General features: G+C 40.4%; 1 long non-coding RNA gene across 1 annotated transcript; it reads left to right on the forward strand.

Moving 5' to 3' along the window:
* Positions 1-36,408: 36,408 nt before the first annotated feature.
* On the forward strand, positions 36,409-60,163 carry LOC103278468 (uncharacterized). Its single transcript, XR_506072.3, has 3 exons — positions 36,409-36,599; positions 54,760-54,900; positions 59,474-60,163. It is a non-coding gene; the product is annotated as an uncharacterized LOC103278468 (long non-coding RNA).
* Positions 60,164-60,948: the final 785 nt, after the last annotated feature.

Consider the following 60,948-nt stretch of genomic DNA (forward strand, 5'->3'; position numbering starts at 1 on the left):
ATAATAAAAATTAACCAATAACGAGTTTAAATGGAATCAACACAAGTAATTGAACAATCTGTTAAAGTGAAAAGTAAACAAAACATATTAAATTAAAAAGCAGTATTGCATTTCATTTAAACCATAAATCAAAAGAATCAATTTGCATAAGTCTCATAATGCTGGAGAGATTGGGATTGTGCCAGGAGTTTGTATGCACTATTTTTTCTCCCTTGTCCCTTTTGAATTTAAGTTCACTGTAATCATAATGTCTAGTGACATCCAAATCAGACAAACTTGCAGTTAATTCTAAACTCCAGTTTCAGTTTGATGGCATGTTTTACAAACTGTGTTTTGGTGTTCTGCTGTAGTTGCGTAATGCAGAGTCACAGCAAATGATGGTTAAAGAACTTTAAATGAGACAATATACATAAAGAGACAATCAACATTCAGCCCTACAACATTCTTGAAAATCTCCAGATTCAAAATGGATATGTGCATGCAGCCAGTAACCCTAGATCTCTCTCTTCTAAGGAAAAAGTGGTATCAAATTACTGTCGACCCATATTTTTCTGTCGTTTCTTCTCACCATAGAGAATCTGGGAAATAAGAAGAATGACAAATAGCTTTAGAGTATCTTGCATCTGTCTGTTTAGCAGTACACTTGAATGACATGTCCACATTAGTTATTATGACTGCTCTCAGCTAAAACAGGGTACCGTCTGGATGGACATGAAGTGGGTAGGAAGATGATGATTTAAATTCCAGTGCAAGTGACTCTACTATAAGAATATTATCCTGTTTTGATAGGCTCAAAGTCAAAATAACAGAAGAAAGCCAGATCTATCCCAAATTCATTTCTGGATGTTCCCACAATGTTATATTACTTCCAATGCTTATTATCACATCTTTTTTGGATTGAATCCTTCTTTTGGGGGATCCTCTAGAGTTTGCTGGGAAACTTCCATAGCTTCACAGCAGTCTGGTCAATAGGACTGATTCTGATTCAGACTGATCCAGATGGGTGATCAATTCCATCATCCTTTCCCAGCATGATCATACCAGCAGTTATGTCAGAATGGGGTATCCACAACAGCCAGGACCTCTATATCCAACCGAGAGTGGAACAGTGGCACAAAAAATGAGGCCAATATGGTCTCATCCCAGTTGAACCATATGGATGTCAACAGAGTGTCACACAGGTTTGGCAGGTTGTATCTGGCCATCTCTGGAGCCATTCTGATTAATTTATAGCTACAGCTTTAGTAGCCATAGCCGATATAGATTTATTCTTAGACTTGGAAAAGGAAGCCAAGCAAAAATCAGACAAGGTCTTCAGATGCAAAGAAGTATCCTTAAATACTGAGGGCAGGATCACAATGTTCTGCAACTGAATGCACATTCACACATGTGTGTAGATCTGCATCTACATGTACATTGGGCTCATGTGTAATCTCACTTTTGCAGTGCTGAATTGAAATGTGTCAGTTCTGCATCAGATAAAAATATCTGATTTTATAACATGTGGAGTCAAGAAATGAGAAGAAGGCTTGGACTTGGAAGGGTAGCTATGAAGAAACTGGATAAAATTCCTGAGGCATCAGAGATATATCCAAATCAGTATTGGTAAAGATGATATCGCTGAAAAAGTGAAAAGCAATAAGAAAAGAGAACACGCTACAGATGGATTAGTTCAATCAAGGAAGCCACAGCTCTGTGTTTACAAGACCTGAAGAGTGCTATTAATAGCAGGGGCTCTTCAAGGTCTTTCATTCATTCATAAGTCAAAGCCGGCTTGGCAGCAAATAACAACAACAAAGACCAGCAAGACTTGTGCTGAATTTCCCTTTTGAAGAACTTTGGCAGCATCCTTAAAGGACTATCTAGGAAGTTTGTCACATATGACATTTGGTAGTGTTAGGTTGGAATGTGAATCCACAAACAGTTCAACGCCCTCAGGATTACATGGCAATGTCATTATAGACTATCACTCGTGGCCGAGTATGATTGCCTTCCAATTGTAGAGTCTTGGCGGGGGTCCGTAAGTAATTGTAGAGACTCACTCTGGATTTGCATGTTCTTTTGCAATGAGGATATTGATTTCCAGATAGAAGACAGTCCTGACAAGAGTTGGCTTGACATGCTCAGTACTACTCCAATTTAGCCATCCATGAACTGATGCCAATCTGCAAGGTATCAGTACTGATCACATAGTTTTCAGGAAGGAAAGAAACCAATGTAAGCTAATGGGCACAGAATTGGGACCTCATTAAATAGGATGGGGGAAAGAGGGGGGAACCATGCTCCTTTGTTCCCTACTATCTTTCCCTGCCATTCCACGTGCTTTCTATTCTTTCTCCAACCTTTCCCCACTTCCTCTTTTGTTCTCCATTTAGGTATATATTTATATTTATTTATTACAGCCGATGACCAGCAACAGAAAATGTACAAGCATCAGAATAGCATAGAAACGTATACAATTATATAGTAAGAAACACAGTGAAGAACAAGGTTAAAACATAGTATTGAATATGGTAGTTAAATGGAGTCCCATGGAGTCCATCACATGACACAAGGCAACTTCCAGTGGGAGTCCATGGGGTTCTGTTGTGGTAGGGTGGAGAAACAGAGCCCACCGTAGCTTTATAGGAGTTGGGTATTACTCCATTTAGGTATCAAGTAATACCCAACTCCTATAAAGCTACGGTGGGCTCTGTTTCTCCACCCTACCACAACAGAGCCCCACGGAGTTCCACTGGAAGTTGCCCTGTGTCATGTGATGGACTCCATGGGACTCCATTTCGGCACCAGGGAGAAGACACAGAGAAGACTGTGTTTGATAAGGTCCTTGGTGTTTCTTCCTAATAGGGTTTTCAAAAATGGTCTTTGGCTGGTTCAGCTGGTTCAGCTGGTTTGGAAGCCCATAACAGCATGGGCTCCGCTGCCTTTTTTTCTGGCCGCAACAGAACAGTGGCTGCTGAAAACCAGCTGATTTCATTTTCTTTTGGCTACACATGGAGTGTGCGGAGGAAGACAGCCGCGAGAAGGGAAAGGATCCCAGAAAGGGTGTTTTCTTAAGCCCTTGCCTTAAATCCAGGTCTCCTTGAAAGACAGAAGGGAAAGGATCTCACAAAGGGTTTTTCTTAAGCCCTTATGTTAAACCCATGTCTCCTTGAAAGACAGAAGGGAAAGGATCCAAGGAAGGGGGGGTCCAAATTGCACAACCCTACTGATTTAGCCAATACCAAAGGGATTATTAGCATCCAAACCTGTTATTACTTCAGTCATGTTTATTAAAACAATTTGGTACCTGCTGTTTTTAGAGGGGATGGTAATCTTTGTTGGATAACAAATATAAATGTGATTATTGCTTTAATCTGTCTTTTTGAAATGCTAGAAAAGGTTTATTTTGTTTTTTACACAAAGCTTGCCATCTCCTTCTTAAAGGAGGTATGTTCAAGAAATGGCCCAACTACCCCATTTACATGGACAAATGGGAGGTCTTGATGGTCCTTTGGAACCAATGGTTAGCTCTAAGATTCAACAAGATAGAAAATCTGACCTCTGCCACATATGCATATTTCCACACACAAACACACACACAATCTATCGATCTCTCTTTCATTCTCTCTCTCTCTCTCTCTCTCTCTCTCTCTCTCTCTCTCTCTCACTCACACACACACACACACACACACACACACACACATTCACATTAATGAACCTGCTTTGTTGGTTCTCTAACTCCTGCTTAACTCAGATATTGAAAGTAACATGTCAAGAGTAGCTACCATGTCCAGAATTGTCTATCATTGTCTACATTACGAAACTTTACATATACCTAGCTATATAGAAGAGAAGGAAGAAACCCTGGGTGCATCTGCACTCTAGAATTAATGCAGATTGGCCCCACTTTAACTGCCACGGCTCAATGCTATGGAATCATGGGACTTGTAGCTTTATTAGATCTTTGGCTTTCTCTGTCAAAGACTGCTGGTGACTCATCAATCTATAAATCCCAGGATTCCATAGCATTGAGCCATGGCAGTTAAAGTGGGGTCAAACGACATTAATTCTATGGTATTTACCCTCTGTTAGCAAACTGTGAAGATGCTTAATGGAACATCTGTATCCAGATGGGCATCATGCTCCACCAATGTGCATTGGCATTGCCTTACCAGGGTTCCAATGTACAACATGACCAATACCCAATGAGACCGATATGTATCAGTCCCAGCGTGTATTGATCCCATTATGCATGAGTTCTAATGTGTATCAGTCACTTCATTGCCTCCCCTATGTAGTAGCATAACAAGAGTCCTTTACTGTATATAGATTTAATGAAACTGGCCTGTTAAGCAACTTAATGAAATAGTGTTCAGCTAATGATCTAATCTTTACTTGGCTGCTCAAAGATAAGCTTAAGAAAATAATTCATAGGGGATTTTTGCTTTTTCCCACTTTTAGTCATATTCCCCCTCCAAAAAAATAGTACAGTAAAAATAACTTATTGATTAATAATAAGTAGACATTAGTGGCAAGTTGCTTTGTATAACAGCAACACTCTCAGTTCTGCTCTAGATCTGAAGATGTAACCTTCACAAACCATAATGAGTAATACGGCACCGTGAAAGAGGCCAGCTTGATCCTTTCTTCTGCCTGAGAGCAAGATGGAATCCCCCTCTTGTTCTATGTACAAAAGCTGAGAAAACTACCAATGTCTTTATTAATTGTCACCTTTTAATTCATTTGGCAGTGAACATAGCTTTTTATAGAATCATAGAATCATAGAGGGTTGTTTTTTTTCGTGTCAGGAGCAACCGGAGTTGCTTCTGGAGTGAGAGAATTGGCCGTCTGCAAGGACGTTGCCCAGGGGACGCCCGGATGTTTTTGATGTTTTACCATCCTTGTGGGAGGCTTCTCTCATGTCCCTGCATGGAGCTGGAGCTGATAGAGGGAGCTCATCCATGCGCTGCCGGGTGGGATTCGAACCTGGCAGCCTTCAGGTCAGCAACCCAACCTTCAAGTCACAAGGCTTTTATCCCCTAGGCCACCGGAGGCTCCTATCATAGCGTTGGAAGAGACCTTGTGGGCCATCCAGTCCAACCCCCTGCCAAGAAGTAGGAAAGTTGCATTCAAAGCACCCCAACAGATGGTCATCCAGCCTCTGCTTAAAAGTCTCCAAAGAAGGAACCTCTACCATACTCCATGGCAGAGAGTTCCACTGCTGAACAGCTCTCACAGTTTAGAAGCTCTTCCCAACCTTCAGGAGGAATCTCCTTTCCTGTAGTTTGAAGACGTTGTTCCACATCCTCGTGCCCAGGGCAGGAGAAAACAAGCTTTCTCCTTTCTATGACTTCCCCTCACATCTTGATACATGGCCCTCATCATGTCTCCTCTCAGCCTTCTCTTCTGCAGGCTAAACATGTCCAGCTCTTTAAACCACTCCTCATAGGGCGTATTCTCCAGATTCTTGATCATTTTAGTCATCCTCTTCTGGACACATTCCAGCTTGTCAACATCTCCCTTAAATTGCGGTGCCCAGAATGAGACACAGTATTCCAGGTGTGATCTGAACAAGACAAAATAAAGGGGTAGCATGACTTGGTTGTTGTATGTTTTCCGGGCTGTATGGCCATGTTCTAGAAGTATTATCTCCTGACATTTCGCCCACATCTATGGCAGGCATCCTCAGAGGTTGTGATGTATGGAGAAACAAGCATGACTATTTTATCCTATTCACAACTGTTTGAGGTAGGTCAGATTAAGGGTGAATCTTCACCATAGAATTAATGCAGTTTGACACCACACTGATTGGCATAGCTCAATAGAATCATGAGAGCTGTATTTCTACAAGGTCTGCTTTGACCTGTTTTGCCAAAGAGAAGGCTAAGTAAAAAATCTCAGGAGTCCATGGAATCGAGCCATGGTAGTTAAAGTGGTGTTAAACTGCATTAATTCTACAGTGAAGATGCACCCCAAGACAGAGAATAACTGTTTCGAGGTCATTTGGTGAATTTCATTGTCTGATCTGTTGATCGTAATGAATTATTCAATGCCATTCTTTTCAGCAGTGATGCCCTTAATTCTACAATTGTGGGGGAAAAGGATTCCCAACTATTGAGGGACATTATTAATAACATCTTAACAATTTGAAATTCATGTCATGCGAAATAGCTGAATTGGTTACATTTATCAACTATGTCAAATAAATTAACTGCAGATGTAGCCGTGCACATTGTATATTCAGATGTAAGACCGACACCTCAAGTGGTGTGCCTACCAAGGACTTTTCCCCAAAGAAACGTTTGCAAATGATATTAAATAATGAATATATCACATCACTTGACATGCTGCTCACATAAATTGATATCTGTAGATGTTGGCCAAGCTCAAAATGGCAGCAATGGAGTGGCTCCAATTAAATACTTGGAAGTTTCCATATAGGCAAAGGCCCCATGCAGAAAGGCACAACCTCCAACAAATCCAAAGATAGTTCCAGTTTGTGTTGTCGAAGGATTTCATGGCCAGAATCACTGGGTTGCTGTGAGTTTTCTGGGCTGTATGGCTATGTTCCAGAAGCATTCTCTCCTGACGTTTCATCCACATCTATGGCAAGCATCCTCAGAGGTTGTGAAGTCTGTTGGAAACTAGGCAAGTGGGGTTTAGGTTTATATATCTGTATAAAGTCCAGGTTGGGAGAAAGAACTCTTGTCTGTTTGAGACAAGTGTAAATGTTGCTTGATTAGCATTGAATGGTCTTACAGATTCAAAGCCTGGCTGCTTCTTGCCTGGGGGAATCCTTTGTTGGGAGGTGTTAGCTGGCCCTGATTGTTTCCTGTCCGGAATTCCCCTGTTTTCTGAATGTTGTTCTTTATTTGCTGTCCTGATTTTACAGTTTTTAAATACTAGTGGCCAGATTTTGTTCAGTTTCATTGTTTCCTCATTCCTATTGAAATTGTCCACATGCTTGTGGATTTTAATGGCTTCTCTGTGTAATCTGACATTTCTGTGTTCTCAAATAATATACTGTGTCCAGGTTGGTTCATCAAGTGCTCTGCCATGGCTGACTTCGCTGGTTGAGTTAGGCTTCAGTGCCTTTCATGTTCCTTGATCCGTGTTTGGGCAATGCTGCGTTTGGTGGTCCCTATGTAGACTCCACAACTGCATGGTATACGTATATCATGTGAGATTAGAGCTGTTGGACTTGAAAGGAACAAAGATATTCAGTATCATCTTTTCTACAAGCAAACTCTGCCTGAGTCAGGACTTATCTGTGTTTAGAACTGAAATGGGGCCAGTTAAAAATAGCTTGCATTGAAAGAGAGGAATTCTGGGGTCAGATAAAATAGATATGGTTTCTAGATTAACGTCAGTTCAGGTCCTAAACTTTTGGGTTCAAAAGTTGAAGGGATGACCTGTAGTGATATCCAAGGGGTGGCTATGGTCATGTTATCAGAATCAGAAAAAGTACCTTAAACAGACATTCAGAGCATTTCATTCATTTTTTCCCCAAAAAATCCAAGTCAATGAAAGTAGATGCACATATTTTCCAAGTCAATGGTCTTGCCCAGCAACTCTTCCCCATTGACTTGAGAACAAATAGAGCCTATTCTAGGAACTATAAATCCACAATTTGATCTCATCCCCAAACATTTTGTGACCTACTTGGATGGTTTGTCAAATGCTCTAGGCAGATTAAGGCAGGATAGTGGTTTGAATGTTGAACTAGAACTCTGGGAAACCATGATTCTGATCTCCAGGCTCAATCCTAGAAATCTACTGGGTGACCTTTGGCAAGCAATATCTTCTGAACATTATCATGAAGTTCATGAAGGGTCCTACTCCCATAAGTGGCAGATCTGTAAAAAGGCCAAAAGGTGTAACCTTTTTACAGGTCTGGAGACAAATTCAAGGGGTAATCCAAGAAATTATTAATACAAGAATCAACTTCAAGACAGAACTTCTACTACTAGGACTGTTGGATGATCAAATAGGAAAGGAGCATAAGAGAATATTGTTGCATGTGTTAATAGCAGGAAGAATTCTTATATGCTCAACAGTGGAAAACGGTAGATAGATATACAAACTTTAGAAGATTGGAGAGTGAAGATGAAGGAACTAATACAAATGGACAAGTTAAACAATGTTGTTGCGGAATAAATAATACTGTAAGAAAATTTGAAAAATGTTCTGTTCCTGGTTTGAAAGTGCTATTTCCTGTTGTGCAGTACTTACTTTGAAAGTAGTTGTTGTTATACTCCAGAAACTTCGTTTTTGTGGTTGCCACAAACTGTGTTGAATTGGTTGAGACTCTATGAGATGGTCATTAAAAAATATAGCAAAATGTGTTACAGGATGGCCCACGAAAACAATTTTTTTGTACTTTAATAAACTTTTTACATGTTTTATGATAAAACCAATTAGTACATGACATTTATGACCCAGGAACAAAAATTGTGTTGCATACCGTAATTGGACAATTTTTTAAACCAACGGGAACCTTTTTTTATGAATGTATATCTGAGGGAGAGGAAAATACTTTATGTACAGATTTGGAGGTACACACTGTTGGGATACTGATTTGTTAAGGTAAAATGAATTTAAAATTGGGGGGAGCTGTAGCGACCTCACTATAAATAAATCTGGCAAAGAAAACCTTATGATAGGCTTGTTCTAAGTCGATGTCAACCTGAAGACACATAACAGCAACAAATGTTTGTTAATAGTGATTAATCATGCTTATGGCGCTCCATGCAGTCATGCCGGCCACATGAACTTGGAGGTGTCTACGGACAACGCTGGCTCTTCGGCTTAAAAATGGAGATGAGCACCAGCCTCCAGAGTCAAAAAACCTTTACCTTTTACTATGGCAATCCTAAGGCAAACTTATCACGGATTTTGTTTTTGTTTGGGAAGATTAGTGTATGGGGGTTGCTTCTGGCTTTCTCTGAGGCTGAGAGAGAGAAGCTTTCACCAAGGTCACCTGGTGGGTTTCCATAGCTGAGAAGGGATTCAAATCCTGATCTCCAGAGATGTGTGGTGTAGTTTTTTTTTTTAATCATGTCAGAAGTGACTTGAGAACGTACTGCAAGTCGCTTCTGGTGTGAGAAAATTGGCCATCTACAGAGACATTGGCCAGGGGATGCCTGGGAGGCTTCTCTCATGTCCTGGCAAGCTAGAGCTGACAGACAGGAGCTCACCACATCTTCCAAATTCATACTACCAACCTTCAGATCAGCAACCCAGCCTTCAAGTCAGCAATTCAGCCAGCACAAGGGTTTGACCCATTGTGCCACCACGGCTCCTATGTGTGGTGTAGTGATTTGTATGCTGAGCAATAACTCTGGAGACCAGAGTTCAAATCCCCACTCAGCCAACCAATGAATTGGACAGCAATTTGGAGGCATATTGAGTCAGATCTAGGTTTCCTTAGATGCCAGGGAAGAGGGAGAAATGGGCCTGGCTCTCATTTAAATATCAAATGACCTAATTCAGGCTTCCTGAATGAATAAGAAAAACTATATTTTGGCTTTTGCATTTCACATAATTGTGTGACACTATTCCCTGGTGTAAAAAAAAAAAAGTATGTCAATGCACATATTTGGGGCAATGGTACCCAGCAAGGTATGTATTGGAAGAAATTGCTTGCAAAAAAAAAGTATATTGAGAAAAATGGTTAGAAAAGTGTGTGCAAATGTTTGTGCTTGTGGAAGGCACACATGTATGTGTTCATTTGGAAATAAGACAGAAAGAAAAGGTATTTCAGAAATATTCATTTTCCATATTTTGAAAAGGAAAGAGTTTCATCCAGACATATGCACTCAACTACAAATGTTTATAAATGTAAAGGGGAGAATGCAACAAAACCGTTTGTCATAAAGGAAGGTGCTCAACCAGTTACGAAGGTCACAAGTCGCAGAAAGTTTTATAGCAAAAAGAAAAATCCTGGATTCTTCAAATATTTGTTTCACTTTACTTTACGGGCTTGGCCCTGGCGAAACAGGAAAGGTACTCTAACTCTAAAGCTCTCAGCAAAATTAAGGTTGCCTTGCTTTTTTCTGCCTCCCTACCCTTTCTGCTTGAGAAACTGATGGAGGGGAAAATCCCTTCACTACAGCCTCACAGTGTAAGATCTGCCTTGTCTCTTTCACCTTTCCGTAAAAGCCCAATAAAGATTTTACTTTTGTAAACAGTTCCCTTTTGGGGCATCCACTTAGAGGAGATAAGTAACTCCTTCCTCGAAAGGTCACAGCCCCTTAAGACTCTTCATCCTACTTCCGCAAAAGATATAAAATGGAGACATTCCCATTGTAGAGCAAAGCCAGGTTATTCAAGGCCAGGATGGTACAAATTATGATCCCCAAAATGCAGGAGTGTATTCAAGATGGAAGTTATTCCGATATTACATGAGAAATGTTACTGAAAAGGCAACCTGTCCTGGAAAAAGAAGAACTCTTTAATGGAAGACCTGGAACTGCAGAGCAAAAAGGAAACACTCTTTGGACTATGGGCACGGGAGAGACATTTTGGGATGCTCCTGAACCTATGTCCACCATACTGTGTTGCAACTATTTCTGGTCATTATGCATTTTATTACACCAGGATGGCAAAGCAGGATTTCAGCAGGAGAATAGCATCTTTGACCAGCAGTTGTCTTGTCACATAACATTGTGTGCATCCTCTCCTGCTTTTAATTCCATCCATTAGTGTCATGTTCCTTTTCACTGGTGACTAAAATCTGTCAATGGTTCTCAATACCACTGTCTCTTCATTACCGAAAACCGTGCAACCAGTCTCTTCAACTTGTGAACCAATATACCAGCAGTCACTTGGCATCAGTGGGCATCATTCTCCTACTCTCCCCATAATTCACCAAGAGGATGCTAGCAATGTGTCAGGAAGGATTTCCTCATGGAAACCAGAATTCATAGAATCATTCATAGAATCATAAAAACATACAATGGATATTTTTGGACATTATTCCTAATTTTTTTGGTGTTATATGCCATCAGTGAAACGTTTTAAGCCAATTTTCTTGTAGATCTGAAGCATATGTGTACTTTAATTTTTTTATTCCAAATTAATTCCCAGTCCGACATCTTGATTTAGCGTCCCAATTTTTTCACCCATTTTATGGCACAATTTTTAACAAATTCTATCTCTGTTGACAATTTTAATAGTTTTTTGTAAATCCTGTAAAATAAATGCTGGAAATACAAAAAACAAGAAGGGACTTACTTCCATATCTGGTGGACTTGCCCAGAAACAACAAGCTTTTGGAAAAGAACACATGAAGAAACACAGAAAATATTATAAAAGTCATTCCCAATGAAGCCAGAATTTTACTTACTTGGATTAATGGAGAATGCAATAAACCTTAATCAGAACGAGGATATCATTTTTACATATGCAGCGACAGCTGCAAGAATAACTTTTGCTAGATACTGGAAACAAAAAGAAATCCCAACAAGAAAACAATGGTTAGAGAAACTGAATGAAATTTATGATATGGACAAGTTAACATATCTAATGAAATCAAGCAGAGGAAGAGGAAGCCTTAGGGCTCTTCGACACAGCCATATAACCCAGGTTATCAAGGCAGATAATCCACAATATCCTCTTTGAACTGGATTATCTGAGTCCACACTGTCATATAATTCAGTTCAATGTGGATTTTATACAGCTGTTTGGGAGGGGCCTTAGGCTAGTCCTTCCAGATGGCCTTCTAAGTTTAGCTCTGAAAGGGGAACAGAAAAGTTTACACGGGGGCTCCTTTATTATATCATGAACATCTGTAGCATTAATGAGATCACTTTTTGATTGTTTGATCTCATACACAATTCCCAGAATATGTATGCTGTCAAGCTGCCTGCCAACTTATGATGTCCTCATGAGTATCATAGGGTTTTCTTAGGCAAGGAATACTAAGATGTGGTTGAGCCAGATCCTTCCTCTGAAATACAGCCTAAAGTCTCTGAATACTGTGCATTAAATATAGAACTGTGAAGTTATGAGGAGCAAACACTAAAAATAAAAATAAAAAACCCTTTGTGCATCAAGTGCCAACCAGCAAACACTGAACATCTGATGCTTGCTGTCTATGTCTTTCCAGGTTCCACAGTAATGGGTCATTTTGGAACGAGTCGGTGAACGGGGATAGATTTATTCCAGCTCAAAATATATTTAGTGCTGAATTCAGGCATGGTTTTTCAAAAGCTGGGGCATTGTGTTCTTCACTTCTATGCCTTGTAGAGTGTTTGAATGCAAGAGAGCTTGGCATCTCTCACTTTACAAGTCAAGAGGGCTAATAAAACGGCACTTCATGTTCCACCAAAAAAGAGAGACTCAGCTGAAATATTTATTTCCCTCAATTCCATGCAGCACATACAGGTCACATCGTTGGATGACGGGGCGTAGTATGAAGGCAGACTCTGTTCCAGTCTGAACCTCCTCTTCCCAGATGAAGCTAGCCATGAATAAAGCAACCCTGTCAAATGCTCTGAACGTCTGTCTCAGCTGACTCATGATCCACTTTGGTTTTAATGGAGGAGGTGGCACTTTCCCTTCCAGCCAGCTTTCAGCTGGGAATACAGCCGATGGGCTTGTGTTACACTGTGTTCTCACAGTGGGCTCATATTCTCATTTAGGATTGCAGAGAGATTGTTCAAAGGCAACTCCCCCAGCCGCCACCAGAAAAGAAATCACACTCTATTCCCTTGAATGTCTACAGCTTAAATGGTGCAAAGCATTAAACTTTCAATTTATGCCTTTGAGAAGGTGAGACACCAGAAAACCTTTCCCATAAAGCTCGAATTGGTCTGTTACTAATATCCTCTGTAAGGACAAGTTCTTGACGGATATAAACTCAAGTAGAATTAGCTCATGTTTTCAGCTGTCACTGAGAGAAGACAACTGCTGCAAGAATTGGATATTTTGCTTCCCTTCCCCATAATTGCAAAAAAAAAAATCATGGTTTTGATCTCAGTGTGAAATAATACATACCTTGTTACTGCAGTTTTTGTGTGTGTCAGGAGAAACTTGAGAAACTGCAAGTCACTTCTGGTGTGAGAGAATTGGCCGTCTGCAAGGACGCTGCTTAGCGTACGCCCAGATGTTTTGATGTTTTTACCATCCTTGTGGGCGGCTTCTCTCATGTCCCCACAGGGAGCTCATCCACGCTCTCCCCGGGTTGGATTCGGACCAGCAACCTTCAGGTCTGCAACTCAACCTTCAAGTCGTCAGTCCTGCTGGCACAAGAGTTTAACCCACTGCACCACCGAGGGCTCCTTGTAACTGCAGTAATACTGCTAGAAAGAAAGGATGGCCCAAGAATTCATAAAATATGGTCTTTTAGTACTTTATGGACACCTAAGTAAGGCTGTGGGATGATGCAAATTGCAACCCATCACATCATGGATGGCACCAGATCTAAAGACAATGGGTGCACCTACACTGTAGAATTATTGCAGTTTGACTCCAGTTTAGCTGTCATGGCTCAGTGCTCTGGAGCCTCACCAAACTACAGATCCCATGGGTCCATAGCACTGAGACATGACAGTTAAACTGGAGTCAAACCGCAATAATTCCACAGTGTAAGTGCACCCATTGTCTTTTGAACTGGTGCTATCCATGATGTGATGGGCTGCAATTTGCATTGTTTGGCAGAGAAGGCTTTGTACAACTACAGCTACCATGAATCCATAGCATTGAACATGGCAGTTAAAGAGGGGCCAAACTACATTAATTCTTCATTGTAAATGCACCTCAATGATTCATCTGTACCAGAATGACTTCTCCATCAATAGGCATTTTTGGATGTCTTTTGAAAGCACAGCTGTCTCTGGATGCTGAGTCAAGCTGGACAGCTTAAATTTATTTTATCCCATAACTAATCAAACCTCCTCCTACTTGAATAACTTCATAATGGATTCTGTCTTCTTGGTCACACCAAAGTATGATGGAATTTGGGGCAAGTGGTAAGGAATGTTGGGAAATATCTTTAATGGGTATGGATCGCTTTGCTGCCATGATGTCATTCTTTTCCAGAAACATTGCATTTCTAGATACTTCTGGTATTAATCTCTTCTCTCTTCAAACTGCCATCAGGGAGTTTGCCTGAGTCATTCTTTCCCATGGGTGGGCCCCTTCAAATAGTTTGAGATATCTTGCATTACTCAGCCATGGTCAAGAAACGGCACCTTCCCTTGCTTATTAAAACCACCAGTTTGCTCTGGTGGAAACAGAAAGCATTTGAAAAATGCATCTCTCTATTTGCCTCAAACCTGGGTGCACATTCTCATATCATACAGCTTGCATCTGCATTATATGGTCACTATAGACCAGGCCTGGGCAAACCTAGGCCCTCCAGGTGTTTTGGATTTCAACTCCAACAATTCCTAACAGCTGCTATAGACCCATATAATGTAAATCCAGTCCAAGCTATTCGGGTGTTGTTAGGGATAAGGATACAGTTTAAAAAGTCTTCCTCCTGAATGAAATTTTCCAGCATTGCAGAAAGTGAGACACTAAAAAGCATTCACATCTACAACTCCAATTTGCTGTGCTCATATTCCCTTGGTTCTTTTGCTACCTTCTTTTCTTTGGTAGCCTCAAACATATTTCTAAAAGTAAGTTAGCACAATGCTAGAAATTTGGGGATGGAATGAAAATTTCATTGGTCTGGGACAGACATTTTATTTCTGGGGACAATGGCATCATTTTACTTTGCCCATGTTGGCCCAGACTCTGATTTCAAGACTTTACAACAGGTGCGCTCGCATCAGTAGGCAAAGCACATGCCTAGGATGGAAATCCCCTTCCTTCTCCACAAAGTGCTTTATGAACACTACTGCAATCCAGGTAGCATTAATCATTGGTTAATGTGTAAAATAAAATGCTTTGTTTTGTGTTTTTGCTCAAGCTTCTGTTTAAATTCCTGGTTTTGTTTCATGAATAATGAAGAAAGTAGACTTGGCACATCCTGCTCATTGAGTACCTCCTGCATTTTCCATTTCTGACATCATTACATAGGTATGTCTGAAGGGGGAAGAGAGTTTTTGCAATAAGGAAACAGACCTTTGATGCCTTAGATACACTTCTGAAGGGTCCAAAGACCATGACAGAAGACTTGACCTTTCATCCATTTATTACATAAATATCCTGACTTTCCTCCCCCACATCACTTTAGAGAAGATTGTGGCACAGGGATGCACATCCTCTGTGTACAGTTCGGCACATAAAGACCATGGGTAGACACCTGTTGTTTCTTCCATGTGTGCAAATTCCCTATATTACTGGTTGGACATTTTTATCAGATGTAGAGCATCTATAGGTTTAGAGAATCTTAGAGTTGGAAGAAGATGAAAGTGCCAAATGGTCAAATCAATTGCCATGCAGGAATACACAATAAAAGCACTCCTCAAGGATGCTCATCCAACCTCTTTATTAAGGCCTCCAAAGATGGAGAATCCACTACCCTCAGGGACAATATATTGAACAGTTCTGAACTATAAAGCTCATATAATGATGGTGATAATTATTATTTTATTGATGGATTACAAGACAGTTCAAACACATTGCCATACCATACATACCATAAATACATACACAAAATCCTTATACAATGCAAGTCATGCACGTAATGCCATTTCACATACAAAGGTATATATGTAGGCACACATCTGCATTTGGCCTCATTTAGTTTTCTATGTTATACATTTAGTTGCAAAGCATATCCATTCAGCACAGGGGTTGGAGAGTATAATGTGTAACTCTACCTTTATGCTATGCAATAGGGTTGTGCATTAAGGGGAAACCTTGCCCCATTTCATGTCCCGGCTTTTGGTGGGGGCTACGATCCATTTTTGGGAGCCTCCCAAAATAGGGAGGGCAGATATCTGTTTTCTGTTTGGGACCCCAAAAATTGGACCATTATTGGGGGGGGGGGGGCTTCCCATATAGGCTCCCCTTCCCATTGCGCACTTTAATCCCCCGAGTAGTACAGTCAATGGCTATACTGGCTAAAGGATTCTGGGAACTGTAGTTCAAAAAAGTCAATTTTCTAAACTTTGTACAAGACCAAGGACAAATAGTGCATGTGCAGATCCTGGAATTGTTGGCTGAAATCCATAACTTTACATGACAAGGCTACAATACACAACTTTACAACTCTGACATGATATACTACTGACTTCTGTTAATGCCCAATGTTTACAGGATGTCCCACTCCACAAGGGCTTCCGTTGTTCAACATGTCCTGCTCTGAAACATGTCTTGATGCATATTAGGACAGATTGTGCACTGGGACAACTGTTGGAATTGTTGGCAACCACCATGCTGCTGGTGTCATTCACACAATGGTCCAAGAGATGTAATAGTATCGTTGCTATTCTCCTGAGCATATGAGCATTGGACAATATTGTGATCCCTTTGTGAAATGATTCTAAATCAGTTTGTGATGACATAAATACCTAACAGAATGCCAGAAATACATTTTAAGCCATGAGCCTCAAAATCCAGTGGCCATTTGGGTTAAAGGATTTGGGGATCTGAAGTCCAAAAAGTAACTGTCCCATGCCGTACTCTTTCATGTACATTCACAGCCATACATCAGAGGTCAAGCAAAATTTGCTGCTTAAGGAAAACCGCTTAGGGTTCTTTCCTTTTTTGAATATCCAGTTGGCAATCCAGAAGGTCAGAATCAGTCCAATTCACTGACAAGTGACCCTCTGACTGCATCCACAGTGTACAGTTATAGCAGTTTAGGATTGCTTTAACTGTCATTATTTGTCCTGTCACAGGATTTGTTGCCTATGGCCCCTTCTACACAGCTGTATAAAATCCACATTATCTGCTTTGAGCTGGATTATATGGCAGTGTAGACTAAGATAATCCAGTTCAAGTCAGATAATGTACAGGAGGACAACATAACAAGCATTCAGTCAAGGAAGCCATAGCCTTAGGGTTGCAAGACCTGAGTTGGCCAGGGGTCTTAGCAGTCTATCAATCATCATGGATCAAAGGTGACTTGACAGCAAATAAAAGCATGGTGCAGTGGTTTGAGTATTGGATGATGACTCTGGAAACCAGGTTTGATTCCTCAGTTGACCCACTGGGAACCCTGTGGGTGGCCTTGGGCAAGCCATGCTCTCACAGCCTCAAAACCCCCCATATAGTTGGAAATGACTTGAAAGGATAGAACAACAATGAAATAATAAAATGGGACATAGTCACTGGTCATAGTCACAAATAGATCCCAGTAGAATCTCATATAAAAATAGATGTGAGATTCACCTACTAGGCATTTTTTAAAAAAAAACAAATAACATCTTATTTTACTTTTGGAGACCTGCAGAACACTGAAAAATGATATACTCTGTTATAGATATGTATACACTGGAAAGTGTGTTTTAAAACCTTACCCAACTACCAAAAGGGCAAAATGTATATATTTTGTCCCATAACTGCTCTTAATCAGGTCTAATGTGCACAGTTGTTTACTATACAATCAACAACATCAGATGATAGCAAATATGGCCCATCAGGAGTCAAAGACAGAGATGTGCTCTGAACCCAGCAAAGCATTCACGGAGTCTGCAAACATTTGGAAGATCGATCAACATGCGGAGAGTTTTAATGACAGGGCTGGAAAGTGTAGCCAGATTGTGTGTAGCTCATGCATGTCTTCTGAGCTTTCACTCGCTGTACCAGCCCATGATTTAATTATATATGGGGCTTAGACATGCCGATCTATTTCTTGCTGCGGATTTTTATGGCAGGAGGAATGGGTTGGCTCCGTGACGTTTGGCAGAAAATAGCAACAGAAGAACTGCTAGCAGCCAAGCAGGACAGAGAAGGGGAAGCCACAGTTGCTCCTTCTTCTGGAAGGAGAAGCGGAAGTTACTCCAAGGAAGGGAATCATTTGGCCCTCTGCATTCACTGGGTTGTAAATCATAGTAGCCCTTGTTGGCATAGCCAAAGGTGAAGAATGCTGGGAATTGCAGTCAATGATTCCCTCCGTTGCTTAATGTGACTCTGATTCAAAGTGAGACATGCCATGCAGTGGAAGATGTTAGCTCCCTTGTCAATACGGTGGTAAATCCACTCTGGATTTTAGTCCAAATTATAATAGAGCAATGCAACTGAAACACCAGCTACATAAGATTGGGCAGTGAAGATGGACAAGTTAACAATTTTGTTGAAAAATAAGTCATTGGGCACATTCTTAGAAGAATGGAAACCTTTTTGTCAATATGTATACCAGGGGCCCTTGGTGGCACAGTGCGTTAAAGTGCTGAGCTGCTGAACTTGCGGACCAAAAGGTGCCAGGTTCAAATCTCGGGAGCGGAATGAGCGCCTGCTGTTAGCCCCAGCTCCTGCCAACCTAGCAGTTCAAAAACATGCAAATGTGAGTAGATCAATAGGTACCGCTCCAGCGGGAAGGTAACAGCATTCCATGCAGTCGTGCCACCCACATGACCTTGGAGGTGTCTACGGACAATGCTGGCTCTTTGGCTTAGAAATGGAGATGAGCACCAACCCCCAGAGTCGGACACGACTGGACTTAACGTCAAGGGAAAACCTTTACCTTTACCTATATCGAAGGGGAAGGGAAAGACTTTATGTACAGGTTTGGAAACATAAACTGTAGGGATATGTATTTCCTAACATTAAAGCAAACAGAAGTAAACAGCTTTGTTGGATATAAGGATGAAATAAAAATGTTAAATTATAGAAAAACCAACAAAAGGGAAACAAGAAATCCTCTTTATGTGTATATAGGTTTGTAGTTGAGAATTACATGTGATTGGAATAGACATGTATATTGCATAGTTTGTTAGGTGATCATTGTTTAAGGATGCATAAATATTGATGCTTTCTTTATTTGTGTTTTTTTTTTGAAATGTTCATGAAAATATTCAAAAATATTACAGTATCACTATAACGCAATACAAGGTGCTGAACCCTACCCACAAAATAGCTTCAGGGTTCTGCACAGTAGAATTAATGTGGCTTGACACCACTTTAACTGCCACTTCTCGATGCTATGGAATCCCAGGAGTTGCAGTTGGTTTTGTGTGTGTGTGTGAGGAGTGATTTGAGAAACTGCAAGTCGCTTCTGGTGTGAGAGAATTGGCCATCTGCAAGGACGTTGCCCAGAACGTCCTGATGTTTTGATGTTTTACCATCCTTGTGGGAGGCTTCTCTCATGTCCCCATATGGGGAGCAGGAGCTGACAGAGGGAGCTCATCCATGCTCTCCTCAGATTCAAACCAGCCACCTTCAGGTCAGCAACCCAACCATGAGGTTATCAGTCCTGTCAGCACAAGGGTTTAACCCATTGCACCATTGGGGCTCCCTGTTGTGGTTGATGAGGCACCAGCAGTCTTTAGAAATTTTCTGAGAAGGGAAAATACCTTGTAGAACTGCAGCTCCCAGGATTCACTAACATTTAGCCATAGCAGTTAAAGTGATGTCAAACAGGTATATGTAGAGATATACTATTTGATAGCTATACCCTGGAGAAAGGACAATATCTTCTAAAGTCGACAACCAGAATGGCAACTGCACATGATAGCTGAGGATTATGGGAGTTGTAATAAACAGGGCAGGAGGTTGGACTGGATGGCTTGTGTGGTCTCTTCCAACTCTATGTTTCTATGAAAAGTAGCATCTCCATTCTCTCTCCAATACACACCTCCTACTACTATGAGGATTGTGTCCAAGCTGGGCTGTGGCGCAGCTGGCTAGTAACCAGCTGCAATAAATCACTACTGACCGAGAGGTCATGAGTTCGAACCCCGCGTTGGGTTAAGCCCCCGACCATTAAATAGCCTGGCTTGCTGTTGACCTATGCAGCCCCGAAAGACAGTTTCATCTGTCAATTAGGGAAATTTAGGTACGCTTTATGCGGGAGGCTAATTTAACTAATTTACAACATCATAAAACTGCCAGCAAAACATGAGGAAAGGAATGAGGAAGTACAGCCACTAGTGGACAATGAAGCAACAGCTCTCCCTGTGGCCGGAATCATGAAGCTGGAAAAAAAATGTTAAATGCGTCTGTGTCTGTCTATATATGTTGTTTGCCTGTTGGCATTGAATGTTTGCCATATATGTGTTCATTGTAATCCACCCTGAGTCCCCTTCGGGGTGAGAAGGGCGGAATATAAATACTGTAAATAAAATAAATTGGCTGAGAAGGGAAAATACCTTGTAGAACTGCAGCTCCCAGGATTCACTAACAATGAGCCATAGCAGATAAAGTGATGTCAAACAGCATTACTTCTACAGTGTAGAAATATACCATTTGATAGCTATACCCTGGAGAAAGGACAATATCTTCTAAAGTCGACAACCAGAATGACAACTGCACATGTTAGCTGAGGATTCTGGGAGTTATAATACACATGGCAGGAGGTTGGACTGGATGGCTTGTGTGGTCTCTTCCAACTCTATGTTTCTATGAAAAGTAGCATCTCCATTCTCTCTCCAATACACACCTCCTACTACTATGAGGATTGTGTCCAGGCTAATACAATACACAAGATTGGAGAGGATGCTGCAGTTTGCTTTTCTATTGTCAAGGACAAGATTTGAGCTCACCTTGTGTAGATCAGTGCTGTCTTTAAATGGCTGAGGATGCAAAGAGATTCACCTTGTGTGGAGATAGATGCCCAACAGGAGCGAGCTTCTGGCATAAGCTTTGGAGGATCACCTTGTTAAGATATGAGTCATTATTGGGATTAAAAAGCAATCACATGTTGTCTTCCCACTTGTAGGGGGCCATTCTTTGATCATTTGCAAGGCTGCCAGCAGAGAGAGAGAGGAGAAAGCCAGGCCCGGAGTTGAGTTGGAGCTTTCATTTGCACAGTATTGCAACAGCAGACCCCTGCAGGGGATGTGACCCGGGCTAATTGGAAATTGCATCCTGTGGTGCGTTTATCTCTTTGCTGTTATTTAAACATTTTGTTAATTATTGATAAATGATACTGATAATGGGTGAAACTCTGAGAGGCAGAGGAGTGCATAAGATGCTTCCGGTACATTTTGAAAACTTCAGACCGCTATGGCCCCTTCTACACTGCCATATAATCCAGATTATCAAAGCAGATAATCAAACTACAGTTTTATAAAGTCTAACCTTCCCTGCCAAAGAATGGTGGTGTCTCATTAAGCTACAAATCCCAGTATTCTATAGCACTGGGTCGTGGAAGTTAAAGTGGTCTCAAGCTGCATTAATTCTGCAGCGCAGATGCATCCAGAATCACTGCTCCAGAGATATGAGAGACCTCATCTGGTACTGAATTTCAGAAGGATGTGGAAGAGGAGTTGCAATTCGAATCTGCAGCAGTCCTAGAATTGAATATTTAGAAACTAGATCTAGGGAAATTCAGAACGGAGATGATCCATACACCTTGGTGCCTGTCACAACTTAACTGTTGCCCTTTTACATCTTCTCCATCTAATCATGGGTGAAGGCCTAATTTAAAACAAATCACAAAGTGTAGCATATAGGAAAACTGTTAAAATTTTATTTTATTTCATGAGTTGCATCAAAAATGAATGTTTTGGATTCCAATATAGTCAGTCATCCCTCCACATTTGCTGTGGTTAGGAGTGCACTTTCCCACAAGAAATGAGAAAACAATCAATTTTTAAAATTACTTAGAATCATAGAGTTGGAAGAGACCTCGGGGGCCATCCAGTGCAACCCCCTGCTAAGAAGCAGGAACATCACATTCAAAGCACCCCAGATAGATGGCCATCCAGCCTCTGCTTAAAGCTTTCCAAAGAAGGAGTCTCCAACATACTCTGGGGCAGAGAGTTCCACTGCTGAACAGCTCTCACAGTTAGGAAGTTCTTCCTAATGTTCAGGTGAAATCTCCTTTCCTGCAGTTTGAAGCTGGGTCCTCCAGCATGATGGGTCAGCTTCTGCTGGAGTTGTACTGGAGAACCTAGAAATTCCCAGAGAAAAAGATTTTAATCAAATCCATGAATTATAAAATCCACAAAAGTCAAACCCACAGATGTGGAGGTGAGATTGTAATTCGAATGGCAGCAGCAAAATTGGAATATGTACTCTTTGGTACTCCCAATGGGTAACTTTTCCAACCTGCGCTGATCAGCTAGAGAGGAAAAAACAAGAATAATGGGATAAATAGGAGCAAGCACAGGTTCAATAGTTTGGGTGTCATATCAAATTGAACTAGTTTAGAGTGAAAAAAAAATTAGATAGTAAAACCATGGCTTCCTTTCTCCAGGTCCATGCACCTATGCTCAGCTATTCTGAAGCCAGTGTTCTTCTGTGTAAAACTGGGTGAGTGTTAACAAGTCCTTGTGATAAATTACTTATGAAAGGCACCAGTAGCTAATTTGTCAGGATTGGAATTGGCTTAGCTGAGCTTCGGTGGGCGGCATGAATAATTAAGTAAAATAACACTGAACCGCCCTGCAAGATGCCTTGGCACCAAGCCTTGAAAGCCATTCTTGCATTACAGTGGCTTCTTTTTAATGTGGAGCATGGAGACCACATTGATGAAGCTCTGGACATTTTGAAAAAGATCCCATGTGTGTCTCACACTGCAAGCTTTTGGGAGAAGCTGAATGCATTTCATGCAATCATTTGACTGACTTTGGGGTGTCAAAGACATTCTGTCCCTTGATTCCAGATAAGAAATCTAGAACCTATGGTGAACTGATGGATGAGAGACCTCAAGAGCCCTAGTTATCAGCTCCCCTGCTCATGTCTTGCAAGGCCACAGCTTCCTTAATTGAGTCATCCATATTTAATATGTTGTTTCTCTTTTTCTACTGCCTTTCACTTTACTGAGCATCATTGTCTCTTCCAATAAGCCAGGTCATCTCTTAGTGCATAGAAAGTAAGATTGTCTCAGTTTAGTCATCTTGGATTCCAGTGAGAGCTTGAGGTTGGGAGGGGGGTTTCCTTTAAAAAAAAAACAACATGATTCTTCATTAAGTCATTAATTGAACTTTCAATATTCATTTAAATCTAGTGAACCCAAAAGAGTGATCCAGAGGTATAGAAATGGGGTAAAGGGGCTCAGGCTGTGGCACAGGCTGGAGAGCAGCTGCAATGAATCACTGCAATGAATCACTCTGACCAGGAGGTCATGAGTTCAAGGCCCGCTCGGAGCCTATGTTTGTTTGTCTTTGTTCTATGTTAAAAGGCATTGAATGTTTGCCTATATGTGTAATGTGATCTGCCCTGAGTCCCCTTCAGGGTGAGAAGGGCAGAATATAAATGCTGTAAATAAATAAATAAATAAATAAATAAATAAATAAATAAATAAATAAATAAAAAACAGGACATTGTTCCCTAATAAGAATTTCTGTCCTCAAAGTGAATTTTTCATCCTCAAATTTCTTGCATTGCAGAGAGTGAGACATCAAAATACATTCATTCCTGGAAGTCATATTTAGGGAACTATTGGTATCTATAGGGGTTTGGTTTGAGGACCCTTCATAGATACCAAAATAAGTGGATGCTCATGTCCCAATATATAAAATGGCGTAGTAAAATGGGTGCCACTTATATATAAAGGCAAAATCAAGGTTTGCTTTTGGGATTTTTAAAGGAATATTTTCAAGACATCTGTGGATACCGAATGTATATATATGGAGAGTCGACTGCATTAAACTTATGTTTTATTGGTATGAATGATTTAAGTTTTTTTTAATCTTTGGTCTATTTCTTTTTCTATATGTGTTTTAATAGTCTATGTACTTTACTTATGTTGTGCCCCACCTTGAGCCTCGAGGAAGGTACCAAATAAATTATTATTGCACTAATAATATCATCATCACCATCATCATCATCATCATCATGGTACATGATCCTTGGCCACACTACCTCTTCTTAGGATGTTCAAAATTGTATTTCTAAATCCTCAACTGAAGTTTTAAGTTACTGTAATGCTAAAAATTCAAGGAATGAAGGAAAAGTTCAGGGCGGTGGGTCAGAATACCTATGGAGAAGGAAATGCCTACATTCCTCCCATTCAGAAACACAGCTACATCCCTGGTGATACGTAAATAAATTACATCTTCATTTTTCCCCCTGATTCGCAGGAATAGATATATACCATTTTGTCACCCTATAACTTCTCATCTTTTCAGAAAGGTGGGGAGCCACTATTGTGCCCAAAGCTGGCGCTTCATGAAGACTATTACCAACTTCCATTTTCAACTTTCCTGTTGATTCAGCTCTGCAAAAGCCACATCTGCCTCCCTTAGAGACCATTCAGAAAGATGTTATGATATCTTCAGAGATACAGAGAAGGATCTGGGGAAAATATGTCAGGTAGAATAAGCATAATGAGACAAACCATTCCAGGAGGAGTTGAAAAGTTCAGGGATTTCCTAAGCACAGTCTAGACAATGCAGGCTTTGGCATTTGGGTGGTTATAAGGAGGACTTCCTTCACCTTTCATCACTGCCATAATAAAATTCAGCTTTCTCCAGAAAGTTAGGAAAGCCTGGGTTTGTCCTTTAAATATTTGTGGGATGTTAATTACAGGAACACATGTGAGACAGTGAGCAAATGAAGATGCATGAGAACTCAAGAATTGCTTTTAGCAGGCTCTCGCCAATGGGGAGATATAAATCTTCACTAATTTCATTCTCACAGATCCGAAGACATGCTTTTAAAGGGTTTCTATCTGCCTTGCAAGATTGCAAGAGGGTTTGTGTATTCTTTCTTTCTTTCTTTCTTTCTTTCTTTCTTTCTTTCTTTCTTTCTTTCTTTCTTTCTTTCTTTCTTTCTTTCATTTTGAGGACTTTTTTGGTGAATATTCTGTCAAAGGATTTTACACCAGTCCCCCCACCTCCATCACCAAAATCTCAATTGGTGCAAAATAAAACCTATTCTTTTTCCCTCCTCTTACTACTGTTTAGTGAAAAAGTGCTGGTTCTGCACTGTTATGTAGAAGTAAAAGGCCTTGTGTCCATTCACACTAGCTCAGTTCCTACATCAGATTTGCATAGCTTAAATCCCTAGATGCAAAGCTATGCATTAATTATAACCCATATTCCTCATTTTATATGGCAGCGTTGCCCAACTGAACCAAGACACCAAATGTGCAACTGAATGTACAATAAAATGTACATTCATGTGCAGAGTCTATGCATGGCTATCTACAACACACATCTGTGTGCCATTGTTTGTGGCCAGATCACAGCTGGAATACTGTGCCCACTTCTGGGCACCACAGTTCAAGAAGGATATTGACAAGATGGAAGGCATCCAGAAAAGGATGGCCAAAATGGTCAAGTCTAGAAGCCAAGGCCTATAAGGAACAGATTAGGAAATGGTATGTTTAACCAGAAGAACCCAAGATTGTTGTTTAGTTGTTCAGTCATTTCCAACTCTTTGTGACCTCATGGACCAGCCCATGCCAGAGCTCCCTGTCAGCTGTTACCACCCCCAGCTCCTTCAAGGTCAAGCCAGACATTTCAAGGATGCCATCCATCCATCTTGCCCTTGACCCCTCTTCCTTTTCCTTCCATTTTCCCCATCATCATCATCCTCTCCAAGCTTTCCTGTCTTCTCATGATGTGGCCAAAGTACTTCTGCTTTGCCTCTAAAAACCATCTCTCCAGTGAGCAGCCAGGCATTCTTTCCTGGAGGATGGACTGGTTAGATCTTCTTGCAGTCCAAGTTATTCTCAGAATTTTCCTCCAACACCAAAGTTCAAAGAGTCTGTCTTCCTTTGCTCAGCCTTCCTTATGGTCCAGCTCTTACATCCATAGGTTACTATGAGGAATACCATTGCTTTCACTATGCAGGCCTTCGTTGCCAGTGTGATGTCTCTGCTCTTCACTATTTTATCGAGATAGGTCATTGAGAAGCAAAGATTAAGAGGAGATATGATAGCTATGTTTCAATGTCTGAAAGGATGCCACACTGGGGGTGGGGAGGCAGCTTGTTTTCTGCTCCATTTCTTAGAGTTCACCCTTGCACACTGTAGTATTAATACAGTTCGACACTACTTTGCAATGGCTCCATTATAGTCAGCCCTCTACATTTGCTGGTTTGACTTTTGAGAATGTGATTATTCTCAGAGTTAATGAGAAATCTCTAGGTATTCTCTTTAGAAATCTCTAGGTCTTCCATGTCGACACTATGGTCAATCTCCAGCGGACATCCAATGGAGGTTGATCATTGGTTGCTTTGGAGGATTTGGACATGTCTAGAAAGATGACATCTCTAGGAATCAGAATTTCTGTTGAAAGTTGACCATACAGTCATGCTGGAAGGGTTAGAGATTCCTAGAGAGGTGTTATCTCAGGTTAAAAAATAGCATTTACTCACAGTTTATCTACTTTCATGGGTGATCTGTATTCCTAAAGCCATGAAAAATTGAAAGCCTACTTTACTACATTGTGAGATGGAATCCCAGTGTTGCAATGGGTGAAATGGTTCAAATCCAAGGAGCGAGGTGAGCTCCTGTCTGTCAGCTCCAACCTCCCATGCAGGGACATGAGAGATGGTAAAACATCCGGGTGTCCCCTGGGCAATGTCCTTGCAGATGGCCAATTCTCTCATACCAGAAGCGGCTTGCAGTTTCACACAAAAAGGATTGTGAGACCACATTATTGTGGCTTCAACCTAAGAAAGTTGTAGTTTTGCAAGAAGCTTACACATTTAAGCCAGAGGGTTCAAATGCTACAATTCAGTGGAGTATTCTAAAAAAATTGAGTATTTCACCTGACTACCAATCCCGGGATTTCATGGGATGGAGCCATGGTAGTTAAAGTCATAGCGAACTATTATAAATTTCAATATGATACACTTCAGTTGGTTTGTGTGTTTGGCATATCAAATGTTTCTTCTCCATTGAAATGGTCATCAGAGCAGTATTTTTCTGTGTATTAGTTTTCTAATGCATAACATGGAGGGTGGATGGAGCCCAATTGGCAAATAACCCCAGGCTGCCGATACAAGGAGCATTCAAATTAATATTTGCTGGAAAGATATGATTGTCTAAGTGGCTTGGACAGCGATTCTGTTTCCTAATTACTTTCAGGATTAATAATTAAACAGGAAAGCCATTCTCTCCCGGATGGTAGTTTTATTGCAATGCATAAGGAACCGGTGATAAATTAATAAATTATATTTTGTTGGGCTGGTCCTATTCATACCATAGGTCAAGTGCTAGAACTTGAAGGAATTTGGTTGCTTTTTCCAACTTCAATATTTTGGATCTGCCCCAAATCCATGCAAACTTTTTTATTTTAAAAAAAATCACACAATGTTCGTAAATAATAGGTTGGGCAGGCTTTTTAGGGGTTAAGCTCCTTGCTCTTGCTGAAATGATCAAGAATCTATGAACACTCGGTGACAAAACCAACCAACCAAGCTGTCCTTTATTTGCTATTTCCTCTACTTAGGCAGCTATTAGGATGAGAGATGCGTCTGCTCTTTATAACCCTGGGGGTCCTTCTTTGAGTCGCTTCATCCTGCCAAAGGAGATGTACTCCAGGCCCTGGGGACCGATTATCCAACCATGGGGATGTACCCTGGAATGGTCAAAGGAGACAGAAAAAAAAGAGAGAAAACTGATGTTTTGCATGTTGTTACACTAGTTTTATATGAGATGACTGGAAGAAAATCAATGGCAGTAGGCCCCAGCTTTCATTGGGGTTAGAAGTTCAGAAACTTTTTAAAATCTGTCTAACAATCTCTGTGCCTTCCAGGGAAACTCTCTGATGTGCCTACAAATAAGTATTGGCTTATGGTTTTCTTAGGCAGAGAGTATATGGAGATGGTTTTGTCAGTCGCTTCCTCTGAAATACAGCCTACAGAAGGGGTCTCCAAGCTAAAGCTCGCTCCCCACCCTAAACTTTAGACTTAGAGTTGCACATAACAACAACAACCCTAACTGAGTTGACTATCTCATCAGCCAAAAGTAGCCCCACACTTCCAACTGAAATACAGTAGAGTCTCACTTATCCAAGCCTCACTTATCCAAGTTTCTGGATTATCCAAGCCATTTTTGTAGTCAATGTTTTCAATCTATTGTGATATTTTGGTGCTAAATCCATAAATACAGTAATTACAACATAATATTACTGCGTATTGAACTGCTTTTTCTGTCAAATTTGTTGTAAAACATGATGTTTTGGTGCTTAATTTGTAAAATCATAACCTAATTTGATGTTTAATAGGCTTTTCTTTAATCCCTCATTATCCAAGATATTCGCTTATCCAAGCTTCTGCTGGCCCGTTTAGCTTGGATAAGTGAGACTCTACTGTACTGCTAAGTTTAGGTAAAGGTAAAGGTTTTCCCCTGACATTAAGTCTAGTCATGTCCAACTTTGGGGGTTGGTGCTCATCTCCATTTCTAAGTCGAAGAGCCGGCATTGCCCATAGACACCTCCAAGGTCACATGGTTGGCATGACTGCATGGAATGATGTTACCTTCCTGCCGGAGCGGTACCTATTGATCTACTCACGTTTGCATATTTTCAAACTGCTAGGTTGGCAGAAGCTGGGGATAACATCAGGAGCTCACTCCGCTCCCCGGATTCGAACCACTGACCTTTCCATCAGCAAATTCAGCAGCTCAACAGTTTAACTCACTGCGCCAAAGCTCGCTGCTAAGTTTATGTTGGTTAAAATGTCTCTTCATTTTAAATATTGTATTGCTTTTTCATGTTTTTTCACATAATGAATAAGATCTGTGCCGTGTGCATAGGAGTTTGTTCATGTTTTTTTCAAACTATAATCCTGCCCCCCAACAGTCTTTGGGACTGTGAACTAGCCCTCTGCTTAAAATGTTTGAGGACCTCTGGACTACAGCATCTGGCATTCATTGGTGGTCTTCCATCCAAGTATGAACCAGGGCTGACATTGCTTCGCTCCCAAGATCAGATGGCATCTGGTGCCTTTCAGGGAGTTAGTTATACATCCATAATTGCAATATTGAATGCTTGATATTATTTTTACTTATTGCTGTTGTTGTTAATTATGATGATAATGTTAGCTAAGGCGTGAGCAAACTTTGCCCTCGAGGTGTTTTGGATTGCAACTCCCAAAATTCCTAAAAGGTGGTAGGTTGTTAGGAATTGTGGGAGTTGCAGTCCAAAACACCTGGAGGGCCGAAGCTTGCCCATGCCTGTTAGCTGCTCTGAATCCATAACTATGTAGTAATAATGTGTTGTCGAAGGCTTTCATGGTACTATGTAGTAATAGCTTTTGGCCGCAGGGAGGGCAACTCTACTCATGGAATATAGACACATCACCTACCATCTTCAAAGCTGTACATTGTTGCCCTTCCACTTAGGACATTGGCATTCTCCTCTTTTTAATGGCTCCTTGTTGACAGCAATGCCCATAACTCTCCCCTCGCTCTGCATCTGTATGCAAAGAGCAATTCCATACATTTTGATTTGACTCTCCCTTCTGCTCTTACCCATTCCTGGATTTAATCACCATCACTCTACATTTATTTGCCTTTTTTAAAAGTGGCTGTGCCATCTGCCAGGCTGGGTTTAAATCCTTGGGTGCCTATAAATGGGATTACACTCATGGTTTTAGTACCGCATTACCTCCAAGCATAATAACAAGTTTGTCTCCAGAGGAATTAGAAAAGCCAAGCCAATTACATCAACAATCTATATCGATATCATTTGTAACTGGGATCAGTGTCTATACGCATGTGCTTAAAAATATTCCGAGTGCAACAGAAAGATTGCAACCATGACCATACGAGTCTGTGGATAGTCTACTGCACATTGATAAGAGCTTAATAAAAAAAAAGAAAAAATATATTACCCTTTAGGGGATGGATGGACACACATCAGGTTTGTGGAATCCGTATTTATTAGAGCCTGGGGTGCATCTACATTGTAATATTGTAGTGGTTTGAGCCCATTGTAATTTGATATCTTCATCTTATTGAAAGCTGAGGAAGATGACGTTGAGTCTCCTTGTGGAGAGAAAAAGCTGGGTATAAATAAACATAAAAATAATAATATAATGACTTGGTATACTTTCCTATTACAGCAAGTTAGATTCCAGACCATCACCATAAAGTGAATATTGCCCTAAAGTAAAATCATACTGTTAATAAACAGTAGGACAGATGCGTTGCGTATTCATGTTTTCCTTCTAGTTTTTAACTGGGCGAAAGTCCCTATGACTGTGAACTTCACATCCTTCCAAATAAATGGATTACAAGTGCAATCTGATCCACGGCATCTTTTGTAGAAGCTGGGATTAAATTCCCATTGCGCTTAATAAAACACACTTTAGTGAGCAGAGAATATCAGATCTTCAGATACTGAAATATGCAGTTACCTGCATATGTGAACTGCACGTCTGCACTAGAACCCAGTATTAAATTCCCTTGGAGTTTAATGAAATGTAACACTCATACTCCAATGAGGACAGAATCACAGATCTTGGGGTATTCAAACATGCAGTTATCTGCATATATATACTGAACTTGAATTAAGTACATTGAGCTTAATAAAATGTGACACACACATCTCAGAGAGGAGAGACCTTTGGATATTTGCATGCATGCACTAAATAATTTTTTTTTAAAAGCAATTCCACATTTGCTGGAAAAGAATGCCAAAGCAATCACCCACTGGTTTGCTCTGCCTTCGCACCAATGTTGACATGTAAAATAGCCATTTTACCAAGAAACTATAGAGAAGAGAAGGTTTTAATCTCATTTTAAACTTTTTGTGCATCCACACTGTGGCATTAATACAGTTTGACACCACTTTAACTGCAATGGCTTAATACTACAGCATCATGAAAGTTGCAGTTTTACAACCCCTTAAACCTTCTCTGCAAAGGAATGCAGAGAACTAAAACTCCCAAGATTCCATAGCATTGAGCCCTGACAGTTCAAGTGGTGTCAATCCACATTAATTATATAGTGTAGATCAGCATTTCTCAACCTATGGGTCGGGCCCCTTGGGGGGGGGGTCGTGAGGAGGTTTCAAAGATTTTGTCAAAGACCAATAGAAAACACATATTTCTGATGGTCTTAGGAACCCAAATTCTTCCAGTATTTTCTGTTGATCATGAGGGTGCTGTGTTGGGTTCAAAGGGCTTCTTGACTGAAGGTGAACTATAAATCCCAGCAACTACAACTCCCAAATGTCAAGGTCTATTTTTCCCAAACTCCATCAGTGTTCAAATTTGGGCATATTGAGTATTTGTGCCAAGTTTTGGTTCACATCCATCATTGTTTGAGTCCACAGTGCTCTCTGGATGTAGGTGAACTACACTACAACTCCAAAACTCAAGGTCCCACCAAACCCTTCCAAAATTTTCTGCTGGCCATAGGAGTTCTGTGTGCCAAGTTTGGTTCAGTTCCATCGTTGGTGGAGTTCAGAATGCTCTTTGATTATAGGTGAACTATATATCCCAGCAACTACAACTCCCAAGTGACAACATCAGTCTCCCCAAACTCACCAGTATTCAAATTTGGGTGAATTGGGTATTTATGCCAAATTTGGTCCAGTGAATGTAAATACTTCCTGTATATCAGATAGTTACATTATGATTCATAACAATAGCAAAATGACACTTATGAAGTAGCAATGAAAATAATTTTATAGTTTGGGGTCACCACAATTTGAGGAACTCTATTAAGGGGTTGCGGCATCGGGAAGGTTGTAGACACACCTTATTGATCCAAAGGAACATCATGTGTTTAACCAGGACTGGGATCAAACTAAGGAGGAATTACTTTGTAGGTGTGGATTCATCCAAAGAGAAGTGGCAAGCTATGTATCTGAGTAAAAGGTAAAGGTTTCCTGGATGTTAAGTCCAGTCATGTCTGACTCTGGGGGTTGGTGCTCATCTCCATTTCTAAGCCGAAGAGCTGGTGTTGTCTGTAGAAACCTCCAAGGTCATGTGGCCGGCATGACTGCATGGAGCTCTGTTACCTTCCTACCGGAGCGGTACCTATTGATCTACTCACATTGGTATGTTTTCGAACTGCTAGGTTGGCAGAAGCTGAAGCAACAGCCTTTCGGTTTGCAAGTTCAGCAGCTTAGTGCTTTAATGCACTTCGCCACAAAACTAAAAAAAAGTCTCTTTTTTTCTACTATAGCTCCTATTAACCATACTGGCTGGGTGTTTCTAGGAGTCCAAAAAAACTTTCCAAAAACTTTGGCTGATCATGTCTGGAATAAGCCTATAATACATATTGTGCTTTGTGGTAAACAGGCAGGAAACAGCCAGGCTTTGAAGCTGCCAGGCTATTAAATGCTATTCAAGGTGGCCAATTGCTACATTCACTCTTGCCTCAGGCAGACAAGAGTTCTTTCTCCCACCCTGGACATTCCACAGATACATAAACCCCACTTGCCTAATTTCCAAGACTTCACAGCCTCTGAGGATGCCTGTCATAGATGTGGGCAAAATGTCAGGAGAGAATGCTTCAGGAACATGGCCATACAGCCTGGAAAACTCACAGCAACCCAGTTTCCTTAGCAGTTTTTCTTCAAGACTGTTTTTCAATGTGTGTGTACCACATTCTTAATTGAACATATTTGCTCGTATTTCTTTACCCACACTCCCCAAAGATCTGGAAACTTAAACCCTGAAAATAATTGGAGCTGAATTCTATACGGTTTCCTCTAGGTCTGGGCTTGCTGACCTGTTGGAGTGTCATGCTTTAGCGCTGGGTGCCTACACTGCGCCCCTTTGTCTCTTCCAGGGCAGCCACGTCCTCAAAGGATTCCAGCCAGTTAATGAGCCGTGCCCTTCCTTTCCTGAGACCATATTAGATATCCTTAATTAAGCCATGGCTCCCCCAAATGTCACTCCCGGGGTCTCCGAGGAACTCCAAATCTTCTGCCCACACATACACTGTCTTCCTTTCCTTCCACCCTTATAACAGACTTCCATGACATGGATGGATGGATGGATGGATGGAAGGAAGGAAGGAAGGAAGGAAGGAAGGAAGGAAGGAAGGAAGGAAGGAAGGAAGGAAGGAAAGAAAGAAAGAAAGAAAGAAAGAAAGAAAGAAAGAAAGAAAGAAAGAAAGAAAGAAAGAAAGAAAGAAAGAAAGAAAGAAAGACAAACCACACAAAGGAGCATCTTTCTTTCTTCCTTTGTCAAGTTAGCCAGAAGCCTCCTTGTGAAACAAAGGGCACTTCAAAACTCTGTCAATGCCTGAGGCGCATGACAGGGGACTTGTATGCGCAGATCAGCTGGAGCATGTGGATGAATTGCCACAGAATTTTGATCACAGTTTCATAAAAAATGTTTTCAGAACAAAGGTTCCCAGGTTCCTACAGCAAGTACCCATATCCTCTAACAATTCACAGATGAAAACCATGGGTGCATCTGCATTGTAGGAATAATCCAGTTTGACACCACTTTAACAGCCATAGTTCTATGCTATGGAATCATGGCAGTCATAGCCATACAAAGTCCTCAGTCTTTCTGTTGTCAAAGGCTTTCATGACCGGAATCACTAGGTTGCTGTGAGTTTTCTGGGCTGTATGACAGGAATCACTGAGTTGCTGTGAGTTTTCCGGACTGTATGGCCATGTTCCAGAAGCATTCTCTCCTGTTATTTCACCCACATTTATGGCAGGTATCTTCAGAGGTGGTGAAGTCGGTTGGAAATTAGACAAGTGGGGTTTATGTATCTGTGGGATGTTCAGGGTGGGAGAAAGAACACTTGTCTGCCTGAGGCAAGTGTGAATGTGGCAAATGGCCAGCTTGATTAGCACTGAATAGCCTTGCAGCTTCAAAGCCTGGCTGCTTCCTGCCTGGGGGAATCCTTTGTTAGGAGGTGTTAACTGGCACTGATTCTTTCTTGTCTGTCTGTCTTCTGAGTGTTGTTCTCACCACTACAGCATCCATGATTCCATAGCATCGATCCATGGTGGCTAATGTGATGTCAAACTGGATTGCTCTTTCAATGTAGATGCACCACATGATACATGTGGACAAGCAATTTCAGAGTGCAACCAGCATGTCTAAAAGTTATCTATGTCAGAAAATATACAAATTTGGAGAAGATGCAGCAGTTTGCTTTTTTTTAAATCTTCTGAAGAAGTTTCCTCCCCCTTCTCTTCTCTCTACTTGATGAGTCAGTTTAATGAAAACAACTTTTGTACTTTGGACTCCATCCCTGTTTACACTGCCATATAAAATCCAGATTATCTGTTTTGAACTGGATTATATGGCAGCACAGACTCTCCACCTTTCCAGATAACTTCATAATCAAAGAAGTGGATTTTAAAAATGTGGTACATGAAAGCAAGTCCAAACACAGAGCTGTCAATCCCTGCAAATAGTCCCCTGGCATCCTGAAAGGTTTGTTCATAGCGGATTTTTAGAAAGCCGCAAGATGGACACATGTCACGCCCAAGGCAACGGAGCACTAAGAACCAAACACGGAGACCAAAAACAATCTAATATCTTTATTAAGGAAATATTAAAGTAGAATAAAAACAAGTAGAAAATGTAGTCCAGCAATAGACCTTTCAGGGAAGGTCAAATATAGTCCAGAAATATATTGTCCAATATATTATATTAGAGTCCAAAGTTATAATCCCAAAACCGAAACACACTCTACTACCAGGCCGTAGAGTGGGGAAAACGTCCAAAGTATTTCTAAGGTTCAGAGCAAGTCCAAAGCAAGATCTGGAGACAAGGCTAGATACTTGAGACAAAATCCAAGGCTGAAAACACGACGAAATAGTTCATGAAAACTTGACAAAACAAGGCAAGGCAAGGCAAGGAAACTGGAGTTGCAGACTTAAAACACAGTCCACACTAGGCTGGAACTGAGGTTAATCCTGAAGCTGATCTGTTGACTCCGCACGGATTCCCCTGTGTGGGGAACTTTTATGTTCTTCAATCTTCCTGCAAAGCAGGTGTCCAGAACTTCCTTTCCCAAGGGAAAGAGAAGCGAAACACATCTTTCTGCAGCTGTGTTCCTCCCTGCAAATTCCCAGGAGAAACTTAGCTAATTAACTACTTGTTTGGCTGCTAATCTGAGGCTTCTCCTTGATAGTTCTTTCTGGCCCCGACTCGCAGTATAGGATTCCTTTCTCACAAAGGGAGGAGAGGAACTGGGAGCAACTTGTTCAAGGTCCGTTTGGCTAGAATCATCAACAACAGGCATCTGGAAGAAATCCGTCTCCTGCTGAGACGGCAGAAAACCCATGTTTTCGTCATCATTATCCATGATAGCGCTAGGGTCAGAACTCTGAGGCCCATGAGACATCACAACACAGGACATCCGCCAGAAGTTTTCATTTAATTGTTTTAATTGATTATCTGAGATGCGTTGAACCTCCAAACACTGATGCAGATATAGAATGTGCACACAAGCAGATTTATTGGCATTCTCTCTCCTCACCTTCCTGCTGCCCTTAGGTTTGCACTCTCAAACCCCACTTGCCTGCCATGTTGGTGCTCACTGTGTAAATTCGAGCTCTGTTTAATTTCATAAATATGAGAGGAAATGAATGGTTGCAGAGAGTTCTCATGAGAATTGCTTTCCATTCGTGCTTCCATTTAGCCACCTGTGTGTCCATGACTCTATCTGTTTACAGCCTTCATTAGTTGTTTTAGGATTTACATGCGCTGGAGCAGTCCACGCCAGAGTATGTTTTTCTTGAGTACAGGGATATACAGTGATGTGAATATGTGCAAGGGAAATCCCAGGTTTTGGGTTAGGGTAGGGACAGAAATCCGAGAGGAACTGGGTTAAAATAACCCAATTCCTCCCAGATTTCTGGCCTGTCTAGAAGTGCCCTCAATTGAGGGCAAAGAGGGAAAGTGAGAGTATAATAGATGAACAGGGACATTTTAAAAACAGCCAATTTGGGAGAGTTTTGTATAGATTTTAAAATAAGTATTGATCTTAAAATGTTGCTAGCTGCCTTTTCTTTTATTATTGGGAGACTTGAATAATAATAATAATAATAATAATAATAATAATAATAATAATAATAATAATAATAATAATAAATCAGTTTCTCCAGAAAGTGTGATAAATTAATGTATGCAAGAAAAAAGGCACTGTTGTTTCTTATTAAGAGTACAATTCCTTTAACAAGATTCCATACTAGCCCACCTCTCATTTTCTCACTCTTCTCCTCCATTCTTTGAATCCTATCCATGTAATCCTGCTAAAGCTTACTGTGAGAAGCAGTTTCTGACCTAATTATTTACACAGCATAGCTGCCTTCCAGCTCATAATTTCCTTCTCCCAAGAATATCAGAGCGGCTTTCATGAGCCTATTATCATTTTATTCTAACAACCCTGCAAGCTAAGTTCAACTGAGAGATTTGTTGCTTTCCTGCGGTAACCAATAAGCAGGTGAACAGTGAACCGAGCATATGTGTTCTGATTACCATCCCAGCTGCACTTTAGGTGCATCTACAATTGAGAATTAATGCAGTTTGACACCACTTTAGCTGCTATGATGCAATGCTATAGAAGGAAGTTGAGGCAACAGCAGTCTTTGGCAGAGAAGGCTAAAGAACTTGTAGAGCTGCAGTTCCAATGATTCCATAGCATTGAGCCATGACCTTGAAAGTGGTGTTAAGCTGCAATAATTATACACTGTAGATGCACCCTTTATCTAATACGCCAGTGACAGGTGAGTAATATATTCACTTGCAATTAACATTTTTATTTTTATCTCCATGCAAACTAATTTTCCCATCCTTGCAATATAAGTGAGCCAAAGACCAAATCAAGAGAGCAAAGCTCATATTTTAACCTGGCAGGCAACTCTGGTAACCAAATCCTTTGCTCCTTTTCTACGTGTGTCCTCCAGCCATGGATCCTATCACCAGGGAACAAGTCTCCTCCATTTGCACTTGCTCTTCACAGGTGATAAAATCTTATCACCTCCTGGTGGAATGGCATCCAGTCTCTGGTTTGGGAGGCTTCAATGTCAGCCTCCCAGGGGTTGCTTTCTTTTGCTTTGAGTAACTGAGATATAAATAAAATATCCAAATGTATATGCGGGGAGAGGAAGCCTTGGAAAGTGCATGTGTGTATGCATGTGAAGGATTCAAGTCTAACTTACCAAAACCCTATCCTAGGTTTTTCTTGGCAAGGTATGTTCAGAAGAGGTTTGCCATTGTCTTCCTATGTCGCTGGGAGAGAGTGACTTGCCCAAGGACACCAAGTGAATTTCATGGAAAAGCAAAGGTCTTGCTTCAACTAGCAAAAGTGCCAAGCTGTGACCAGCCCCTTTTTCATACCCAATGAGCATTGCAAAGCCCAAAATGGTGGGGCAAGATAAACCATAAAACCATTCCAGTGCTGCTTGGACATGTGGAAAGGAATGAGGAAGTACAGCCACTAGTGGATGGTGAAGCAACAACTCCCCCTGTGGCCGGAATCTTGAAAGCTGGAAAAATGTTAAATGCCTCTGTGTCTGTCTATACTGTATGTTGTTTGTCTGTTGGCATTGAATGTTTGCCATATATATGTTCATTGTAATCCGCCCTGAGTCCCCTTTGGGGTGAGAAGGGCGGAATATAAATACTGCAAATAAATAATAAATAAATCATTGCAACACTGATCTGGAATGCCTCACTCCAGATCAGCATTGCTACTTGTGGCTCATGTAGACGGGCCCAAGGATGATAAAAGCACAGGGAACAAAATGCATGGGGAAGGGCTGTAGAAGCCCAGCATGTTCACTCTGGAGAAGAGAAGATTGGAGATGACATAATTCCAGTCTAAATATCAAAAAGTCTGTCACAGAGAGGACAGTGTAGTTTTGTTATTTGCTGTCCCATAGGGTAGGACCAAAGATGCATCTACACTATAGAAGACATGTAGCTGACACCACTTTACCTGCTATGGCTCAGTACTATGGGAATCCTGGGGTTTGTAGATTTACAGGGTATTTAAGATGTATCTGTCAAAGAGTGATGGCAATAAAGTACAACTCCCAGAATCTCATATCACTGAGCCATGGCAGTTCAAGTGGTATCAAACTGCATTCATTCTACAATGTAGAATCACTCAAAGTCTTGTGGTTTTATGTTACAGGAGTGTGAATGTCAATTGTGTAGAAGTAATAGCATTTTGGCAGTAAGAGTTCTTTGATCCAATTATTAAGCACAATGGTCTCTGGGCATCTTCAAAAAATGCTAAGGCCCCTTCTATACTGCCATATAAAATCCAGATTATCTGCTTTGAACTGGATTATATGGCAGTGTAGACTCATATAATACAGTTCAAAGCAAATAATCTGGATTATATGATCTGATCGTCTGGATTATATGGCAGTGTAGAAGGGGCCTGGGTTGCTACCTGTTGGAGATACTTCAGATGGAGTTCCCACATTGAGTGTGAAGTTGGATTCAATGGCCTATGGGCTTTCCATCAATAACACTTTGAGAACTAACTAGTTAAAATCAATTAAGTTGATTTTTTTTCTTACACATGGAGACATTTATTAAACTTACATTTTAACTAATTAAAGTGACTTAATGTGGAATTTTAGCATTAACTGAATGCCAGAACTAAGCTATTAATTAAGCAATTCCTTAATTAAATGAGAAACTGCTAAGGAGATAAATTGTACATTTCTTAATGGGTTCTTAATCCAAAGCTTAGTTTTCTTGTATTTGTAAAAATTATTTAACCCTTGTATTTTTATTTTTTTAAAAAAGTAACCCTAAGGTTAAGGAGCATTGCTGTTCCTTAACCTCAGGGTTAAGCAACAGATATGCTCGAGCCACAACATCTAAACCACTTATTTTAGTTCATGAATAGAGTATGATAGTTCAACCAGTTCCCAGAATAAAGTACTTTAAACAACTAGTAACGTACTTTGAAAGAGGGTGGTCTTCTTTGCATCCAGAAGGCCCTCATTTGTCCCAGGAAACTGAATACTGAAGTTCAAACTTTTTGACTTTTGTTGGGATCCATGAAGGAATCAGTAAGGTAAAGAAAAGAGGTCATGAGAATACCATTATAGAGACAATATTTGTCTCCCTTGTAGTCTTTTGGCATTTCTCCTATTCTCCAGGAATTCTCAAAGGCTGGTTCTGAAATTACTTCTGTCAGTTTTTAAAAATACATTTGGATGTAGTTCACCTGGCCCTGAAGCCTTAAATTCATTTAGAGCAGCCAGATATTGCTCTACTACCTCTTTACCTGTTCCATGCTATATTTCCTCTATTGCATGATCTTTTCCATTTCAACATTTCGAAATGAAGCAGGGGAAACCTGTGGAAATGTCAAATGACAGCATCTATTGGGAAGAGGACTCAACTGAGACGCCTAAAAGAGCAGAGTTTGCCCTAGCACTGAATTTTTATAAATGTTTCCTTTCATTGAAATTAATTTTCCCTCTCAGAAACAGAAATACAATTTTAAAGAATTACATTTTTGTAAGGGCCGTCTAAGATGGTTTCATTTTCTCTCCCCTGTCAGAATGAAAAAAAAATGGTTTGACATGTAGCTTCCTCTGATACAAATAAGGAGTGTTTTCAACAGGTTGTTTTTTCTTTATCGAAGATCACACCCCTCTCCCCTAACAGTCTTCATAAACCAACAGGATGCTTCTTAAAACCAGTGTGCATTTAAAAAAAAATCTATTGCAGAAAACGTTAGCATGGAGGTGGGCGATGAGCAGAACATTATGAGCAATGGTGTTTGCATATTTACAGATCACACAATTTTCCCCACCAAAAGTATGTGTCCTGTCCACTGCTTTCATGTGTCCACTTTCATGTGTCATGTATATGCCTTCAGGTTGCATGTCAATAGATGAGAGACACCATGAATTTCATAGGGCTTAGACGTGTATTGTTGAAGGCTTTCATGGATTTTATTGTGTTGCTGTGAGTTTTTTCGAGCTGTGTTGCTATGTTATCTATGAAGATGCCAGGCACAGATGCAGGCATGACATTAGAAACATGGCCATACAGCCCAAAAAACTCTCAGCAACCCAAGACATGGTTTGCTATTTTCTTACTCAGAAATATAGCTTATAGCACCTGATATTAATTAACAATATCCCATCCAAGTCATAACCAGGGCTGACCCTGTTTAGCTTCTAAGATCAGAAGGGATCCCAAGCCCCATGTGTACTGACTACTTAGGTTGGTCTAGAGACAGATCAAATGCCACACAAAGCTGATCCAGGGTAACGCTAGGCATCCTAATGCAGATTTGCCCCGTGTTAGCCAAAGTTGGGGAAAAGTCCAGATTTTGCCCCAGAATTCAGACTTTCCCATGACCTGTGGGAACAGTTGGGCTGGTTCCAAAATGGACCAAGCCACAACGCTCTCCATTGCCATTCTGGTGTAAGGAGGAAGATACACAAGAGAACAAGTCAAGTCAAACTGCAGCAATCTGCACAGACATCCAAAAAAGACAGACAGGGGAAATAACATGGCAACTCATCTGCCTTTTGTCCCCTCAGCTGGTTCATGTTGCTCACTGGATGCTTTAATTTCCAAAGGTCAAGTTGCTAGAAGTGATTCCAGGATGGCTCAATAACTTGACTGTCACAACCATGTAAAATCTGCCTTCAATCCCACCTATTGACATGTTTTTCTGACCATATTCACAAGTTGCTAAAATAAAGTATCATTCCTGCACCCATGGGAGAAATGTTCCTGAACATACCCATGGAAACAGGAAGCTGAGAATAACAGAAACCCTAGTGAAATGAACGTCTGCCAGGAGTTACTGTAGAGTTACCCTGGAGGTATTGCTAGGAATTTGCTAGGTCCTGCAGCGTGACTCTATGGTAACTTCTAATGGAAGTCATTCATTTTAATAGTGTGTTGTACTGTATTATATTATTACACCATACTGCTCACTGTACTGTGTATATTTCATCATTAGGATTAATTCTGTCTTCATGTATTTGTAGACTTGCTGTCTGACACATAGTTCCTCATTATCACTATCAACAAAGTCTGACTTTCCCCTCTTTAAGCCCTTTGGCTGACCCCAGGCTAATTCTTTCATCCACTAATCATTTTCCTGCAAACTACTGTTTCCTTCTGTGTGGTTTTCCCTTCCTTTCTTCACTTCAAACAGAAATTTATTTACTTTTTTATTACATACATTCACTCTTCCGCAGCTCTCTTGGTCAAGGGGAAACGTTCCTCCATGATGTCATATTGGCTACATCTCATTCCTCGTGTTTTCATCTGTTGACCAGGAAACATGAGTCCCCACTTCCTTTTGTCGGGAAAGATAAGGATCCCAAAGGCTCTAGAGATATGGCAACATTTTTCTTCCGCAAATAGTTAACTGCCCTTCCTTTGGCGGCAGGTTGTACACATAACTCTTTTGAGTAATCGGCACAAAACAATGGTTGAATAGTTGTGGCTGCAACATATTGAAGTGGAATCTACTGGTTGCCATGAATGTATTTATCACTCTTACCACCAATTTGCAACATACTGACATCCCTTCTAACATTTTACAGATGAAAGCTGGATAACACATGGGCACAGACCTTCAGAATGTGGCTAAGATGGCAAGACTTATTGATGAAGAAGACACAAATTGATCTTTATCATTTACTATATAAAGGAAAATGCTACTGTAGTCTACAGTAAAACATATAAATGCAATACAGTAAAAAGGAGCGTACACCAACACAAAATACACAGACTAGCCTAATAACTACGCAACATAAACTATCAAACAAACCACACCAAAAGTTTTAAAAGTTGACTCCCTGTCCTCCAAAATTGATGACATACATGAAATAACATAATTATCTTCCTTTATTATACCTTTGATTATTACACTTCTATCTTTAAACATAAAAAGAATAATATTCAAAACTTAGCATTGAGATTGTATATGTATGCATGTTTGTGGATGCATATGTGTGTGTGTGTGTCACAAGAGATCTTTCCCTAATTAAAACAGAAAGCTTATCAATTTCTGCCATTTCGTCAGCATCCATTCTTCCATTGTTGATCTATCCATATTTTTCCATTTCCAGACATATAATAATCTTGCAATGATAATCAAATAACATAATACTTTATAATTCAAACTGAATATGTAGATCCATCACCTCCAATAGCAACAATTCTAGTTTCTACTGTATTTTAGCCTTTAAAAAATCTCTTAAATCAGTAGTCTGCTTTCAATGTTTCTTTGCTTTTTCACACATTCACAATAAAATGTTCACAATAAAAATGTTTCTTCTTGAGATTCACATTTTCAACAAAATATTCTTAATCTCTTTATACACTTTAGGTAATCTTGTTGGAGTCAAATATTATCATTACATTAGAGTATAACTTTTTCTTTGAGATCATAATATAAAACACCTTTCCACTCTTTTTAGACCACATTTTCCCTTCTTTCCAACTCAATATTATATCCAGAATGTTGGGCCCATTTTATCATTTTCTACATTTTACTAATCAAATGCTCATTGAAACTAAACTTAATCTTGAATTCAACTTTTTTCTCTCAACCAAGAAGATTTTTTTCCACTTTCAACCTTTCTATCAGTTGTTTATAGTGATATAATTGGAAGTCAAACTACTCCTTCTGAATTAGTCTCATTTTTAAAATCCATTTTCAACCTTTCTATCAGTTGTTTATAGTGATATAATTGGAAGTCAAACTACCCCTTCTGAATTAGTCTCATTTTTAAAATCTTTTTAAAGAGCTGATTGTCAGGGTTTGAAATAATATATATTCCTATCTAAATGAGAGACTACTGTCAGTCTTTTAAGCCTAACACGTCAAAGACAGAACTAGGAAATGTACTTTTTTGGATAACTCCCAGAATTACTCGTTTGTTGAATGTTTATCCTGTCTTTCTCTCAAAATTGAATTCAAAGCCCCTTACAATATTTTTACTGCTGCTAAAACGTTAATTTATGAAAGTTTTTTTAAAAAGGCATTAAATATCAATATTATTAAAAACACAATTAAAATATTTAAAACATATTTAAAACATAGTTTCAACAAAAGACAAAAAATTACAACACATTGCTTGCATACACATTACAGATCCATAATTGTGTAATTGGTATCTGGGGATGCAATTGCGGAAGTTTTAATGCATTTTAATATTTTAACATTTAATGGTTTTAATGATACAAATTGTTTGTTTCTTTAAGTTTTATATTTACAGTTTTCTTAAAATGTATTTACATTGTTTTAATTTGCCACCTATATTGGGAGAAAGGTGGGATTAAAAAAAGGAAATAAAATAAATAATTAAAGTAAAATGATTTCGGCTAGGTTGGCTGGAGGATTCTGGAAGCTCTAGTTCAGAAAAAGTAACCTTCCCAAACTGTGTTCAGACTCTCTCTAACTGCACTACTATTTATGGATCACTGAACCTTGGACAGAAGGAAGGAACGAGTCCAATGTTACTCCAAATGTTTTGGACTTCAATTCTCAAATCAGCCAAAAGTCACAAAATCTGGAGGTGAAGTCCAAAAACATCTGGAGGACCAAAATGTGGGAACCACATAAGAGAGGAAGGGTGTGTAAAATGAGAAAGTTGTGGTTGAGAAGAATGCGGTGTTGGTGGGACTTCAACGTCTTCCAAGAAGTGTGACAGTCGGGGTGACATCTCTGTTTCCATCTTCTGTGTTTTTTTAAAAGCCTTCCGGCACAAGAAGGAACTTTCAGGTCTACACCACCACCATGTTCACTGGTCAGACTGGGCAGGAAAGTCAAGCACATTCTTTCTGGCTTTTATTCATTGAGTTTGAAATGAGTTCCATGAATAGTGAGGGGAGCAGAGTGAAGAACCTCAGAGCTGCTGCGGGATGAAGTCAGAAGCTGACTGCTTAGTTAAACTGAAAGTGTCACTGTTTTTGTAATGAGTCATGAGTCACTGTAGTAGTATCGCCTTTACTCAAGGTTAACCATTGTGGAAATGTGTGGTTTTGGTAATTAGCCAGATTCTGATTCTTTAAAAGAAAGGGAAAAAAGAGTAAGACTAACACTGAGAACATTGGTCATTGAAACCAAACTAGCAAACATGACCCATTTTGGACATCTTGGTCATTATTTTTACTTTCTGGCCCTCTTAGTACCATGAATATATCGATTGTCTATTCCTGCCTCCAGTAGGAACCTTTTTGTTCTTGGTCATGTGAGGTTAACTGTACCTCAAACAGGGAAAGAACCTCTTCTGGAACTTCATCTAAATGTAGTTTGACGTCACTTTAAGTGCCATGGCTCAGTATTATAGAATCATGGAAGCTGTAGTTTCAAAAGATCTTTAGCCTTCTCTGCCAAAGAGTGCTAGTGCTTTACCAAACTGCAAACTCAGAATTCTAAATCATTAAGTCATGGCAGTCAAAGTGATGTCAAACTGCATTAATTTTACAGTTCTGATGTGTCCTGTTTCAAAAACAGCTTCCCAGCTCAGTCTGGAGACCAATATAGACAACAGCTTCTTCATCAGGCAAAGATGTTATTAATCATAAAGGAGAAGAAAAATGATGGTCTTAGAATTATGTTTTGTTTCAGATGTTATTTCCATTGTCAGGTAAGAATCAAGGTGTTTCTCAAAGGTTGATCCTCCAAATGTTTTGGACTTCAGCTCGCAAAAGCCCCAGTCAGCTTGGCTAGCACTTGGGGATTCTGGGAGATGAAGTCCAAAACATCTGGAAGACCAACGTTTGGGAAACTCAATGGATATCAATGCAGGCAAAGGCCACTCTCCTTCTTGGCCATGCACAATTATAACAGTTTGAACCACATTGAGGATGAACCACAGATCCAAACTATGGAATCCTAAATGCACCAGATCCTGCCTGGTCTTCGTAACTAAGCAAGATCAATCCTGTTTAGTATTTGGATGGGAAACTGCCAATGAAGACAGGGTGCCATATATTATATTTCAGTGTAAGGAACAGACATAACCAGTTCACCATAAGTTGATAGCAACTTGAAGGAAAACAGATACACACAGAGAGACACTGCTTGGGATTAACTAAGAGTATGCCAACCTCTATATGTCAAGCTCTTCAGATGTTGTTGAACTCCCAGCATTCCTTATAAGGCTGCTGGATGTTGTAGTCCAGCAACATCTAAAGGACTACATGGTTCTCATTCCTAGGGCTTATTTGATGTTTCCAGTGTCTAAAGTTTTAAATGTAGGGTCCATCCTTTATACACACCTCTTCTTCTTCATCTTCTTCCTAGTGTTTGTCCCATGAATTCATAGGGTCTGCTTTGCCTGTTGTTTCTACGTGGCTTTGTTTTGGGCATTCCTAAAAAAACCTTCGTGGTTTTGACAGGTTGATGTGACTGCTTGTATTGCAGCTGGCTTCTCACATTGCCTATCACTGCAGACCATTGCCTTGTTGGTTGATTCTCCAGCTGGCACCGCTGGAGGTGGGATTCGATTTTTGCTGGTCCTCACTACACAACTATGACACTGTATTTCAATTCAAATGCCATATTAACATCGTATGAAATACTGGGATTTGTAGTTTGGTGGGGCACTAGCTGGAAACTCTCAGCACCCCTCTTTCTTTTGCAAATGCTATAATTCCATATTATTCATCCACGGCAGTTAAAATAGAACCACAGTACTATATTTGTCTAGCGGGAAAGAACTCCTATTGTGATGAATTGGATTGTCAGACTCATGGAGTGGAAGATGGTGTGTTACTCTGATCCCATCGTTTATTACATCAATATTTCTGTATGCAGCCATGATAGAGATTGTAAAGACTTGAGAAAATCTGTAAGTTTTATCCATCCGTCAATGGCCTGACAGCGTTTAGACCCTTGAGAAATCGACATTTAAGCTTCACTGTGCAAGAGACAAAATAGCTAAAGATTTTGTTTGAGCCTGCACAGCGGCATCCATTTGTAACGTATATGTCTTATTCAAATGCTGTCCATGGCCCTCCATTGGAACATAATGCTACTCTAGAAGTTTTTATGGGGCGCATCTTTGGATGTTTATTGTTGCTATTATCAGGGTTTTGCCCATAATTGAACTTGGTGAAATCATGAAACATCTGCAGGAGGGAAAGGGACAATAGCTGATAATTTACCATTTTTCTGCATTGCCCTTGAATATATATATATATATATATATATATATATATATATATATATATAAGTTTCATTTTTGGTTCTGTTTTGAAAGGAGCAGTTAGGGGGGCTTTCTAATGCCATTATAGGAGAACTGATCATTTTGGGCAGTCTCTTTAAATATGCTTGTCATTAGCGATAATGAAAAGGAAGTCCATTTCCCACCCAACTGGCCCCTCCGCCAGCCCAGCTAGGCTCCTTTAATAGTCTTGCAACAGCCAGGAAAAATTAGAAAGCAAAGTGTTTCCCTGAGGCTGGGGGCCATTGGAGAGGGCAGATCCCAGAGATTGATGGCTTCCCATTTATTCTTCTTCAGTAATTCAATGTTACAAGGATTTAAAAGGGGACTGGGGGTTTGCTTTTTGCTCTTGTAACCAGATGAGTCTTTTGTGAGTGTGATCACTTCCCAACCTGGAAATGCTAGAAGCATTTTATAGAATTGTAGAACTGGAAGGGACCACAAAGGCCATCCAACCGAACCCCTTGCCATGCAGGAACACTCAAACTTCAAGGGACTACAATGTGTAGCTTTCCAATGAGGTAGCAACTTCTCTGCCACAATAGACAACCCTTCTAGCAAATTGCAACAATGTGCACTGGGAAAGTGTTTCATTGCGCTGGTACAGCGGGTTAAACAGATGAGCTGCTGAACTTGCTGACCGAATGGTCGGTGGTTTGAATCCGGGGAGAAGAGTGAGCTCCCGCTGTTAGCCCCAGCTTCTGCCAATCTAGAAATTTTAAAACATGCAAATGTGGGTAGATCAATAGGTACCACTCTGGCGGGAAGGTAATGGCGCTCCATGCAGTCATGCCAGCCACTTGACCTTGGAGGTGTCTATGGACAACGCTGGCTCTTCGGCTTAGAAATGGAGATAAGCACCACATAGTATTAGCAACTGCTAAGCTGGCAGAAGCTAATACTATACTCCATAGTATGTCACACCATTAACTCTGTATTGACTAGATATTAATATTTGAAATACAATAATTTAAAAAATTAAGACAGATACAGACAAATTTAATGTACCACGGTTTTACTGTTTTAGTGCATTATAAAAACAGCTTTTTAAATTTAAAGTATTATTTACTTGGTGTTTTTGGCCAGTTGCTTGAGAATTCCAGTTGTGTGGGTTCTGGATAACTGAAAGTCTACTGTATAAACTAACATTAAATATTCTGGACAACAATGAAATGAGGGACTTTTTGCTTTCTTATTGGCAGTTTATATGTATGTTTGACTCTCGTGAATGGAGAGAGACATACAGAGACAGTCTGAAAGTATTATCTTTTCAGAATAACATGGTTAATTGGTGAAATGCAACGTGTCTGATGTTGCTGTAGGCCTTCAAGTTGTTTGCAACCTATGGCAAAGCTAGGGTATACCTATCATGGGCTTTTTTGAAGCTGAGAGTATGTGATTCTTCCAAGTGGGTTTTCATGGCCAAGATTCAAACTCTGTTCTCCACAACACTGGGTTATACACGCATAAGTCAGTTGACAATGATATAACCTCCTAATAGAATCACAATTGCTTTTTTTTTTTTACTTTGAACACATGCACACATTTTCTAGTTTTTCAGTTCTGTATCTCCTAGGTTCAAACAATGATTTAAAATATGCAGATTTAAAACTTTCCCTTGAATTTCCCCACAAGGAGTACACAAGAGAGAAAAAATCCTGAGAAGGTGATTCCAAAACTGCTTGGGTTGCAATTGTGTATTTGTGTGTTTTAAAAATTCCACTACCAAAAGAATGAGTGTGTAATCTGTGAACCCTCACAAGCACAACAATACACGCATCATGTTTTCCATTCTGACTCTTGAAGGCCATTGCAGAGGTGGGGAGTTTTTCCCAGAACTAATTATTGGACAGTTTTGCTAAAGCTTCAAAAGCTGTTAGACTCCAGTCTCCATCAGTTACTGATGACCAGGGATGATGTAAATTGAACTTGGGCAGTTTATGGTATGGTTGGTTTTTGAAAATACAATAGAGTCTCACTTATCCAACATAAATGGGCCAGCAGAACATTGGATAAGTGAAAATGGATTAAGGATAACCTATTAAACATCAAATTACGTTATGATTTTACAAATTAAGCACCAAAGCATCATGTTTTACAACAAATAGACAGAAAAGCACTTCAATAAAAATAACATTATGTAGTAATTATTGTATTTACAAATTTAGCACCAAAACTTCACACTGTATTAAAAATTGACTATTTATTTATTTACAGTATTTATATTCCGCCCTTCTCACCCCGAAGGGGACTCAGGGCGGATTGCAATGAACACATATATGGCAAACATTCAATGCCAACAGACAAACAACATACATTAAACAGACTCAGAGGCATTTTTAACATTTTTCCAGCTTCACAATTCCGGCCACAGGGGGAGCTGTTGCTTTACCGTCCACTAGTGGCTGTACTTCCTCATTCCTTTCCTTGTGTTTTGCTGACAGTTTTATGGTGTTGTAAATTAGCCTCCCGCATAAAGCATCCCTAAATTTCCCTAATTGACAGATGCAAATGTCTTTCGGGGCTGCATAGGTCAACAGCAAGCAGGGGCTATTAATGGTCAGAGGCTTAACCCGACCCAGGCTTCGAACTCATGACCTCTCGGTCAGTAGTGATTTATAGCAGGTGGTTACTAGCCAGCTGTACCACAGCCCGGCCCCTACAAAAACATTGACTACTAAAAGGCAAACTACATTGGATAATACAGAACGTTGGATAAGCAAAGGTTGGATAAGTGAGACTCTACTGTAAAATACTTTGAATTGCTCTTGCTGACTTACTGACATCTGTGAAAATTAAAGAAATCTATTCAAATACAATGTTATGTAACACTTCTGTGTAAAGTTCAAATTTAAACAGAATAAGCATGGTGAGTATATCTAGCAGCAAATCACCATCATTGTCATCATCATCTAGTAGTTTTGCATTTTGAAAGCATTGTGGGAAATGGTCCTATAAAGTCACGTCTTGCGGTTGTTAATCCATTCTGTGGATGGAAGTATTGAGTCCAAAAGGCAGTGAGTTGTCTGGTCCCAACAAGGGACTTTATGGCAGAAATAGGGATGTCCTGCTTCACAGTTCAGACTCTCAGCAACAGTATTGCAGAAGTCAAGACCTCAAAGACATTACTTCAGGGAACTAGAATTCTCAGCAGGACTGCTTCAAGCAACTTTCTGGAGGTTGCAGGTCCAAACAGAAGGATAGTTGTAGTCTTTATTTATTTATTTATTTATTTACAGCATTTATATTCCGCCCTTCTCAACCCGAAGGGGACTCAGGGCGTATCACATTACACATATAGGCAAACATTCAATGCCTTTTAACATAGAACAAAGACAAGACAAACATAGGCTCCGAGCGGGCCTCGAACTCATGACCTCCTGGTCAGAGCGATTCATTGCAACTGGTTGCAGCTGGCTTGCTCTCCAGCCTGCGCCACAGGAAGAATTCACTGAAGAATTCATGGCTCCTCATGGTGTTGAAAGTGATGGGGAGAGACACCATGGCCTTGTGTGTATGTACCTTCAATTTGCCCATTTGATGGTGACCCCATGCATTTCATAAGGTTATTTTAGGCAATTAATACTCAAAGATGCTTTTGCCAGTTTCTTTCTCTGAAATATGGCCGACGGCACCTCATATTTGTTGGAGGTCTCCCATCCAAATACAAACCAGGCTGACTCTGGTTAGTTTCCAAGCTCTTGTGACTGAGTTCTAAATAAATCGAATAAAGGAGGAAAGCCTAAAAGAGGAGGTTGTATAGAACATTTGGCAAATAATGCCAATTCTTCAAGGCTTTCTTCGTGGATAGGCCAAACACTAACAAAGCACATCTGATGGTTCACAGATTTATTGATGAATCCTCCTTTTATGGCAGAGGATGGAAAAGTGTTGCCCTCCTGCAGCTGCTGGACTTCAACTTCCAACAAATCTTGCCAAAAGGACTGCAATCTAGGCTAATAGGAACTGCAGCCCAGCAACTTTAGGAAGAGTGCAGAATTCCAGGCTTGTGCTACAGGCTCCATACATGAAATAACTTCATGAAGATGGCAGCTAGTAAATCTGAGAAAAAGCAATGCTGCCTCCTTCTTCTACAGCTTGATGACTCTGGGGGGATTTCCCAGAAACTGTTTCATTCTCTGGTCTTGGGTGCGCTTCCCCAGAGCTCCTCAGCCCAGAAGGTGAGACTGCACCTGAACACAGACCACAAAGATCAGCAACTGGCCCATAAAGAAGCTATGGGAAAATATCAAACATTAGGTGGGTGTGTTTTTTTAAAAAAAAAATGAGTCATGGTGGACATAAATTTGCAACCAAGGAAAGCTACTTTCATCTGCCTTCACTAAGTATATTAGTCTGTTATCTCAGAGTTGTTTTACCTGCTGAATCTCCCTATTCTACACAACCACTAAATGTAAAAGAGCCCTTTGGAGTTTAAGCCCCGGTCTCTCAGAATCCTATTCCAACACTCAAAGCACTTTTGTTGTTATCCACCTTCAAGCTTTTCTGACTTATGTGTATGATAACACAAAGTGTGTTGTTGAAGACTTCCATGGCTGGAACCACTGAATTGCTGTGAGTTTTTTGAGCTGTACGGCCATGTTCCAGAAGCATTATCTCCTGACGTTTTGCAACATTCACATTTGCCTCTAACAGACAAGTGTTCTTTCTCCCAAACTGGACTTTTCACAGATATATAAACCCCACTTGCCTAGTTTCCAAATTGCTCTTCAGAGAGCAATTATATTCTAACACTTGAATGACTACACCATGCTAAACAGTTTGGATGAGTATCTTTCGGGAGTAGAAACATGGACTCAAAGAGCCGGAAGATACCACAATAGCCATTCAGTCCAAACCCATTCTGCCATGCAGGAACATCCAGTCAAAGCACTTCAGATAGATAGATAGCTTTTATTTAAAAACCTCCAGAGAAACTCCACCAACTTTGAATTCCTCTATGGTAAGGGTTGGACTAGAGGTCCCTTCTGATCCATTCCAACTCTTAGATTATTTAGATTCTAAGGAAGTAATAGTTGTCCTAGGTTTTCAAGATCTGAGCATGACTGCTGATAATGGGATGCCTTGGAAGTCTCTCATTCATAGGGTTGCCATAAATCGGAGCCAATTTGATGGCAATTAGCCATCAAATGTGTTATTGGGTTGCTGTAAGTTTTCTAGGCTGTATGGCCATGTTCCAGAACCGTTCTCTCCTGACATTTCACCCACATCTATGGCCGGCATCCTCAGAGGTTGTGAAGTTTGTTGGAAACTAGACATCAACAAGATTCTAGCTAGAGCCTGTCCATTTCATATCAACACAGAGGCAGAGATGAAAGAACATCAAACAATACCCCCCCCCCCCAAAAAAATCCTTCACACAGTTGCACCCAGTGCTACATCCTACATCAGGGTTGTATCTTACTTTTCTACCCCCATTTAGTCTCACAACCCTCCCCAAAGAACCCAAGGACAACCGAAACCTGCTGCTTGAATCTTCATTGCAATCTGGGGTGATCCAATAGTGAGCTTTGAACCCAGACTGTAATCACTCAAAGTTTCATCAACACTTTGCACTGTCAAGAAAAAGAAACACAAGAAGGTGGGGGGAAACAGCCTTGGGTGTGTGGTTACTGTAAATGTTCATTTTGTGACAAGAAAAAGAAGTGAACTCTATAATGCATGACATTAAGACTCCTACACACATATGCTTTTTTCTGGCTTTGAGCAAGCTTTTCTTTTCCTGTTACAAAAAAAGGGGGTCCCCCCATGAAAAAAACCAATCTCTCGAAGCAAAATACACACATATACAGCATGAGTGATGTGTACATTTTCAGTATGAATTTCAGATGACTTGTCTGTGTAGTGCAACTAAGGTGAAGGCTTGACATTATCATTTGATGCTTTCAAAAAGAAAAAAGTCAAGACACATATGCATCCCTGCTCAACCACAATAATACACTGTGTGGCTTGGGGCAAGTCACACTCTCTCAGCTTCAGAGGAAGGCAATGGCAAACCTACTCTGAACAAGCCTTGCCAAGAAAATCCCATGATAGGTTGCCATTAATCAGAAATGACTTAAGGCACACAACAACAATGCAAAAGAGCCATAAGTGTAGAGCTGAAGTCTTCAGTGATGGATGTCTCTAGGTTCCCATACTGGTGGAAGCTAAGGATCTATTATGGATTATTGCTTGAAGGAACTATCCAAGGTGCTAGATGCTATCCCCAATATATGTTCATATTATTAACAGAGTAGTAGCAGCATATCTTGCTTTTATCTCTGTGGTGGAGATTCAAATCTCCCATAATAGCTTCTTTAAAATTCAGACTAAACCTCTATGTAGATTCAACACACACACCGACATAGGAGCCTATCCCCCAAAGAGATTCAGCACTTTGTGTCGATCTTTACAGTTCAGATTAAAATCCATTTTTGATTCACCACTAAAGAGCATTGCTGAGTGAGCCAAGGAAAGCAAAAACCATGCAATTCCTATATTTATTAATTTGTTTGTTTGTTTATAGCACTTTTACCCTGCCTTTCTCAACCCCAAAGGGGACTCAAGGAAGCTTACAAAATAGGCGACAATTCTATGCCTTTAAACAATGTACAGTAAAAATATATAAAATTGAGTTATAAAATACAATTGAAACATTTAAAAGCATTTAACACAATACAAACATACTGTATATACTCGAGTATAAGTCTAGTTTTTCAGCCCTTTTTTTAAGACTGAAAAAGCCCCCCTCGGCTTATACTCGAGTGAGGGTCCTGGTTGGCTTATATTTGGGTCAGCTTATACTGGAGAATATATGGATGCAACCACCTTTAAAGTTATTTGAGGACAAGGGCAGAACAAAGTAGCACTTCCAAAATGAAACCAAGAGAAGTAATAAAGTCTCTTGATAAGTGTAGTGTATCATGGTTTGGAAAATGGCTTTTTCAAGTGCCTTTTAAGGCATTTTTAAAGACTTTTTGCAGTTTGAATCATTGGTTCATGTTCTAGTCACTAGTGTAGAAGAAAAAACTCTCAGCATTTTCTATATGACATCCTTTCAAATGTTTAAAGATGGTTATCATGAAAACTTTCAGTCTTGTCTTTTCCAAGCTAAACGTACCCATTTCTCTAAGCTGTTCCACATAGAGATTCATGGTTACCAGATCTTTTATCATTTTGGTCATCCTATGCACACAAGCATTTAACATATAAGCGTTTACAGCTTTGACATGGTCTGGATCAAGGATTATGTGCAAGGTTTTTGGATGAATGGATTTATCCACTCTATGTTTTAAGTTTTGTATATTGTCTCATGTGTTTTAATGTCTAATGTAAATTATTTTTAACTGCTTTATGTTTTATGGTATTGTTGTTTATTGTTGTTTTTTAAGGGCCCCTGATGGCACAGTGTGTTAAAGTGCTGAGCTGCTGAACTTGTGGACCAAAAGGTCCCAGGTTCAAATCCTGGGAGCGGAATGAGCACCCGCTGTTAGCCCCAGCTCCTGCCAACCTAGTAGTTCGAAAACATGCAAATGTGAGTAGATCAATAGGTACCGCTCCGGCTGAAAGGTAATGGTGCTCCATGCAGTCATGCCAGCCACATGACCATGGAGGTGTCTATGGACAATGCCAGCTTTTTGGCTTAGAAATGGAGATGAGCACCAACCCCCAGAGTCGGTCACGACTGGACCTAATGTCAGGGGAAAACCGTTACCTTTACCTATTGTTGTTTTTATTGGCATTGAATCTTTGCCAGATCTGTAGGCCGCCTTGAGTCCCCTTGGGTGAGAAAGACAGGGTAGAAATGACGTAAATAAATAAATCCTCCTCTGGATGTCATTCAGCTTGTATACTTCTTAAACCATGATGTCCAAAACTGGACACACTATTCCAGATGAAGTCTGACCAAGGCAGATTTGAGTGGCACTATTTCCCTTGATGGGGCTGTAACACTCTCATCAATGCTGTCTGCAGTTGTACCGGCCTTTTTGGCTGCTGCATCACACTGATGGCTCATTTTTACTTTGTGGTCTACTAAGTCTTTGATGCCTTTCATATGGAGCAGTTTCAAGTCTGGCATGCTGGCACAAAAGTGACATCAGGAAATAGGATTGTCCTGCTCTCCACCTCATTGTAATTGATTTGTTTATTTTTTTAAATAAATACCCATACTTCACTGCAATTACAAAGGTGCTTTTGCTAAATGATTTTTTTAAAAAATCTTCAGAGCAGCAGAACTTTGGGAAGGCAGAGTTACACTTCTACCTGGAAGTACAGCTGTGAGGCCCCAAATTGGCAAAGCAGGGCAGTAGCACAACACTTGGAAAGTGTGATAGTTAGAATCACCATAAGGATAAATTGCCACTAACTCAGATCATAGGAACAGAACACCACAGGACAGTTGTTTCATGCAATCAGTGGCATGGGTAATTTTGGATTTTAGAGTATTTTGAATTTCAAGGGTCTGGATAAGGGATGCTCAACCTATGCACGGCACAATTCCAGAAAATACTGAGTAACATGAGCAAATTACTTTCGAAGGGATGTTCTGCATGCTCTAGTTTTTCAAAGAATATGCCCCCATCTTGCATGGGAAATGAATCTGAAAGAGGAGTTTTAAAGTGAATATTTGATATAGGCTGACATCTCAGTCTACAGAGGAGAAAAAGTCAAAAGTTTACCAGCCTACTGCTCTTTTTTCCAGCTGAGACTGTTATGTTTGCAAAGAGTCCTGTCTCGAGGAAAACCCCAGCTGTCAAACCATTTCTTTGCCTCCAACGCCCGACGTTGACATATGTATGACAGCTGAAGCTAAACCACAGCATGGATACCACAGAATGCCAAGGTAGCTTTATATATAGCCCACAATGTTATATTCATGCTGCGTGGAAAGGGAGAAAGTCTTATGACTTGTAGCGATCTGGTTTTAAGCCAACAAAAACAAATTGGTAAGGGGGAGGAATAGTTTTAAGAGGTCTGTTAATTTTTCCATCTCTGAACTTTCCAACTAGAAACAGTAGTGCAATATGCAGATTAGATGCATATTAGATTTTTTTTTTTTTTACAAAACATCTGAACAATAAGCTACTTTCTGCTACATGTTACTGGCAGGAGCTGCAAGGAAAGTTTGAATGATGACGGCAATGAAGCATGAATGCAAAAGGAGGTAAATGGAAGAAAGGGTGGACTGAATCACTGGACTTTCCATTCATGTCACTCACATACGTTCACTTGAAAAATCCATTTAATCTTCTCCCTTTTTGGTATTAGGTAATGATTAATTGATTACATGTGGTGCAATTCTACACTGTAGAATTAGTTCAGTTTGGCACCACTTTATCTGCCCTGGATCAATGCTATGGAATCATGGGAACTGTAGTTTGAAGAGTCACCAGAACTCATTGGCAGAGAAGGCTAAGGACCTTATAAAACCAAAAAATAAATAATCCTGATTTAAATCCATGAGTAGTCCTTCTGTTCCTGAGCACCCTGGAGCAAAGAAGCAGCTTGTCCAGGGATAACAACTGTTTCTTTCTCCTTGAACCTTCACATGGAGAGGCAGACAGTCCTTGGGCACAACCCCACAACTGATTAGTGACCATGGGGCTATCCTAGGGATGCCCTCAGTTTGTTTATTTATTTATTTATTCATTTATTTACAGTATTTATATTCCGCCCTTCTCACCTCAAAGGGGACTCAGGGCGGATTATAGGGCAAACATTCAATGCCCATAAACGCATCGAGACAGAGACAACAGACAGACAGACGCAGAGGCAATTTAACCTTCTCCTGAGGGGATGTTCGATTCTGGCCACAGGGGGGAGCAGCTGCTTCATCATCTACTCTGATGGCACTTCCTCACTTCCTCATTCCAACGTTGTAAATTAGTTAAACTTGCCTCCCCACTTTTTATAAGTGGTACCTTATTTCCTACTTGATAGATGCAACTATCTTTCAGGTTGCTAGGTCAGCAATGAGCAGGGGCTGTATTTTATTTTTAATTGACGGGTGCTCACCCCACCACGGGCTGGCCTCAAACTCATGACCCCATGGTCAGAGTGATTTATTGCAGCAGCTGTTTACCAGCCTGAGCCACAGCCCGGCCCAGTTCCCTTGGACATCTAAAAGAAGAGGAGGGGAAACTGCTATTCCTGCTTGAGTACTGGCATAGGTCTGCTGTATCTCTATATACACTCTGTCAGCGGTCCTTTTGGATTTCAGTCATTGCCCAACAAAGGATGTTTTCCCCAAACGTTGGGAGTGATAAAGTTGGCAAGGCTATCAAATTCAAGCAAGACTTTCAGAGCTAGATGCCTCCTATACTTACGCTGAGTAGTCCTTGCTTAAGTGCCTCCAGATGTTATAGGGCAGAGATGTCCAATCTTTGGTCCTCCAAGTGTTTGGGACTTCCTCCCAGAATCCCTGTCCAATGTTTAGGAATTATGGGAGCTGAGGTTTAAAACACCAGGATGATCAAAGGTTGGGCACCACTGTCATGGAGCATATCCATTCAGTCTACAGTGGATAGGAAATGCAACTGGAAAGTCTGAGGCCAATACATGGGCAGCCATGTCACACGTATCCAGCAGAAGCCCTATGCAGAATTTCAGATACAGGTAGGAATTTGTCTACGTGTGTCTTTGCAAGATACATTCATAACTTGTAAAAGTTATTTTCTAGAGTACAATAAGACCCCTGCATCCTCAGGGGATATATTTCTGGACCTTGCATGAATATATGAATCCACAGATAATAGTGCATCCTATTGAAATTAATGGTGCTCCATGCAGTCATGCCAGCCACATGATCTTGAAGGTGTCTACGGACAACGCCGGCTCTTCGGCTTAGAAATGGAGATGAGCACCAACCCCCAGAGTCAGACATGACTGGACTTAACGTCAGGGGAAACCTTTACCTTTACCTATTGAAATTAAAGACATCTGTCTCCAAAATACCATAGTGTCACACTGGAGGATCTAGAAAATGAGATCCAAAGAGGACATATGTTGTTGTATGTGGATAAATTAAATTGTGGATATTGATTTGTGGATAGTATATAGTTGCCCAAATCCCAAAGACATCTTGCATGGTGGTTCTGGGGGTTGTAACCCTTCTAAAAATGGAACTATTCCAAGTTGTGTGGCAAGTTAATGCCTGTTTCCAATTTGCTGCTCTGGTTTTTGTGCAGCTACGCTGGCTCCAGGCCAACAAATCATGCCCTTTGTGGTTTCAATGAAAAGAGAAGACTCTTTTAACACAGTTATCAAGAATCCACAGGGGAAGGGGGGAAAGACCCTGGAGTCAAGGACTCCAACATGTGCTATCAGAAAGGCTCCTACACCCCCAGCTCTGTCTCTGGAAAGATTGATGTCTTTGTCAAAAGGCACTTCATCCTATAGATAACTGGAAGGAATGTTTGTTTGGGCAGTAGGTGTGTTGGATTCATGACCTGTTTGCTGAGGCAACAAAGGCTTCCAGGAGAGGCGGGGAGAGGAAAAGCTTAAGTTAACATCTCTGATGGGTCCCGGTGTTTAGCAAACAACTGTGGTTGAACTTAGCAAATAATGAGGAAGGGGCTGGGAGGGGCTCGGCGGACAGGTTTCTGAACTGAACAGTTTAGAGTCTTTAGACTATTTTCCAAACCTGGAGGCTTTCCAAATGTGTGTATGAGGACTATAACTCCCATGGTATGGAACCACAGCTCCTAATTCCTATAATCATGCTAACAGAGAAGGATGGGTGTTGTGGATCAACTCATCAGATAGGAATCATGTTGGAAAATAATGATTCCTGTTGCATTTCCATTTCCATTCCTTTTAACTAGAAACCAAGATTTAAAGTACACTCAGGCTGTATATTTGTGTCCTACTTGCCTAAGAGTATGTTTCATGGTAATGTAGAACCTGAGGAAAGTTACTCTTGGGGAGTGCAACACACACAGTGCTGGTTGTATTGCTGGGGTCTAATTCAAGCCCCTGTTCAGTCATAAAAGATACCCAGAGGTAAAGCTCCTCTCTTTGCTTAAGTGTGTCCAGATATCATAGAGACTATCAACCGAGGGTATATCTGCATTATAAAACTAATGTAGCTCGATACCCTTTAACTACCATGATTCAATACTATGGAAACAAGGGAGTTGTATCTTGGTCTTCTCTGTGAATAAGAATACATTGCTTTCTGTTCATGAAGTTGGGAGACAAATGCATTGGTACCTTCACAGGAGATCCTTCTTTTTGTCTCACTACCTTCTGGGAAATGTTTGGTGGCTCACCAAACTATAACTCTCAGGGTTAATAGCCATGGCAGTTAAAGTGGTGTCAAACTACATTCATTCTACAGTGTAGATCCATCCCAAGGCTACAGAAAGCTTTACCTTAATGTGGGCAGACAATGCCACTGACCAATCTGAGGCCCAACACATGGCCAGTGATGGGCTACATATCTGTTCAAATTTCCAAGTGCAGATGAAAATTTGTTTGCCCATCTCTTCTGATGAAAGGCACACACTTAACTTTGAAAAGATCTCCTTTTTGGACTTTGCTATTGGGTGCCTTCAAGTCATTCTGAATTATAATGAACCTAAGACAAATCCATCATAGGGTCTTCTGGAGCTGAATGTGTGAGGCTTACCTAAGATCACCTACTAGTTTCCCATAGCCAGGCAATGAATGAAACCACATTCTCCAAAGTTATAGGAAAATGCTCACCATATTGGCTCTACTTGGCCCCCAAACACCACTGTCAGTAGGGCCATTTGCTATATTGTCTCAAAGATTCTGAAAGCTGTATTGGATTGTTAAGAGTGTGCCTTCCAATCAGTGTGGATGTCTTCAAGCTTGCCTGTTGATCTGTGGTGACCCCTTGAATACCCAGAGATGGTTTTGCCAGTTCCTCCCTCTGAAATATAGCCTGCAGCACCTGGTATTCATTCAAGTGCTAACTAAAGCTGACCCTGCTGAGCATCCAAGATCAGACAGGATCTGGTACATTTGGAGTACAGCAGAGTCTCACTTATCCAAGCTAAACGGGCCGGCAGAAGCTTGGATAAGCGAATATCTTGGATAATAAGGAGAGATTAAGGAAAAGCCTATTATACATCAAATTAGGTTATGATTTTACAAATTCAGCACCAAAACATCATGTTATACAAGAAATTTGACAGAAAAAGTAGTTCAATATGCAGAAATGTGATGTTGTAATTACTGTATTTATGAATTTAGTACCCAAATATCATGATGTATTGAAAACATTGACTACAAAAATGGTTTGGATAATCCAGAGGCTTGGATAAGCGAGGCTTGGATAAGTGAGACTCTACTGTACCAATACAAATGTAATTACAGTAAATAAAATTTTATTTTTGCTCTGCCAAATACGACACATGAATTCTTCTGCACTAATTTTCCTGTTCCTGCAGATAGTGGAAGGACAGCAGGGAGGCAGCCAGTCCAGCCTACATCTAAAGGAAATTCAACATCTTTTAACAAAACAGCTTTCAGCAAATGATTCTACATTGCTGAGATGACCACCAAGAAAGATCCATCAAACATCTCCCAGAGGGGACTGAGACAGAACGAAGGATCTCCCGTGAAGATGCCAAGGCATTGGTCGCCCAACGTAATTAGCAGAAAATAATGTACTCATATGAAGAAGAGATCAGTGAATATTCCAAGCTGTCAGCCTCTGGTTCAACAAAATTAGAGGTGTCAACCAGCACTTAAGATGTTGGTAGGTTGCATGAAAAAGCGCTTTGTTTTAATGGTTGCCCCAGGCTCCGGAATTCTCTTTACAAGGGGCTCAGCTTATCTGACTTCCTTTTGGCCTTCTCCAACAGATGTGAAATACTCCTCTCTCTTCTTTCCAGGAGACTTTGAATTTAACAGCTTAATTTGCTGCTCTTACTTTTTTGTTACTACTTTGATGGATGGATTGATTGATTGACTGATGTGACTCTGCTGATATTTTGCCTTTCATGGTTATTTCAGATTGATAAAGTGCAGACGTTTGCATTAATTGTTTTGTTTTGCTTCTACGTTTGTATGCGGAAAGGAAGGCTTTAACAATCTTTTAAAAAATCGATCAAACAAATAAATATAAATTAGTGATTTAAAAAACCAAATGTATTATAAACAGAATAATGGCTCTAATGAAATTCAGCACACATAGCATCAACCATTCAGCTATGACTTTAAGCCAATTAGAGATACTGAAGCTGTGTATGAAATTGCAGAAGAAACACAAGTTTGTTGTATGCCTTCAAGTCCTTTCCAAGTTGGGATGACAATATTATGGTGTTTCTGTGAGTTTTCTGGGCTGTATGGCCATGTTCCAGAAGCATTCTCTCCTGACATTTCAGAGGTTGTGAGTTCTGTTGGAAACTAGGCAAGTGGGGTTTATATATTTGTGCAATGTCCAGGATGGGAGAAAGAACTCTTGTCTGCTTGAAGCAAGTGTGAATGTTTCAATTGGCAACCTTGATTGGCACTGAAGGGCCTTGCAGCTTCAAAGCCTGGCTGCTTCTTGCCTGGGGAAATCCTTTGTTGGGAGGTGTTAGCTCGCCCTGATTGTTTCATGTCTGGAATTCCTCTGTTTTCTGAGTGTTGTTCCTTATTTATAACAATCACCATGTCAGACAAACACAGAGAAGCCACTGAAATACACAAACATGTGGACAATTTCAACAGAAAGGAGGAAACCATGCAAATGAACAAAATGTGGCTACCAATTTTTTTTTAAAAAAAAAACCCTCTAAAATCAGGACAGTAAATAAAGAACAACACCCAGAAAACAGGAATTCAAAACATGAAGTCCTTCTGCCAGGCTTTGAAGCTGCAAGGCCATTCAATGCTAATCAAGGTGGCCATTGCAACATTTACACTTGCCTCAAGCAGA

Source organism: Anolis carolinensis, chromosome 4, assembly GCF_035594765.1.
Source record: "Anolis carolinensis isolate JA03-04 chromosome 4, rAnoCar3.1.pri, whole genome shotgun sequence".
Classification (NCBI taxonomy): domain Eukaryota; kingdom Metazoa; phylum Chordata; class Lepidosauria; order Squamata; family Dactyloidae; genus Anolis; species Anolis carolinensis.